The sequence below is a fragment of the Ursus maritimus genome, unplaced genomic scaffold (assembly GCF_017311325.1).
Source record: "Ursus maritimus isolate PB19 unplaced genomic scaffold, ASM1731132v1 scaffold_4, whole genome shotgun sequence".
In the NCBI taxonomy this organism is placed as follows: domain Eukaryota; kingdom Metazoa; phylum Chordata; class Mammalia; order Carnivora; family Ursidae; genus Ursus; species Ursus maritimus.
In genome coordinates, this window is record NW_024426552.1 from 79715600 (window position 1) to 79787688 (window position 72089).

The 72089-nt window shown below is 39.3% G+C and overlaps 1 protein-coding gene across 9 annotated transcripts; it reads right to left on the bottom strand.

The window, feature by feature from the left end:
- Positions 1–13899: 13899 nt before the first annotated feature.
- KLHL24 (kelch like family member 24) lies at positions 13900–52706 on the bottom strand. 9 transcript variants are annotated; one of them, XM_040621526.1, is made up of 10 exons: positions 52568–52706; positions 47610–47736; positions 46731–46924; positions 46432–46494; positions 38745–39721; positions 30216–30400; positions 29130–29248; positions 25640–25828; positions 23943–24131; positions 13900–18987 (listed from the first exon to the last, which is right to left on the bottom strand). In XM_040621526.1, exons 5-10 carry the CDS (start codon positions 39662–39664, stop codon positions 18787–18789), a joined length of 1803 nt encoding a protein of 600 aa, XP_040477460.1. In that variant the 5' UTR covers positions 39665–39721; positions 46432–46494; positions 46731–46924; positions 47610–47736; positions 52568–52706; the 3' UTR covers positions 13900–18786. The 9 variants fall into 9 exon arrangements, with proteins under 9 accessions (XP_040477460.1, XP_040477459.1, XP_040477461.1 ...); XM_040621525.1 differs by lacking the exon at positions 46731–46924 and adding an exon at positions 51998–52088 and having other exon boundaries at positions 52568–52614; XM_040621527.1 differs by lacking the exon at positions 46731–46924 and having other exon boundaries at positions 47614–47736.
- Between the last annotated feature and the right edge of the window lie 19383 nt (positions 52707–72089).

A 72089-nucleotide genomic window follows, 5' to 3' on the forward strand; every position in this document is an offset into this window, starting at 1 on the left:
AGAACTCCCAAAGAAGGAAGAGAGTTGTAGCTAGTCCTGCCTTTGCCCCTCTGTCCCCTTGAATTTGGAGGTGATTCCTGAAGGTCCAGCAGCCATCCTTCAACAATAAGATTACAAGCCAACACCTTAAAAATAGTGGTGCAGAAAGAAAGTGGGAGTCTGGGTGTGTAATGATGGTACTGAGCCTCCGTATCAGGTCTAGACCGCCAACTTGCTATGTAAGAAAAATATCCTTTGTTTAAACAACTTGTAGCCAGGTTTTCTATTATTTCTAGCCAAGGACATTCCTGTATGACACATGAGATTTCTTCAATGTGTTTCTTTCCTGATTTTCCTCAACTTCTCTGATGGTTCTTTCTCAATCTCTCTCCCAGCCTCCTCTTTCTCTGCCAATGCCTAGATACTGAGGTTTCTATGTCTTCTGTCATTGTTCTGTTCTCATTTCTTGAATAATTTTCTCCAGGTGTACAACTTGAACTGCCCCTTACATACCAATGAGTTTCCAATCTAGACCATGAATTTAGGCCTCTACCCTGAATGTGGACCATTATTTTTATTTTATTTTTTAAAAAAGATTTTATTTATTTATTTGACAGAGAGACAGCCAGTGAGAGAGGGAACACAAGCAGGGGGAGTAGGAGAGGAAGAAGCAGGCTCCCAGCAGAGGAGCCCGATGTGGGGCTCGATCCCAGAACGCCGGGATCACACCCTGAGCCGAAGGCAGACGCTTAACGACTGAGCCACCCAGGCACCCCATGGACCACTATTTTTAAGTACCTTTAAGACATTTCTCCTTGCGTGGCCCTGAAGCAAATTCAGCCTATCTGCAGTTAAACTCATTTTTCTCCCATCCACAGCTTACTCTTCTTTCTTTCTCACCTATTTTGGTTAGCAGTTCCACCATCCACTCAGTTATCTAAGATAGAAACTTTGGAATCTTCTACTCTGCATTTACCCTCACAAGTCTCATCCAATTAATTGGTCTCCAGGTGTTACTTAGTCTACCTTCTTAATTCTTAGGCAACTCTGTCTCCTCTCCTCGCTCAGCCATTGCCCTGGGCCAGATGCCCACTCTCTCACACCTGGATTCACTCACCTCCTAACTGGTTGTGTCGCCTTCCCGTTCTTGCCTTCTAATGCATCTCAGCTGCCAGGCCAACTTCCTCCAACACAAATCTGACCACCTCTGCCATTTAAGATGCCTTCCAGTGCCCCACCCCCATTGTCTAGGGCCAGCGGTTCTCAAATCTTAGCATCTGCATTACCTGAAGGACTTGTTCAAACAGATTCCTGGGTCCTCCTCCCATGTTTTTGATTCTGTAGTTCTGGAGTGGGTCCTAAAATGTGCATTTTTTTTTTTTGAAGTAGGCTCCACGCCCAACGTGGGGCTTAAACTCATGACCTTGAGGTCAAGAGTCATATGCTCTACCAACTGAGCCAGCCAGGAGTCCCCTAAAATGTGCATTTCTGTCAAATTTGGGGATGATGCTGATCAGGGACCATACTTTGAGAACCACTGGCCTAGGCTAAAATTAAAACTCATTAATATCAGGTTTAAGATCATTTACAATCTATCTTCCCAGTTTCTGGCTGCTGCTTCCCACATTCCTGAAGTTATTTCCAAAGTCACATTCCATTTCTATGGAAACTCAAGGTCTGGACTCATTCTCTTCCCTCTGCCTGGAATCATGTCATCCTTCTCATTCCTGGCAAGCTCCCTTACCAATTCTTCAAGGAAAGTCCAGCTCCGACCTTCCATTCTCTCGAAGAATTAATTTACTGTTTCCTCTTCTATACTCCTTAGCGCTTCATACATAGGGTACTTTATAGTCTTGTTACTTAAACTGTGGTCCTCAACTAACACCAGAGATATCACCTAGGAGTTTGTTAGAAATGCAGACTCAGGCTTTACCGCAGATCTAACTGGATCAGAATCTGCAATTTAACAGGATCCCCAGGTGATTCCTGCACAAAACAAGTGTGAGAAGCACTGTTGTGCACGGCCTCATGCTAGGCATTGTGATAGATGGTTTGATGACAATATCTCCTTTGATTCCTTCAGGAGTCCCTTGGCTCATTATTATTGCCCACAATTTATAAAGGAAGTAGAGGTTGGTAGTAGCAGAACTTAAGAAAACCCCTGTGCTTGCTGTACTATACCTATTGTTTCCCTACGACAGGTCTTCGCACATAGCATCGTTTAATGATCTAACCATAGATCTGGCTCCCTGTCCGTGTAGGGAAATGCTGTGCTGGGCAAAGCCTCTGGTCTTCAAGGATAAAAACAAGGAAGAATCTTTGTTCTTTCTCACTGTCAACTCCAGTTCTGATAGCAACTTTGGCTAGGATGGACTTCTTGAAGGAAAGAGTTTACATGAATTTTAAAAATCTAACAGATTTTTATTGAGATATAATTCAAACACCACAGCATTAACCCATTAAAGTACGGAATTCAGTGTTTTTTAATATATTCACAGAACTGTGCAACCATCACTGCCATCAATTTTTTTTCAAAGATTTTATTTATTTATTTGAAACAGAGAGAGACAGTGAGAAAGAGAACACAAGCAGGGGGAGCGGGAGAAGCAGGATTCCCGCTGAGCAGGGAGCCCAATGCGGGGCTCTAGGCGGGGCTCCATGTGGGACTCAATCCCTGATCATGACCTGAGCTGAAGGCAGACGCCTAACGACTGAACCACCCAGGCGCCCTGCGCACCACGATCAATTTTCAATTTTCAAACATATCATCACCTAAAACAAACTGCAGGCCCTTCAGCAGTCACTCTCCATTTCCCCCCAGCACCCCAACTCCAGGCAACCACCAACCTACCTCTGTCTCTGTAGATTTGTCGATTCTGGATGTTTCGCATGAATGGAATTACACAATAGGTAGCCTTTTGTGATTGGCTTCTTTCACTTGGTATAATGTTTTAAAAATTCAGCCATGCTGTAGCATGTATCAGCTTCCTTTCTCTTTATTGCTGACTAAAATTCCATTATATGGATACACCACTTTTTATTTCTCCATTCATCAGTTGATAAGACACTTGAGTTGTTTCCACCTTTGGCTGTTATAAATAACACTATTACAAACATTGATGTATACGTTCTTGTGTGGACATACGTTTTCAGTTCTCTGGTTATATACCTAGGAGTGGAATTGCTGGGTCACGTGGTAATTCTGAGTTTAAGTGTTTGAGGACTATTTTCTAAAGGAGCTACGTGATTTTAAATATTTGGCAGCACCCATTTTTTCCACATCCTTACCGACGTTTGTCATTATTTGCCTTTTTAAAAAATTCAGTTTATTTAAACTAAAAAGAACTTATCTTTTTTATTATGGTCATACTCTAGTGAGTATGAAGTGTTACGTCATGATAGTTTTGATGCGCATTTCCCTGACAATGAATGATATTGAGCATCTTTTCATGTGCTTGTTGGCCATTTGTATATCTCCTTGGAAAAATGTCTACTCAGATCTTTTGTCCATTTTTGAACTAGGTTATTTCATTTTATTTTTAATTTAATTTAATTTATTTATAAGTAGGTTCCATGCCCAATGTGGGGCTCAAACTCATGACTCTGAGATCAAGAGTTGCATGCTCTATTGATGTAGCCTGCCAGGTGATTCTTAGTTTTATTCTATTTTTTTAAGTAAACTCTACTCCCAAAGTGGGGTTGGAACTCATGACCCCAAGATCAAGAGACACACGCTGTACTGACTGAGCCAACCAGGTGCCCCTCCCCTACTTTATTTTTAGTTTTAGTTCTAAGTATTCTCTATAAGTTATGAGTTGACTTGTGTCCTCCCTTCCCTCCAAAGATATGAAGTCCTAAACCCCAAGGCTTCAGAATGTGACTTTATGGAGATAGGGTCTTTACAGATATAACCAAGTTAAAATGAGGTCTTCAGGTGGGCCCTAATCCAATATGACTGGTATCCTTATGAAAAGGGGGAAACCTAGACACAGACATGCACACAGGTAGATCATATTATGAAAATGAAGGCAGAGATCAGGATGATATAGCAGAAGCTAAGAAACACCAGAGATTGCCAGAAAATACCAGAAGCTAGAAGAGAAGTATGGAACATACTCTTCCTCACAGCACCCAGAAGAAACCAACCCTGCTGACACTTTGATCTCAGACTTCTAACCTCTCGAACTGGGGCACAATACATTTTTGTTGTTGAAACCACCCAGTCCATAGAACTTTGTTGTGGCAGCCCTAGGAAACTAGTACACTATATATTCTAGATACAAGTCCCTTATCAGATCATATGATTTGAAAATATATTCTCTAATTCTCTGGATTGTCTTTTCAATTCCTTGATGGTATCCTTTGGAGCACAGAAGTTTTTAATTTTCATGATGCTCAATTTAATTTTTACTCCTTTGCAGGGTTAATTTTCTTTTTTAAGCTTTTTTATTTAAGTAATCTCTACACCCCACATAGGGCTCAAACTCATGACCCTAAGATCAAGAGTCACATGTTCTTCCCATTGAGCCAGCCAGGTGCCCCCACAGGGTTAATTTTTGAGGCCAGTCTTTGAGCTTTATTCTGATCTTAGGAAGGGTCTTCTTAGCTGGTTTCTTTCCCTGGTTCCCGCCGATAAGCTTGCTTGCCTACGATGTTCGTTGGTCCCTTGGAGCTACAGGACCTTCTCCATGGCCCACCACCATTATTTTCAAGACCTCCCTTAGGCTTGAACTTCCCCGCACCTGTTTAAAATAAAGTCGGTCAGCTTTACAAGCAGAGTGCTGGGTTGGGGTGGTAGCCTCTAGTCTGCTTGGTCTGTCTTTTTTGGGGTGGAACTTCTAACATATAAGGCAGGAAAGGGGGCTGGAGGAAGGGTATCTTCATCTCTCAGAGATGCTCACCTGGAAATTAGCCTAGACAGCACAGAGATGTGGGGGATAAGGAATGCTAGTGGCCTGTCCTTTCCAAGGAGATATCCTTGACTAGCACCTGGGGTGAGCCTCACCTCTTTTTTTAAAAAAGATTTTATTTATTTATTTGACAGAGAGAGACAGCCAGTGAGAGAGGGAACACCAGCAGGGGGAGTGGGAGAGGAAGAAGCAGAACTCTGGGATCACGCCCTGAGCCAAAGGCAGATGCTTAAGGACTGAGCCACCCAGGCGCCCCTGGGGCATCACCTTCTTGATCACGCTGGTTTAGAGTGTAGCTTCTGTCACATTGAGTTACGTGGGAGGGTGAGGCTGAGAACGTGCAGTGGCTTAAGTGCTACTTAAGACTCTGTTCTTACTAAATTTTAGTAGATTTTCTTGAATAAATGTCTTTTCACTTACTATAGGCCCTTAGGGCAATTTCTAGAGACTTTAAAAGGTTTGTTTTCTTTTTTCTTTTTATTTATTTATTTTTGGGTTTTTTTGGGGATTTTTGTTTGTTTGCTTTTTTGTTTGTTTTCTTTTTTAAAATCATTTTTACCAGTTACAATCGTTTTGCTGGGGTGTGGGTCCACAAAACTCTTCACACCATTATTCTAGGAGTAATTTATAACATTTTGATAAAAACAGGATCATTGCAGCTGTTGGGGTAGGGTTAATAGGTGGGGGGGGAGAGCTGTAGCAGAGTAAGTCAGGAATAGAAAATCGGGTAGCAGTCAATTAAGACTTCCAGTTAGCGCAAGAGAGGGGCAGTAGCTGTGAACCAAACCAGGGACCACTAAAGAGTTTTGGAGGCTTTAGAACTTCCCTATTCCTTTGTTTTTCAACATACCTCTTATGCTTCCCATAGTGATTATCAGTCAAACAAATATTCATTACCTACTCTGTGCCAGGCACTTTGTCAGGTCCTAGGAATAGAGTTAGGTTAATAAGACAGACTTAGTCCTTGCCCTCAAGGAGTGAAGAATAAATCCATTCGGAAAATCAGGAAAGGTTTTACAGAACAGGCAGCATTTGAGTTGGACTCAGGAGCAAAGAAAGGGTTGCTCTAAACCTAAATTTAGACAGAAACCCAAAACCTAATGATAAGGTCAGGGGAAGTCACTGTTATGTAAGATGCTAGCAAATCATTAGGAATATAATTTAACACATATTGATGAGATTTTCCAATTCTAAGCAAATTCAAAATAGGTCATTTGTCGCTGGCACTCTACCTTCTCTTCTCTCTCTTTTCACTTTTCAGTGACCTGGGGCTTTCCGATACTATCCACTAAGGCATCTTACTCCAGCTGGTCGTTTCCCTTGGACTGGATTCTTGGCTAGATCCTTGGATCTCACTAAGTAAGAAATGGTTCCTATGAAAGAGTCCATAACCTGGGAGAAGGAGGTGAAGAGTCAAATAAACAGAAAAGTACCATGACAGAGGTATATAAAGGGGTAATGGGGATACGCAAGAGCTCATCTAACTCAGACTGGGGTGGGAAGAGAGTGGTCATGGGAGTTCCCCTGAGGAAATGAATTCTAAGCTCTTTCAGAGAATGGGAGAGACGGCTGGAGGCCAGGCATTCAAGAAGAAAGCCATGGCACAGAGATGCGTAAGCCCATGAAGCATTCCAGCCCCCTAGACCCCCCCCATCAGGATTTGGGGAATTCCATATTGTATTTATTTTGGCAAGAAGCAAAGCCTTCCTTTCCCTAAAGAATTCCAATCTCTCTCCCTGGCCCTTAGCAGCCAGCTAGGTGTATGAACTAGTGTCAATCAATTGATTGTTTCCACCAGGGATTTCAATCAAGGAATAAATGAGGTAAAGATAAATTCATTAGCAGTTATGGTAGATTGGCAGGGGTGTTCTATCCAGATTATTTCTGCTTAAAGATCACTGTTGTGTGTCCTTCTTCATGGCTCTTTGGAGCTGCCCCAGTTTCTGCCTGTTTTCCAGGTCTGATACTTGGCTCTGTCATCAATTCTGTGAGCCTTTGCTGCCTTCCAGTCAATTCCTTATTCAGATATATTTGGTTTCAGTTGCGTGCCAACTCTGATCTTAGGCAAACCATTTGGGAGGCTCTTCCACACAAGAGATGATGAAGGCCTGAACTAAGACATTGGGAGGGAGGATGGAAAGATAGATAGATGGACAGACAGATAGATAGGCAGATTTAGATATCAAAAAGGAAGAGTTCCTGGCACAAGGCAAGTACTCAATAAATATTTGAATGCATGATTGAATAACAGAAAAAAAATACTTCTAGATTTCTGTCTTTGATAAGCAATTTTGTTGCTGTTTGTTGCAGAAGAGAGTATACAAGGTAAGTGAGTATTTTTGGAGAAAGAGATTCTAGAGTTTCAGGTGCTAGTAGTCCCATAGTAAAGACTCAGGAAGAGATTTCTAAAAGACATTTGGATACAAGTATATTGACTGAATATTTATTTAGGAGTCATCAAATACAATTATAACTGGAGCCACAGAAGTAGATAAAATTACCCAGGATAAGTATCTGCAAGGTAAAAAGAAAACCTGTTGATTGGGGATTTAGGGCACAGGTGGAGGAAGAAAATATGAAAGAGAAAAGGGAAAGTATGACTACAGCCAATATAGAAAAAATGTAATCAAGAGCATCAAATTTATAGGGAGTTGAATAAAATAAGGGCTTTGGATTTAGCAACAAAGATGCAATCGGCACTCTTAGCAAGTGTGATTTCTGTAATGGCGTATGTGAGCCAGATTGCACTTTAGTTAGAAGTGAGGCAAAGGAGATATTTGATTTTTTTTTTTTTTTTTTTTTTTTAGTAATCTCTATGCCCAAGGTGGGGCTCAAACTCACATTCCGAGATCAAGAGTCCCATGCTCTACCAACTGAGCAGACACCCCAAAAGAAGAGATTTTTAAATTTATTTAAATTTATTTTTATTTTTATTAAGCATAGGTGTTTTGTTTTATTTTCAAAATTTTATTTAAATTCTAGTTAGTTAACATATAGTGTAATATTGTTTTCAGGAGTAGCATTTAGTGATTCATCGCTTACACATAACATCCAGTGCTCAACATGACAAGTGCCCTCCTTAATACCATCACCCAAGGAGAGATTTTTTTAAAAAGATTTATTTATTTATTTTAGAGAGAGAAAGAGAGAGTGCACGTGCACAAATGGGGGGAGGGGCAGAGGGAGAGAATCTTCAAGCTGACTCCACACTGAGCTTGGAGACCACCGTGGGGCTCGATTTCACAACCCATGAGATCATGACCTGAGCTGAAATGAAGAGACAGAAGCTTAACCAATGGAGCCACCCGGGCGTCCTGGGAGAGATTTTTTAAAAATAAGGTGGCGTTAGAAGGGAACTTAGAGCTGCAGAAAGGATTAAAGATGAGAGGGGCTGGAGTATGTTTAAATGCTATGGGAGAGTACTCATAGAGAAAGAGGTTGAAAATCCGAAAGGGAAGTAGAGGGATGTCCCTACAATGCTACACAATTGGGATTCAGAGTTTAGATGGAGGACGGATACCTAAATCATGAAGGAGAATGGATGGGAGGACAAGATGCTGAGAGAGATTCTACTTCAGAACTTTAGGTCTTCAAAGGAAAAGGCAAGATCAACGGCTGAGAACACAAGAGAATACAGTAGAGTACTCCAGGAGAGTGGGGAATGAGCTGTCATAAAGGGACAAGGAGAGGGGGTAGGTGTGGTTAGGGTTGCCAACAGGATCTTGCCCAGTTGTGGTTGGAGATCACAACATTTTAAAGGTATAAGCTTGCAGCTAATTTTTTTTCTATCAGTACTCAATAGCTTGGGAATAGGAGTAGAGAAGGCCAATAATTGGGTTGATTCCCATGTCGGCAGAGGAGAGAAAGTGGGATGGGAGATCAAAGGGGTGAGCAGATTTTGAGTGCTTGCGAGAGTGGTTGAACAACATTGTAACTATGGAATGCAGGCCAGGAAGGGAGAGTGGGCAACCCAGGGGCCTGCATGAAGAGATGTTGGAAGACTGGAGATTTGGACAAGGTCACAAGGAAAATCATGGAGTGAGAGAGGAAGGAAGGGAAGGCTGTGGCAAAAGACAGAAAGGCTTTAGAGGTTAAGGTTTCATAGGAAGAGTAATTCTGGGTGATGGAACGATCGAAGGCAAGGCCTTGTGAGTTACTGGAGTGAGTAGGGGTGAAGGTCTGTTGACTAGGGGTCAAAATACCATGAGGCTAGAGCAAAGAGATAGGTTCTATATGCTGAAATGACCCGGGGTAATGGCAGAATTCAAAATTAAGAGCAAGACTGTGAGTCAGATGTCAAATTTGCTATCAACGACATGGTGAATGGTAGGCATATGGAACTTATAAGTTGAGAAGTGGAAAATGCAACAAACTAGGGAATTGGGGCGTCTGGCTGGCTCATTCAGTAGCGCTTGCAACTCTTGATCTCAGGGTTATGAGTTCAAGCTCTGTGTTGGGTGTGGAGTCCACTTAAAAACCAAAAAAATCAATCAATCAATCAATCGATCAATAAATCCCAAAAAACCACAACCAAAAAAACATAGGGTGTTAGTGTAATGTTTCCCTGTCTCAGCAAGCAGCCCTTCCCTGATTGCTATGCAGTTCCTCACTTGACAGAAAGTTTCTGGAGGACAGGGCCTATCTCATTTGATGTATTAATCCCATGGCACCTTGCCCAGTGCTTGGCACAGTTGGAAAGAAGAGACCATAAAATCTCTTTACTCTGGAAATTGGTGATTCTTTATTCCTATTTACATAGTTCTCAGTAACTGGAATGCCTATAACTTCCTCTATCATACTATATAGAATTTATCTGTTCACATGTTGCTTCCCCTATCAGTCTATAAACCTTACGAATAGGGACTGTCACATTCATTAATGCAATGCCAGTAGGAAACATTCTGCCTGATCCACATCAAGGACTCCAATGTTTGCCAAATAAATGAATAAATATATGAATGAAATCTCTAAGCTATTAATTACTACCATTCCTGATTCAGCACCATGGCCATGTATTGTGCTGAGTGCTTTTACGTTCTAATTCAGTCCTCAAACCAAGCCTAAGTGGGAAGGGGGGAAACTGAAACTCAGGTTAAATATCTTACCCAAAGATGTATAGGTAGTAAATATTAAAGCTGGCATTTGTAAACAGTCGATTTTATTTATTGTTTTTTATTTACTTATTTGAGAGAGAGAGAGAGAGTGCGTGCACGCACAGGTGGGGGGAGGAGCAGAAGGAGAAGGAGAAGCAGACTCCCTTTGAGCAAGGAGCCCTACGTGGGGCTCAATCCCAGGACCTGGGATCATGACCCGAGCTGAAGGCAGATGCCTAACTGACTAAGCCATCCAGGTGCCTGTAAATGTTGATTTCATTTATTTATTTATTTGTTTGTTTGTTTGTTTGACAGTGAGAAAGACAGCCAGCGAGAGAGGGAACACAAGCAGGGCGAGGGGGAGAGGAAGAGGCAGGCTCCCAGCGGAGGAGCCTGAGGCCGGGCTAGATCCCAGGGATCCAGGATCACGCCCTGAGCCGAAGGCAGATGCTTAATGACTGAGCCACCCAGGCGCCCTGTAAACGTTGATTTTAAAACCTATTTGCACATTATCTTGCCACCGAGCGTATCTAAGTGTAACAACTAGGACTTTTCAGAAAACCAGAATTAGTCGATGGCTTCACAGTGCTAACTTTATCATTAGGGAAATGATTCCCGAGGGACTTTTTTCTACATATGCCAGTCCTGTGTCCTCTGAGAAGATGAGATCAAATAACGCAAAGATTTTAACGAACACATGGGAAGAAATGCTCTGTGAGGGAAAACATGGGGAGAGCCATTAGATGCTAAAAGCAAGTGAAGGGAAGAAGGAAAAAAGATTGGATAGAAACATCCTGCATTACCATGTAGTCTAACGAAGGTTGGACAGAGTAGAATGGGAGTCATGGAGGCAAAACTCACCGTCAGGAGAGACCTGTCTTGGGGTTCCTGGGAAGCTCAGCTGGTTAGGTGTCAGACTCTTGATTTCTGCTCAGGTCATGGTCACAGGGTTGTAAGATCCAGCCCCATCTTGGGCTCTGCGCTGGGTAGGGAACCTGCCCAAGATTCTCTCTCTCCCTCTCCCTCTGCCTATCACCCCTCATCTCTCTTAAAAAAAAAAAAAAAAGAAAGAAAGAAAGAAGAGAAAAGAGAGAGACTTATCTTTTGGGAACACATGTGCCTTAAGTAGCCCTGCCACAAGACATTGGCTGGTGGGAGCAGCTGGTGGGAGGTGTGGCCTCAGGGCAAGTGAAAGATGGATTTCAAAGCCAGCCACTGGGGCATTATTTGGTCAGTTATGCTGTAGTTGGAGGCTGGCCCTCCCATTTCCATGGCTGCCATACCACGCTAGAAAGCTTTTTGAAGGGTTGCTTTTGCTTTCTCTTTTGTTTTACCTCTTCTGTCGTACACTGTTGTACACTGAATTCCTATAAAGCCCTACCATCTTTGATACCGTCCACCAAATCCCAGTAGGATGGAGTGTGTGCGTGAACAAATAAATTTGATCTCCTTCCTTCCTCCCTCCCTTCTCCTTCCTTCCTTCTTTCCTCCCTTCCTTTCTTCCTTCTTTCCTTCCTTCCTCCCTTCCTTTGAGAGAGTGTGCGAGAGTGGGAAGAGGGGCAGAGGGAGAGAATCTTCAAACAGACTCCCCACTAACAGTGGAGCCCAACTCGGGGCTTGATCCTATGACCCATGAGATCATGACCTGAGCTGAAACCGAGTCGAGGCTTAACCAACTGCACCATCCAGGCAACCCTAAATGTGATCTTTTAAAATCTTCTTCCGTTTGGACAAGCTGCCTCCCTTTATCACACTTTCTCTAAATAAAAGGGTATCAGTGCTCAAAGCCTGGACTCTTTGGACCGATTCCTCTTTAGCACTTGGGTTGCAGTACATATATACTAATTATTATGTTTATCAAACAATGACTCAAAAATCCTGTTTTAAGGTCTATTCTGAGCAGGCTCTTGTATTGCCATAAGAACAGAATTGGTGCTTTTATTCGCCAAAACATTAAGTCCTTCTGTGCTTTGTGAGTCTTAATTTATAAAGGTGACTGAGTGACAATACAAAGAGGTCAATGCCATTGAGTTAAAAGTTTCATGTTACTCATAGTTCCTCTAGAAACAAGAGGCACAGCATGTCATGCGGAGCCACAGAGAAAGCACCAATGTCAGGAAGCAAAAAGCAGCGAGGGGAGTGCATAGGCTAGAGCTTTTATTAGCATTTCCCTGAGAAAGTCAAGGCAGGGCAGGGTATACAGTTTAAGACTGGCTAGTTCTAATAGTTCTAGCAGGCTTCGTGACAGAGGAGCTGTTCTTAGTTGTCTGGAACCTGGCCCTGGGGTGATTCAGGCTAGGGGAAACATTGGCTTGGTGTGTGAGAGTTAAAGGAGGTGGTTGGGGGTATGGATGAGTTTGTTTGGTTTATATATGAAAGGTAGGCTCACTGACAAGTTGGTTACTGTTTCCAGGAATTAGCGAGTTTCAGGAAGGGCAGTTTCTCCCAGCAAAGTTCCCCCAAGATGTTAAAAAGTCATAAAATATAACCAAAAAATAAAGGCCTCAACAAAATTAGGAGGAAAACCATGCTTTTTGATTTTCTAAATATCCATTAATAGTTAATATCAGAGAAGCAGAAGGCCGGTTTAGCCCATTTTCCCCCTCGTTCCATTAAGAGTGCAGGTGATTTTTTTCCTTAAAGTAAGTTCTACGTGGGGCGCCTGGGTGGCTCAGTCAGTAAGCATCTGCCTTCAGTTCAGGTCATGATCCCAGGGTTCTGGGATCAAACCCTGAGTCGGGCTCCCTGATCAGCAGGGGAGTCGGTTTCTTTCTCTCCCTCTGCCCCCACTCCCCACTCCTGCTGTCTCAAATAAATAAAATCTTAAAAAAATAAAGTAAGCACTCTATGTTCAACGTGGGGCTTGAACTCACAACACCGAGAGAATCACATGCTCTACTGATTGAGCCAGCCAGGCACCTAGAATGCAGGTGATTTTTTAAAGCTAAAATTGAAATTACAAGAGGCTTCTGTTCTTTACCCATTGTCCACGGTTTTCCAATTTTAAGCTAACAGATACTTTCTTCAACTCCTTCCCTGCTTTTACATATTGCATTTTTGTCCTGAACTAGCTGCATGGACAAGGAACCAACATTTATGTTCTCCTTTTCTGTGCCAGAACTATTCATTAACACACATTCCATTAGCTCATCTCCTTACAACAAGCCTGTGAGGTGAGTATCATGACCTTTACTAGAATAAGGAAAAGTGTGGTTCAGAGGTTAAATGGCTTTACGGTACAGCACTGGTTGGACTCAGGTCTAATGAAGCACATGCACTTTCCAGGTGTGACTGCAAAGGAATTGAGTCAAAGGAGAAATTGTTAACATTTATTAAACATTTATTATTTAAGAAGCACTCCAACTTGCCATTTTATTTTGATGGCACCATTTAAAAACTAAGCATAAAAGGCTAAGCATTGCACATGCTTCTGTAACATATTTATATCTTCTCAAAATTTTACTTTTGTTAATGTAAAATCAGACAGTGCTTATCCTGTGACTAATATGCCCTCTCTTTGACATCTGCAAGAAAATTCCTTCAGTTCTTTACTCTTAATATTACTACAGGGGTACTTTTGAGAGTCAAATCAAAGAACACTAGAGTACACAGGTTATGGGTAACTTTCTGATGATTATAATTGTTTTGTGGATAGGTAACACTTCCACGTGGTTCAGACTAAAACACTGACCATATGCATATTTATACATAATTATATATGAGTATGCAGTGGCATTTCCTTTTTACTTGTTCCTCAGCGACGATTTCTTCATATACACCAATGTTTTCTTTATTCTTCTAGTTACTTTATGGACATACCAGCAAATATTCATATATATTAATATGAATTTTCCTCCATCCCCCCCTTTTTTTTGCACAACCATTTGGATGTATTTAAAATAAAACAAAACAGCAAGTTTTTGGTAAACAAAATTTAATACAACTGTATAGTCAAATAATAATGGTTAAAGGACATTTTATTAGATACAACTTTAAAAAAATTAAACTATGCACAAAGTATAAACAAGACATTTAAGTATTAATGTGCTACAACCAAATTGAGAACAAAGTACAAAGCATTTTTTTTCACTATGAAGATTCTTGGAGCCTCTCACCGAAAGCAAATGACATTTGGCTGCCATAGGCCTGTACAAGTTGTAAAGCATGTTATGCTTCTTTTCCAACTCTATAATTGTTGTCTTAGTTAGCTCCAGAAACTCTCAAAAATTTCAGTAAAGAAACCGGGAGGGAGGGATGATGGGGAAAGAAGAGTAAGAACTTTTTCAGGAAATATAAATGAAAAAGCCTGTAGAAGGAAAAAAATAGTACATAAGGATGGAACCAAAATAAGTACATTTACTTTTTTGACATTAGATGTAGATACTGCAAACGATGTTTTCAAGGGTTAATCAATGTTAGATGTTTGTCTGAATATCTTAAAAAGCACCTTGGTAACAAAAATAAACAAAACCCTCAAATATAATAAACGCCAAACACTCAACATTTCTTAACATTCTCATTCTGCCAAGCAACCACGTGGTGCTTATTAAAAAAATTTAAGAAGGGGAGTTTACTTACTCCGTAGGAAACAAATATGAAACTCATCTAAGGTAAGCTTTATTTAGAATGAAAAAAAAAAAAAAGTTGAAAGAGCACTAGAGAACTTAAGGCACATAAACAAATTCAGATGCAGTTGTTTTGAAAACTTTAAAACAAATTCGTTTTCTTTGGAACAATATATAAAATAAGTTATGACTACTGCTGTTTTTAAAAAAATTATTTATGATGATCATCTTTAGCCCTAAGTAAATTTAATATCTAAGGCAATCACACAAATGTAACACATTCATAAAAAACATTAAAAAAATGTCTGAAGTATGTTGAAAATGTCTCTGGAATTATCAATTCACACTCTGGCTCAAGTGGTTTCTGATGTCTAGCATTAGATGTGACAGTAAGTAGACCTACCTAGCCAAACCTACTTAAAGGCCAACCAAATTGCCCCCGTTCTGTTTACTTGATATGGCGGATTTATTTATTTGACAAAAAGAATAATGGGGCGAGGTGATGTAAACCTGGCTTTCAATATAATGCACAAGAAATTCTAATAAGGCCAAAATTATGTTGAGGTTAACTGGTGTCTTGAGTTTAGTAAAATAAAGGCTTCCATAGGAAACCTTTAAGAGACATATCACTTGGCACCACAAACAGCTCTCTCTTCTCTTTGAAAATACAGGCTGGAGATGTCTTTTCCACATATAAATCTCAAGACACAAAAGGCACACACAACAATTCAAACCCCCTCTTTTCATGTATGGGTTCTCACAGCAATTTTTTTTAAAATCTATTGCCATATCCAGACAACAGGAAAAAAACACACACACACACACCTGGTTTGCATATAGACAAAAGTAGTAAAACTGAACCTTTGTCTTTCCTGAGTTTCAAAAGGGTATATGACAGTAGAGATACATAAACAATTCGTATTCACTAAGAGAAAATGTATCAGTCCACAAAACATTTTCATCTTTCTAAATATAAAAGAATGAATGTTCAACCACTGCCTGTGTGAAGCCCCTTTACCAAATTAAATTTACTCTAGGATCATGAACTGAAGGTTACATAGTTATGGCACTTTAAACACCCCAAATAGGCAAAAAGGACAAGTTAATACCCTCCCTGAGTATTTACATCATTTTTTTCTTAACACCTGGTTTAAATGGAGTAAATATCAATATTTCAGTCATCTAGGGAAACAAAAGTTTACTGAAGATTCAGTAAGCTACTATTTCACACCTGTGCAGTAGTCAGTGGGAAGATTAAATCTGAAAACGAAGAAGGTCTACTGTTGTAAAAATTAGACCACTTTATAGCTCACTCATAGATAGGAAAACACACATTAATGAACAAAAAACTATACTTTCCTGTTAATCTACAAAACATACGCTTGAATTCCTTTTCCCACTGAGGTATCGCAGCTGGGTTTAGCAAACTCGTCTCTACCTCCAATTTGTTTTCTGATCTTGTGAAGCCTTATGTGCTATATAGATTCTGACTGCATACAAGTCATTACACTAATACCCATCATGTACTTTCAAACTTTTCGTTAAGTAATCACTACACCCAAAGTGGGGCTCAAACTCACGATCCCGAGATCAAGAGCTGCATGCCCTACTGACTGAGCCAGCCAGAGGCCCCTCATCATGTACTTTCAAATGTAAAAAAGTACTATAGAAATGCCCAAATAAAAAAAATCTTCTGGATTTGAATTTAATTAAGTCAACCAATTCTTACTTTATGTGCTTTTCTCTGATCATCACAAACTGATCAAATTCTTGGTGTTTGTATATATGTTTGTACATGACCGTGCTATCTATCTATACATGTATATACATACATACTAACCCAGAAGGCTTATACGAGCATCTCCTATCAAAAGAAAATCTGTCAATTATGTGATGACAGTATGAATATAACCTGACACAATTTGGTTGATGAATCCCTTTTTATATACTAATTATACCCTAAAATTCTTTTATCAATGCTAACAACATTATTTATCAACAATCTGTAAAGGAAGATAAAGGATATTAAAATATCAGTTGAGTAATTTCAAAAATTGTTAATTTCATAGGATTCAAGCTAGATTCTTGGTGGCCTACTTAATTTATGTAGTTTTAAATTATGTAGAAAAAAATTAAACAATATTGGCATGAGGTCTATGTTTAAACAAATTGTTTTATAGGATTTCATTTCAAATTTAGTACAATAAACACATGGATATTAAAAAATGTATAAAGAATTACAAGTAAAGAATCAATACTTTTACAATAGACGAAAGTACTACAATACAAGTGATCTTGAGAAAGTTTTTTTTTGTGTGTGAAGTGTCTGTATGGATGGGCATTATCTTACAAATACACATGAAAATAACAAGTATCATTCGTATAATCCTCAGCATTTACAAAACACTTTCCTCATACATTATCTCATCTACCGCAAAGAATCTCTGAACTAAATAGGTTCCATTATCTACAAAAGGTATATTGCAGAAGTAGATGTTTACTTTAGCATTAAAACAAGTATCCCAATTGTATTCACAATTGTCTCTCAACTAAAATGATAGAAGATTGTTTCCTGAATTGCTCTGATAATTATCAGAAAAAGGTACATATCATTTCAAATTATGATCTGAAAATTTTAATTCCCTAAACATTTATAAGATCTTTAGAGTTTTCCTCAGAATTCAGATTCCAGCTAAACGGACGTTGAAACTGTACACTTTATTAGAAATCTCTGTATCATTCTAAGATGAGAAAACAAAATGGTTTATCTATGTTAGGTTTTTTATTACTAACTTGGTTTTAACAGAAATCTGGTGGCACTATCATCACACATTTGCATCATCTCTCCTGTGACAAGGAGTATGTAAGTATGATGTGAGACAACAATAGTGCCTGGGCAGTCGAAATCCAGCAGGCTACCCAGAACATCCCTGGAATACCCCTAAAATGTTGTAAATTATATCTGTTCACCCAGGAATAACAGTAATCACTTATGTTACAGTTCTTGCTGTTCCATTTGCCTTAGAAACAAATTTTACATTCCTCTCTGAAAACTAGTAAGCTTATAAACTGGAGTTGAAAAATCTAGACAAAGGCAATTTATTGTAGAGAAGCTTGAGAATGTTGACCAGTATTTTTCACAATGGGTACCAACTGAAAGATTTATCTTAAAAGACTGCAAATACCGCTGTTAGTTTTTTTGAATAGCTAATTTTAAAAGAAAAATGGACCCACTGATAGGTGGTCCCCGCTTTATCCTTTAAAGGCCACTCAAGAGCGGAGACTCCAGGATTTTTACCTGTTCACAGGAGAGGAGGATAACCAGGGAAGAGGTCCTCACCCAAAGCACCATACTAATGAAGTCAACCCTACTGGGCTAGGGAGAAAATCTGTCCCTGTTTTCCAAAAATAATATCGCAAAATGGATTTCGACTCTCTTGCCAGGTTCAAGAAAAGGTGCTTCCTTAGAGGATTCAGAGATGATACATAAGTACTTTGAGAGCCACAGTGGGTCATTTTTCCTTCAACGGTCTTACATAATTTTTCTTAGGAATTAACCTACAATTTTAATCCCCATTTTAGGGGCACTTGCTTTTCTATCTCCTACCCAATGTTCTTCTAAAAATATGTTTAATATAAGAGAGCAATTCTCAGAAGTCATGATAATTCAGTATTGTATGATACTCAAATTGTCATTACATTTTTATCAATTACTAAAAAAAACTTTCAATAAAATCAATCCGTTTGGATATATTTTTAGTGAAAAAGATTTTTTAAACTGATTCCCCCCCTTTGTAAGCATTCTAAGCATTATGTGATTTAACCTAAACGAAGCCTAAGTCATGCAATTTTCTATACATATATGACAAAATAAGGAATATAAAGGCTTACAGATAAACATATATAAATGGAGAAACCATTCACAAATTCCTAAAAGTTACACAGGCAGACATTATTTCCTACTTCACATGAGTTTCTTACAAACACTTACAAAGGTACACTCTCAAAACCCAAGCAATAACCACTATTACTTTCAACAACAACAAAATTTTTTTCCAATTACAGGAAAGGCTTTATTACAGTTTGAAAGATTGATATTTCAGGGGAAAAGGCACCACAATTATTATCTTTACTTTTTTGTGTACATGGCACAAAGGAGATATGTCAAGTTCCCACTCTGGAGTTCTTAAAACCTCTCGTCTTGGATCAGTGTGGCTTCTTGGGTGAGGTATCCTGGCTTCAGAGCTTAAAGCATTTTTCATTGTATCTATGTATAGTCACACAGCCGTGATAGGACACTGGCCTGGGCATTGCAGCTACCCCTGTGATGATACTTGTTGCAGGATCATAACAGAGAATAGTGTCTGTGGCTTCTCCATTTTCCCGTCTTCCACCCAGGATATATATTTTACCATTACACACAGACATACCACAGTTTTCCTGTTGAACCAAATACATTAAAAAAAAAAAAAATTAACTCTTGAAGGTAAGGAATTTGGTAACAAACTGAAAAGTAAAATAAGACATATTTTGACAGACAGAAAATGAAGTCATGAAATAAGCTCCCTTTTGCCCAACTCCTGCTCTATGAGTGAGTGCCAGATAATTTTGCATGAATGAAATGTTAAAATATATGTTATGATTGGGGCCAAGATGTGGGAGGTGAAGTGGGGGTATTAGACTGAGAGAAGGGTTTTAATTTAACAGTAGTCAACAAAAATATTTTCGAAGAGTGTGGCTTGCTTCTCCTATTACAGGGAGGTCCCTTATTACAGCCAGTGGCTATTACATGACCAAGGAGTAGGAACATTATTCATTATGTGGGATTAGCCACAAGCTGAATGAATGAATGAGAGAAAGACTTATAAACAGATTAACAAAGCACTGTGATTAGGAGCCTTGGCTGGGATATAGAAACTCCCCAAATAATATTTTAACTTTGCACACAATGGGATTCTTAGCTGAATCCTACTCTTCTCTGTCAATAACATAACTACTATAAAAAACAAATATTCTTGCAAGGATGAGAGTGATTCTTCCAAGAAAGAAATTACACTCAAATTGTCTCCCTATTCATGGATCTGGTTATGCTGCAGGTCAAATTTTCTATTTACATTACTTTTTCAATTACTTTAATTCAGAAAGTTATTGCATATTACTATCATCCTGTTTCTATATAACTAACAATGAGATGAGTTCTACCAATCGGTACAATAAACATTTTTACTTGAATAGATTTGCTGTGTATGTAAGTTTTGCTCTCTCTTTTTTAAAGATTTTATTTATTTATTTGAAAGAAAGAGAGCACGAACAGGTGGGGGGGGGGAGCAGGAGGGAGGGAGCAGAGGGAGAGAGATAAGCAGACTCCAGGCCGAGCAGGGAACCAAATGTGGGGCTTGATCCCAGGACCCTGGGATCATGACCTGAGCTGAAGGCAGCCGCTTAATCGACTGAGCCACCCAGGCATCCTCTATTATTCTAAACTTTAATGACATTTTAAACACTTGGGCTACTGAAGAGGGATTGAAAAAAGTTCATCATAGACCTAAAAAAATATTCCACAATTTTTCAAAGGATGTTCCTGACAAGAGTTAAAAAGCAAAATATGTTTAGCAAGTTGTGGCTTTTAGGATTTATGCAAAGTCAAGAGGCATGGAAATGGTAAGGGACAGAGAGAGAAAAGGCTGCATTAGGTTCATTAGGTCTGCAAAACAAAGAGCTCATTTTTTCAGCTTTTTTGCTACTTAATATTCTAAGCATTTAAAAAAGGTTTGACACAAATAACTGTCTAATACGAAATTACAGTTGATTTTTCCTTTTTTACTAATTAGCATTAAACGGTAGGCAAACACTTACAAATGGTTCAAAAATTACCTATCAATACTGTTTACAAAGATATGCTTAAAGATTTTTTTAAAAGATTTTATTTATTTATTTGACAGGGAGAGAGAGTACAAGCAGGGGGAGCAGCAGAGGGAGGGGAAGAAGCAGGTTCCCTGCTAAGCAGGAAGCCCGATGCGGGGCTCGATCCTGACCTGAGCTGAAGGCAGACACTTAACCAACTGAGCCACCCAAGTGCCCCAACAAAGATATACTTAGAGGTACTGGTAGTTAAGAATGGACTGAGGAGAAAAGATAATCCCAGAAATCTCAGTAGTGTTTGCTTCAAGAGATATGACATAGAATATTTGATTTGGACTTCAATGATTTGTCTTTGTCATAATAGATTTAATATACTTCTGAGCTAAATGTTTTTTCTTTGAAATTTCTGAAGTCAGTATTATTCATTAATTAGAAAAAATGTGCCATGTTTGTCCTGTTGTTTTTTTCTTAGTTTTATCCCAGTCATGTAGTTAGAAACATATTCATTGTATGCCCTGTATTATTCTGGATGCTGGAAATTATCTTCCTAAATTGTTATAATTTTCTATAATATAGCCAAGTTCCGAATGAACAGTACTTCTTGGTGAAAATGCATTATACTTTAAAATATTCACTATAAGCCGATAAAGATTAGCTTTGATTAAAAAATTTAGAAACTGGGGCATCTGGCTGGCTCAGTTGGTACAGCCTATGACTCTTGATTTCAGGATCAGGAGTTCAAGCCCCATTTTGGGGGTAGAATTTACTTAAAAAAATTAGAAAAAAGCGTAAACACTTGTCACACAGGTGAATGTGACTATAATATGGGTTCGTACATGGTAGGGCACACCCTCACCTCTATAGACCTGGAGACTGCCCTTTCCAGGAGAGGCCACTGAGCTAAAGAAATGTGATTCATTTTTACTTAAATGTGATACAAGAGGAACAGAAGATTATATTCCCTCTATACCATGAAGCTGAAGGTCTTATATGTCCCTTTCATCAGCTGAGGCAATGTTACTTTGAATACATTACTAATTAGACACTATACCTCAATGTCAAAAACTTTAGAAAAATGATGTTACATTCAAACCCTATGCATTATTTTTACAGTCCACATCTCTTACGCATCTTGCATATACGACTCTTAAAATTAGGACCCTTGTTACTGCACTGTCTCATTTGTTTACTTATTCAGCAAATATTTACTGAGCACCAATTAATGCAAGACATATAGAAAATGAGTTAGAAAAACCAGTATTGTCAAGAAGATGGAATTCTGGTGTGGAAATAAATATTTATACCCATAAAGGAATCTTATGACTGCCATGACAGAGGTGTACGTGCAATGACAGGTCAGAAAAGGAGATTACTCCTGAACAGGGAAACTTTAGTTTAACTATGAAGTGGTCCTTGAAAGAGGAGTAGAATTACAAGTAGAGAAGGTAGAAAAGACATTAGAGTCTAAGTGGACATCATGAACCAAGGCAAGAACACATATGATCTATTTAGCAAGTGCAATTTAACAGACACGTAATATAATTGGGATAAAGTTCCAGAAAGTGAAGCTAAAAAGGCAAGCAGAGGTCGGATGACAGAAGGCCTAGAATGAAGTGGGAAAACTTGGATTTTATTCAGTATGTTTCCAATCAAAGGAGAGACATAATAAGATTTATGGGAAAATAACTAGTGGTTAAATGGGTGAGAGAAGCAAGACATTAAAGAACACTAATTAGAATATTATTGTTTTTTGTTTAGGGAAGACCTGATAAGAACTTGAACAAAAGCAGGAAACACAGGAATGGAAAAGAATAGGAAAAACTCTGAGGAGATAGAATTGATACACTGGATTCAATTTAGGAGAAAGTGAGGAAAATCTAAGAAATTAAGTCTAGGTATGAAATAATAGAAAAATATGTATTGGTCTCTGCCCCCAGTTCCTGATACAGAGCTCCTAAATCCCTTGGAATTTCCTGAGTGATAGGAAAGTCTTTTGTTCTAATGAGGCGACTGTTGGTAGGCTCCCGGATGGGGCGTGATGGTGCCTGGTCACCAAAAAGATCAAGCCATAATTAGAATCGTAACACTTTCATCCCCACTTCCCATACTCCGGAGAGGGGAAAGGGGCTGGAAATTACTTTAATAACTACATGATAAAGCCTCCATAAAAATTCCCAAAATATAGGATGCGAACAGCTTCTGGTTTAGTGACCATCCCCATGTGCTGGGAGGGTGGTGCGCCTCAATGCCAGGACAGAAGATCCTGTGCTTGGGACCCTTCTGGACCTCACCCTATGTGCCACTTCATCTGCATCCTTTATAATATCCTTTATTATATAATAATCCAATAAACAGAAGTTTATCTTTATCTCCCTAAGTTCTGTGAGGTGTTCTAGCCAATTACTGAACCCAAGGAGGGGGCTGTGGGAATGTTAATTTGCAGCCAGTCAGTCAAAAGTACTGGGGACAAGCTGGAACCAGCATCTGGCATCTGAAGCAGTGGCGGTCTTGAACTGAGCCCTCAACGTGTGGAATCTGACACTAAGTCCAGGCACAGAGTGTCAGAACTGAACCGTGAGACATTCAGCTGGAGATGGAGAACTGGCTGGTGTGGGAATAAATCCATATATCTGATGCCAGAAGTGTGAGTGTGAGTAAGGAAGACACAGTTTTTCCATTCACTCAGTTGTTTGGAAACAGAAAAAAGCAGGCTTAGGGAAGAAGGTGAATTCTAAGTTTGGACTCTTGGGACACTATAAAAAATATCAAACAGGCAGTTGGAAATTTGAGTCTGGAGACAAGAGAGAGGCTTAATGAAGATAAAGATTTAAAGTAATCAGTACTGGACAATAAATGTGACCACTCAGGAACAGAGTATAGACTAGGAAGCAGGTAGGGGAAAGAGACTCAAGAATACCCATATTTAAGGGCTGGATAGGAAGAATACGAGAATATGGACGAGACTGAGATTGTTAGTAATGACCTATGACAGTATAACTCTGGAGTGGTAAACAGGCAGGTCCAGATTTCCAGCATCAGAACCAGCAAGCACTCTGGTGGTTGAAGGGAGGGTAGAGCCATGAATCAAAGGCTGAAAGAAGGCTTTTTGGGAGGCAGGGGGTGGAGGTGGAGTATGGGTACAGGCAGTGTGCGTGGATGAAGGAGACCCGAGCCCAGCCATTTCTTTTATAAGGAAAGAAACCAGTTTGGGAGCATTTCTTCTCTTTCAAAATACATAAGAGATAGGGATAAGGACTGGAGTAGATTCTGAAAGAGGTCAAGGGAAAAAAACCTACCAGCCCAAGTGCAACAGCTGCTTCACCATGGGATGGTAGAAAATAAGTTATTTCGATAAAACAATTCCCTGAAGCAAGTTCAAAACAGGCATATCATATGCTTTATGTGGTTTTAAAAATTATAAAATAATTCAAGCATACCTGAAATGTATTAACAGTGAAATTACAGTATATTTATAATGGCCATGTATTTGGCCCCTCCTAGATTGATTTTTTTGTACTGTTTTATGTCATTACCTGTCGGCTGAATGTATTCTGTACATGCATCCAGTAATCTTCAACTGGATCATAACAGTATATTGCCTTGGTCAGCCCACCAGCAACATATATCAGGTTGTTTAAGGATACAGCTGTTATACACCTCTTGGCAATTGGAATAGCTGCACGAAGTAGCCAAGAATTGGTTTCTGGATCATAAGATTGAACCTAGTAATATATAGAAATATTTTATTCACGTTTCTAAACAAAAATGCAAATTTACTTAAAAAAGTCTAACAATACATAGAAACATGATTAAAAATGAAATCCCATTTTTACCTTAATTAATTCACATTAATTCACAGAATTAAGAGAGGTTAGCTTGATAAGGAAATGTCTGAATTACAAAATTCTCAAAAGAAACACAAATGTATTACCATCAAGCAGAACAGAGTAACAAACACATGCTGCTTCCAAGATGAATGGATACTACACTACCATGGTAAGTTTTCTTTACTTATTTCCACTAAACTAACAGTCCAGATTTTTTTTTTAAAGATTTATTTATTTTAGAGAGAGAGAGAGGAGGCTAGAATGCACATGAGTGGGGGAAAGGCAGAAACAGAGGGAGAAGAGAGAGAATCTGAAGCAGGCTCCCTGCTGAGCTTGGAACCCAATGTGGAGCCTGATTTCACGACCCTGAGATCATGACCTGACCTGAAATCAAGAGTCGGACACTCAACCGACTGAGCTACCCAAGTGCCCCAACAGACTAGATTTTTAAAAAATTGTGCCGTATAGGATAACAATGCCTCAATCTTAATACAATTTCTTTATGATTTTAGGAAGTCCTTTCTTCAAAAGAACACAAGTAAACTTCAATTTAGTATACTTTGAATTATCACAAATTCTGAATTCTAAAAATGTGATATTTGACATTATATTAAAGTTTAATTAAAAAATAATTGATTGGCACCTGGGTGGCTCAGTCGGTTAGGTGTCTAACTCTTGGTTTCAGCTCAGATCATGATCTCAAGGTTGTGAGACGGAGCCCTGCATCGGGCTTGTCCCTCTCCCTATGTTCCTCCCCGTGCTCTCCCAGTATCTTTCTCTCAAATAAATAGAATCTTTAAAAAAATAAATAACTGATTGACAAAATTCAGTTAACAACTGCTGAACAGGTTAGGCATCAGACAATTGTTTCCAGAATAACCATATTTTCTGAGGTGTCAGGCAAATGTTCTCTTGTCCCAGGAATTCAATGAGCTGCAGCAAATTTGAGTTGTCCTCTGTTGACATTACAGAGGTTTCCTTTCCTCTTTTTTTTCCTAAAAAATACTTTTAAAGTATGCAGAAGATGACCCAGCGGAAGCAGTACAGTTACTGTAACCCACCCTCTGCTAATTCACTTCCCCACTGTGTTTTTTTATAATTTTTTGATTCTACAGACCATAGCAGTAAAAGGTTTAAAACTATTTATTTAGTAAAATATCTCAATGCTGAAATTAGTTTCATTTCAAAAAGATTAGATAATGCTTTTTACAGAAAACTGTTAGACATATCAGGATTTCACTTCAGTAACTTCAAACTTAGTGTTTTCCCCCCAAAGTATAAAGTACTAGACAATTTTTAAAAGGTTCCTCACACTAAGGGATCTCACTATCTATTTGATAAGCTTTCTGTATTTTTCTTCTCATATACATCATTGGTAATATCTGTAAGAGAACAGGGCTTACCTTATCAGAACAAGTATTATCATCAGGTCCTCCACCAATCACAAACAATTTGCCTACACAGCTAGTCACGGCAGGAGAACTTACTGCTTCCTTAAGGGGAGCAACTTCAGTCCATCGATTTGAAAAGGAATCATAACATTCTACGCTGCTAAGTCTGTTTTGTCCATCATAACCTCCAACAACATATACCTATATGCAAAATACACAGAAAAATTTTAATTGTCAAAAGTCTGAATTTTTAATTAGTTGGCTAAGGAATCAAGGGATCTGTCCCTTTAAAAAGCCCTTGATAACTATAATTGCAATAAATTTAGCTTAGTTTTTGAAACTTTTATTAGCACCCTTTCACAACCGAGGAGACTTTTTAGACTTTTTTTTCATAAAGCCCCCTCCAATGAAGTTTCATTACCACAGATATATTGTATATCTGCTTATGTATTATATGTATATCTGTGTTTTATATATGAAAGAGCACAAGATTTTTCACCCCCAAGAACCAATCTTCACCCCCTTAAGGGTGATACTGCTCACACTGAGAATTACAGGATTGCTTAAATGCTCACACTCATGGATGATGAAAATGTTGGATCATTATGAAGTAATAAATCTATAAAACTAAGATATGAGCTAAGGAATACTAGACCGTAGACCGTAAGATCACTGAAGGCAGTGCCTATCTTGTTTTTCATTTTAGTATCTACTATGCTTTGCACAGTTCACATAATGAACTCTATACTGTGTATGTCAAAGGACTTCCAGAAATATGATGAAGGCAGACAAATTAATATCTTTATGTGATACCTGAACTAATCAACAAGCCATTTATTAAATGACCTATATGCAGATAATCCATTAAGAATCATGAGATATACAAGAAACTCTGAACTTAAAAGACGTTCTACAGTTTAACATCCACAAGTCCTTTAATCGACAGTCATTATCAACTCTTCCCTCCATATCTAAATAACTATTAAGTCCCACTGAGTCTTCTTTCACAGCATCTCACATGTGTCCCTTCCTTTTGTTTCCCATTGCCACTATCCTACTTCAGGATCCATATTCTCACAAGAAATCTCTGGGTCTCCACTCTTGTGCTCCCTCAACCATAGATTAATCTTCCTAAAATACTTCATCAACTCCTTTTAATAGTTCAACAACAGATGCCCAAGTGGTCAAGGCCAAACTTTATACACAGACATTCAAGTCTGTATACAATTTATCTTTCTGTACTCCTCCAAATTTCTACAGCAGCCAATGCTATTTTGTATTTCAATGTTGCACTTCTCATATTATGTTAAAATGATCTCTTGGTGGGTTTATTCTTCCAACACTATGAAGTTCAGAGAGGTTAAGTAACTTACTCAAAGTCGCCCAGCTGGAAGAGTATATGGAAACTGTGGCACAATGTAGCAATTAAGGGCATGGCTTTGAAGTCAGAAGAGGCAGGGTTCAATATCTAGTATTGCTATGAAATGTAAACCTTGGGCAGTTTACTTATCCTCTGAGAGTCAGTCTTTATTTCCTCAATTAAAATGGAGACAGTAATAGTACCTATCACATAATATAATTTTGTGGATTAAACTTTACCATTTTCCTGCATGCATAAATTAAAAATATATGTTGTAAGCACCAAGATGAAAGGACTCTAGATTAAGAAAATCTTGAACTTTGCTTTGCCCCTGCTTTATCACTTTCTGTGTAACCTTGGGCAAGTGACTTGATCTCTTCGAATTAGATTTCTTCATAAATTGAAAAAGTTACATGAAATTTTCTCTAAGATTTCTTTCCTACTCTTAGATTCTCTATTCCAAATAATTTTACCTAGGTTTTCTTAATAGAAACCATTTATACATTTAAATACTTTTATACGTTTGAATTCATTTTACAATTTTTCGGGGTAACAGTTTCCATGACGTGAATACTTGCTATGTAAGGTAGGAAATATTCCTCTCGTGTCTTGATTTACTGCTTCTAAGTTTTAGGTAATTTCAAGTCAAGTATACTGACATTTGTCAAATAAATTTGTGTTCACCAATCATTTACATTTGCCTTTGTACTTCCAGTCTAAATAATTATTAGTCAGATCTCTTCTCTTTCCAACCCCTTGAATATTTTAGCTGCCCCTTTCAGTAATATTTTATCATTCTTGAGACATGGCTACCAAAACTATGTATAATATAGTAATTACTGACAAACTAATGATTTTGGAAAATATCCAAATATAATTAGTATTTTATTTCTATTATATCTATCTCAAGGTCCTCATTATTTCACTGACCTTGTCAACAGCAGCAGCACACTAGATCAATATTCTTAGGAATTAACAGTAGCTTTCAAACTGTGCTTTGAGAAACTCTAATATTCTGTAGTATAGAAATTTCAAGAAGCCTCTATGGAGAAATAGGGGGAAGGGACTAGGGCTGATGAGAGGCTGAGTGGGAAGGTTTTCAGTACCATCTCTTTCTATTAGAGCAGTTCTGTTTTCTCATTGGTGGCTCCAAAATGTCTCCACATGAGGGTCCAAGAGGCAGCAATCTTTTTAGAAGGGGGTATCAGGCAATCAGTCAGAAATACACGTGCAAGCAAGTATGCTTTTATTCAGATTGCTCATTAATTTAAGGTAGCTTTGAAGGAGCTAATAGAGATGGAGGCAAAGAAAAACTAAAGAGCCCTTGGTATACTGCTGTATTTTTATCTGTTCTATGTAATGCGTTTTTATGTTAGGTTTACCTTTTTAACTTTAAAAAAGTTAGCCGCTTTTAAAAGGTTTGGAAACCACTAGTCCACAAAAGCTTTTCAAGTTGGTAAGGACAGAGAATGGTTCAGAACCAACATATATTTATTTATTATTTTTTAAAGTAGGCTCCACACCCAGCATGGAACCCAACACGGGGCTTGAACCCTGAGATCAAGACCTGAGCTGAGATCAAGAGTCGGACGCTTAACTGACTGAGTCACTCAGGCGCCCCCCCAAATTATATATTTTTAAACATTTATTAGCTGCAGTCAATAATCGGTTTTCTTTAAAGTATATTGGTGAATTTGTCTTAACACTACTTTAAATTTCTTTTGCCCCTAACTTATATAAAGAAAAAAAGATAAAATAACATCAGTCTAGATAAATATATCTCTCTGCCTGACTGTCAAAGTCAGTAAAGGGAAAAAGATTGCTTGGATTAGGCACTGGTCTGTTTTTGTACTCGATGTCACTCCTTTATTTTCCAATGCTTCTTAGGCATTCAGACTCCAATGGAGCATGAAAAGAGAAATGGGCTGCACTGCTACAAATTCCAAATTGGGAGAACAAAATCTCCATTCAAAAGTACAGTGTCAAATTGTTTATATCTTCAGTTTATCTACTGAGGTTAGAAATGGAAGGAAATACAATTTGAATCCAAAATACCCAGAGAGTGAGTAAGATGAAGGATTTAACTGTGGTATTTATTTTGGAAACGTGCCAGCAATAGTAATAAAAAGTGGTTTCTCTTACTTTACCAAGGAGGACAGCCATTTTGTGACGCCATCTGCCTTTATTTAGAGAAGCAACTCTGATCCAAATATTTAGTTGTGAGTTATAAATCCACACATCACGTCCATTGATTCTTCCACCTTTAAATGCAAAACAATGTACACAAGATAATACGTATATCACCAAAGGATTTATGCTCAAGGCATGGATAATTATAACACAGGATTTATTCACCCAGGCTAAGAATTTGTGAATTCAGTTTAATAAACGAAACAAGGACCCTCTTAAAGCTTAATGGAAACAGTTCTACAGAACAGATTTAAACTTTGCCAATTGTTATCTTGAGAATTATAGGCCCCAAGTAATAAAATGCAGAATATGAATTTTACAAATGTCTAAGACTATTAATGTGAATCAGACATCAGAAGCACCCAAACAACAGAATTATTTTAAAAAGATTTTTTAAAATCACCCATTTTTTCGAAAGCAAACCACTGTACAAAATAAAGTATGTGTTGTAATATTGTTCAGCATGTAGTAATAGAGTAACTCCAAAGCTGGTAAAATTATTAACCAAATAACAGACTCAGGACCGTTGATAATGTAGTTATACTTTGTATAAGTCTGTCGTTTTACTGTCTCAGATTTTAGATGTAACGTCACATAAAAGAAGTTTAAGTTAAGAAGTTTAAGGAAAATCCTATTTCATAAACTTTGGGGAGAATTTCAGAAAACCTGGGTGGATCAGAGATGCTTAATTAATTCTCTGAGTAATTTTCACTTTGCATACTTTACTGTGTTCCTTAAAACGGAGTTAACGGGTAAAAGCTTTTTAAAATTATACCGTATCCTACATGCATTTGAGAGTACTTAAAATAGGACAATTAAAGGCATTTTTCTGGTGCATCTTTTATAAATCATTCTGGATCATCTTGAGCCTGTTTTTAAGAGCAAAAAGTCATTTTCGGTTTTATTTGTTGTATAAACTGATCTGCTGAAAGTGGGCATATTCCCCTTTCATGATTTTCTTCTGAGACACTACTATTGTTTGAAACAGCCAAGCTGTGTTCAAATTCAAAGTAGCTACTGTAATAATTCTCTATTTACCTGAAACAAGAATGTCATTCCTTAGAGCACAGACTGCATACTCTGATTTGGTAAATTCTGGAAGCTTAGCCAAAGACTTCCATTCTCCTGTCACAGGATCATAGCACTCAGTATATGGAAGATTAAATCCTCCAACCCGTTCACAGCCTCCAACGACAACTATCACTTCAGAATAGCCAGTTGACCTAAAATAATTATAAGAATGTATAAATAATAAAATACACTCAAGATTGTTGAAAACTCTAAAAACATACCATTATCATAAAGACAGAACACTATTATAAACAGTTAAATTTATTCTCTGAGCATGTGCCAAATAATACAGGCTGCTAATGACTTTGAGAACATTTGCTTGGGATTTAGAGACGACATTTTCCACAGAAAATTTTTTTTTTTCTTAAGATTTTATTTATTTATTCGACAGAGAGAGACAGCCAGCGAGAGATGGAACACAAGCAGGGAGAGTGGGAGAGGAAGAAGCAGGCTTCCAGTGGAGAAGCCTGATGTGGGGCTCGATCCCAGAACGCCAGGATCACGCCCTGAGCCGAAGGCAGACGCCCAACGACTGAGCCACCCAGGCGCCCCTATGGGTACTTTTTTCCTATGAGTTTTGCCTTACAAATTATAAAACAGACAGTCCAAAGATCCTACCTAACTCAAATGGAATCCTGGTAATAGTAAGGATGATTTTCAAATGCAGTTTTGCAGTAATTCATATATGTATAACCATACTAAGGTAACATAATGTGGGAAAATGGTGATTTTTCATCAGATTGCTAGTTCTTTTGTGTTTTTTTTTAAGATTTTATTTATTTATTTATTTGAGAGAAAGAGAGAGAGAGAGCAAGAGCAGGAGGAGGGGCAGAGGAAGAGGGACAAGCAGACTCCCTGCTGCGCGGGGTACCCAATGCGGGGGCTTGATCGCAAGACCTGGAGGTCATGATCTGAGCTGAAGTCAGACACTTAACATACTGAGCCATCCAAGCACCCCAGATTGCTAGTTCTAAAGAAACTCATTCATAGTCTAAACGAAGTACCCTTTAAAGGAGTGTATGTTTTTGTTCAGAAACGATTTTTAAGATAATTTTTTCAAGTTAAGTACATTAAAGTAATTCAAATCAAAACACTGAGCAGTCACTTAAAGTGTTAACAGAGTTTATAACAAAGAATGTTAAAGGAAAAAAAGCAATACAAAAAAATTGTACAGAAGGTCTGATCAATACTATGTAAAAAGTGTGTCTGGAAAGAATATACCAAAGTGCTAATAATGGTTATCTCTGGATAGCGTGGCTTCCTTCTTTCTATTAACACAATTTTCAAAATGATAATGAGCAGGGACCATTTTTAGAGTGGAAAAAACATTTAGAGCACTAAGAGAATCCTAAGGTTTATGTTAATCATGGACTTTTTTTATTTTGTAGTTTAAATTTTTTTAGATAGATACAGGAAAAACTAAAAGTGTATCCAAGTTTTTTGTTGTTATTCGTAAGGCTCAATAGAAAGTTCGGAATTTTAAAATTAGTTGGTTTTTATATTTTTTTCACAAATAAAATGAAAAAGGTCCTGTACTACATCTTACGGTTGTTACAGTTTTAATCTCATGAAGCAGAATGCTAAGAATCCCTCTTCTCTTAATTTGAATGTGGAAAGAAAAAGACCACATCAGAACACTGATTTGTAGTTTTAGTCAGTATGATGTTTCACAATTTTAGAAAAAAAATAAAATTAACCAATACTGGTATGTCACTTTAAAAGAGATACTATATTCTAGCTACATTACTCATAGCTTTTTCAACTAATAATCATTAGTTCCTGTTCCATGCCAGGCATACTTTTCCATTATAAAATCAGAAAAATATATTGTAGAAAAGAATCCTGCTCACAGATGTAATAAAAATTACTTTTAGGAACCCAGCAAATCATATAACCCTAATCTAGTATTTAGTAAGACATTATCAGAAGAACTGAAATATTATCAATACCATTTTCCAAATAATTCCAAAATGAAACTATTAAAGTAAATAGAGAGTAACACCAGATACCTGGTATAACTATTAACTTATCCTTCTTTCCATAAAAGTATCATTTCCTAAAATTACACTTTAAATACCTCTAAAACAAATCCATGTGATTTTCCTCAAAGCCTTACTTATTGATTGATCAAAACAAAAGTTGCTAAATACTGTCACTGGGGTTCAACCACTCCCAATTATTTTAATATAAAATCAAAGTAACTATTATATATTATAGAATTGTGTTTTATACACTTGCCTTATAACATTTTATTTATTTTTACTTTTTTTTTTAAAGAGAGAGCAGAAGTGGCATCGGGGGTGGGGGGGTCAGAGGTAGAGGGAGAAAGAGAATCTCAAGCAGGCTCCACACCCAGCATGGGGCTCAATGTGGGGCTCAATCTCAAAACCGTGAGATCACAACCTAAGCCAAAATCAAGAATCAGACCACTTAACCAACTGAGCCACTCAGGTGTCCCACATTTGATTTATAGTTTCTCTTTGCTTAAACTTGCTTTTTTCAAGACTTCTTAGCCTAATAAACATATATTGTCTGTTTTTGTACCTTGGAATAAGAAGAGAAAATTGCACCAAAAACTAATGGCTAAAACAATCAGTCCCACTAAATAAAGGATCATTTCAGTGTCTACTGGAAATGTGTTTTTATCTGAAAGGATCAACAAACTGGTAATTTTGCCTGTACTGAAGGTCCTACTTGCAACCAAATGGCTCTAAACTTTAAGAGACGAGTCTGGTGTTCTCATCAGAGACTGTTAATCCGGTAAAAGTTATTTTTAGGGATGTCTGGGCGGCTCAGGTAGTTAAGTGACTGACTCCTCGTCTTGGCTCAGGTCATCATCTCAGGGTTGTGGGAACAAGCCCTGCATCGTACTCCCAGCTCAGTGGGGAGTCTGCTTGAGTTTCTCTTCCTCTGCCCCTCTTCCTGCTTGCACGAGAGCTTGCTCTCTAAAATGAATAAATCTTTTTCAAAAAGTTTTTTTTTATTTCTTGAGCTTGGAAAAATTTTTATTGAAGGCAGGGAGATGACTGCCTTTAAGGAAATAAATTACTCCAGGTGATAATGGCAACTGGAACAAAAAGGCAGCCCAGATGACAGCATAGGATGAATAAAGTCTGAACCCCCTAAACCTTTTTTTAGAGTGAACATTATTTTATTAACGCTCTAAAGGGAAAATCCTGATTTTGCTGTGATAAAATAGCAAATATTTGTTGTTTTAGTATTAAATCTTATTATTTGTTCCTGGGAAAGTATGACAACTAAATTCTCCTTTTTTTTTTTTTTTTTACTATGGCAAATATTGTTTTTTAAAAAATCATTATCCTCTTTTATCATGAATTTAAGAAAAGATCACATTAAAAGATTACATTCTTTGATTTATGTGAAAGATAAAATAATTCTCTCTCTCTGCCCCTCCCCCTGGCTCATGCTCTCTCTCTCAAATAAAATTTTAAAATCTCTAAAGAAAAAAAGAATCTCAAAAGGCAAAATACAGGACTTGTTGGCTGAAATAAAAGACCTACTTACTACTAATGCCAAATATGCCAGAGGTAGGCCAACTAATTCTCATCAATAAAAATGGGAACGGTTAATGGCTAATAGGAAGAATAACTGAACATATTTAAAAAGCACAATAGGAAAGGCAGTGTTTTCAAATAGCAGGCAATTGGAAGAAAGAAGGTAATGATATTAGTAATATAATCTATTCACCATTCCAAGACTCAAAAATATCTGAAGACTGAGCCATCAAACAAAATAATGAACAAAATAAGAGATATGAGACTTGAAGCCCTAAAGAGACCACATGGTTCTCTAGTCTGTAAGGTATGACAGTTACTAAACTCAATATTAATACATCTAAAGAAAGAACTACGTATCAAAAGAGGGATTGGTTAATCAAAGAAGCAATAAGTAAATGAATGAAAAAGTAAATAAGCACAGAGGCAAACATCTCCTGTGCCCATTCAAGCTCTTGTCTAAGGGAAAGAGAATCTTAGCTTAGCTAATTTGAACATTACTGGTTTTTTGGTAAGAATATTTTTATGGTGGGTGAGACCTCCTCAAGCTCTACTAGCTGAGAGGACTCCAGTTCTAAAGATCTACTAACGCCCTTTGTTTGGATTCCATGCTTGCCAAACAACCTTTGAAAACTTTGGCTTCCCACTTAGGGATGTGTCCATAGTAAAGGAATATGCTAAACAGACTGGCTTAAAGATCTATACGTGCCAATGTGGAATAATCTCCAAGATACTTATAAATGATAACAAGATGCAGAACTGATGTATAAAAACAAGTAGGGAGGTATGTGTGTATACACGCACATCTAGAATATATACACACACAAAGAATATTTTTAAAGAGTTCAAAAAACTGGTAACAGTGGTATCCTTTGGGGAGAACTGATATATCAAGGATCAGGTAGAGGGAGACTTACATATATACTTTCATGAAAAATGTTTGAGTTCAAAATAAAACTGGGGGACATCTGGGTGGCTCAGTCAGTTAAGTGTCAGCCTTTGGCTCAGATCATGATCCCAGGGTCCTGGGATCTAGTCCCGTAACGGACTCCTTGCTCAGTAGGGATCCTGCTTCTCCCTCTGCCTGATGCTCCCCTGCTTGTGCTCTCTCTCTCTCTGACAAATAAATAAATAAAATCTTAAAAAAAAAAGAAACAATTAAAAAATTTTTTAAAAAAATAAATAAAAATGAACTAATGTGGAAAAATGGTAAACTATGCATCCTATACTATAGTAGATTATCATCCTTAAGAGGGACCGGAGAAAAATTCAGAACACTGAATTTTAAAATACTATTTCTTAAAAAAAAAATCTTAATCAGGGGCGCCTGGGTGGCTCAGTCGGTTAAGGGTCTGCTTTCCGCTCAGGTCATGATCCTAGAGTCCTGAGATCGAGCCCCACCTCAGGCTCTCTGCTAAGCAGGAGCTTGCTTCTCCCTCTCCCTGCCTGCTCCCCCTGCTTGCACTCTCTCTGTCAAATAAATAAAATCTTTTTAAAAAATCTTAATCATAATCTTTGTGCTCTTATTGGTTTCCAATAGGAACTTGAACCTTGTCTTCATTATGGACACAATTTTCATTATATAATAACTGATTGGAGACAAGAAGTAATAGAAAGTATTAGAATATTAATTAATTCCAACCTCAAAATGACAAGCTTATTAAATCTTAGGGATCTCTATTGCTCAATGGAATGTGGCAAAGAGCATCAATTTTTTCTATAGACAAGAACAAATTATTCTTAAAATAAACCATTTGATATCAAGCATATGTGTCTTTCAAACCACATTACCAATTCTGTAAAAGTAGAGCACAAATTTACAATGTATTTTGATTATTTTCTTCATGAAACCAGCAAAAATTTTTACTGTGCATTTTTGTAATTCTAGGTTATGTACTTTTCATTTCGTATTTCCAATCCTCACAACTGGATGTAAAATACATTTTACAAATCAAATAATTAAGTGAATTGGAAAATCATCTATGTATTATCTAAGCCTAATTACCTTTAGACTGCAGTCTGATTCCATTTATGTCATATTTTTATAAATAATGTTAATAATAAATAACTTATTTGATTTTACAACATATATCCCTTGGTCCCTAATTCTATCCTATGCATATATAGGAGATATATGCTGGAAAGTTACTATTAGCCTTATTTGACCCAAAGCCCTTCAAGCCCTTCTGTCTGCTAAAAGGGGAGTCTGTTTGAAAAAATATACAATTTTCCCTTTAGAGGGATACTGTGTGTCCAGAAAAGTTCTGGAACAGTCCCAAAGCTATTCATCATTCTTTTTTTTTTTTTTTTTAAGATTTTATTTATTTGAGAGAGTGCGAGAGCACACGAGCAGGGGGAGAGGGAGAAGCAGGCTCCCCCCCCCGCCCCCCTTCCCCGAGGACCCTGAGAACATGACCTGAGCTGAAGGCAGAGCTACTGAGCCACCCAGGCGCTCACTGTTCAGCAATCTTAATCAATACATTTAAGAACCTTGGTCTCTCACATTTTAAAGCTTAGCCCATGTTTCTAAATAGTCCTTTAAAAAAATAACAACTTAAAAAAATTAGTATATTTATATAATAAAATTCTATGTTTTTTGCCCTTTGTTAAAAAACTGAGAGTCAAATATATTTCTTTCTTACAAAGCAATTATTACTTTGCACTAAATTCAGTTGACTTTGAAGAAAAAATGTGCTCTAACCCTAATACGAAGAAGTATTAATTTTTTATAATAATAATTACCCAATATTGTATCCAATTATAAAAAGTTCAGACTGTCAAGTACTGGGAGTTTTCTTTAAAGATTTATTTATTTGAGAGAGAGTGTAAATGCGCATGTGAGCGTACAAGCGGAGTGCGGGGGGGGGGAAGAGGGAGAGGAAGAGAGAGTCTTAGACTCTGAGCTAAGAGAAGAGCCCCAAGTGGGGATCGATCTCAAGACCCTGAGATAGGACCTGAGCCGAAACCAAGAGTCGGATGCTTAACCAACCACGCCAACCAGGAACCCCTGGGAGTTTTCTTAAGTGGGGTCAGACCTACACTACACTATATAACTAATAATAGCTAGTAATTTTTAAGTACTTGTATGCACCACTTTCGATGATGAGTACCTTAAGGATTATTGCAGTTAGTAGTTTCAAAGGCAGAACCTGTGAAATAAATACTATTTATCATCATTCTCACTTTCCATATGAGGAAAGATTAAATCTTGCTATATTCAAACTATAGTAGACTTTAAAGACATGCTATCTCATCATATGCTGAATTTTAATCACATCCCAAAACAGTAATGATCAAAATCAAAGCTAAAATTTTGGTTTGAGAACTACACTCTAGTAAATTTATAGGAAAAGTGGAGATGATATGAGAAAATAAAAATAAATACCAGTTTTGCAACAATGTCAATATATTTAACACTACTGAGTGGTACAAGTATTAAAATTGGTTAAGATGATAAATTCAAGTTATGTTTTTTACCACAATTTTAAAAAAATTAGCTTTGTTAGAAAAATATTAGGTTCTTTTTTTTTTTTTTTTTTTAAGATTTTATTTATTTGTCAGGGGCGCCTGGGTAGCGCAGTCGTTAAGCGTCTGCCTTGGCTCAGGGCATGATCCCGGCGTTCTGGGATCGAGCCCCACATCAGGCTCCTCCGCTGGGAGCCTGCTTCTTCCTCTCCCACTCCCCCTGCTTGTGTTCCCTCTCTCGCTGGCTGTCTCTCTGTCAAATAAATAAATACAATCTTAAAAAAAGAAAAAGATTTTATTTGTCAGAGAGGGAGAGCGAGAGAAAGAGCACAAGCTGGGGAAGCTGCAGGCAGAGGGAGAAGCAGGCTCCCTGCTGAGCAAGGATGCAGCACTTGATCTCAGGACCCTGGGATCACAACCTGAGCAGATGCTTAACCGACTAAGCCACCCAGGCGTCCCAAAAGATCCTTTACTATATTTCTCACAATAGCCATTTCTTGCTTATTCACAGTATAGTACATTTAATATTATTCCTTCAATTATTAACACATGGATATTATTTTTCTATAGCTTATAAATTAAAATCTGTATGTTTTACTGAAATAATGCACTATAAGAAGATATAAGGGTAATACTGAATTGAATTCCTACCTCTAAATATATTTTCCAAATTCTAATGATGATATATAATCAGATTATAATCAGAAAAATATTTAAAAATTAAGATTGACATTAAATAACTGTGACAATGAGAAGAGATCTGAAACCTGGGTTTTACATCAAGAATCCACTCAAAATACACCAGCTTACTTACTTCACCTTTATATTTCAAGTTGCCTGTTAGGAAAAAAGGAAGTCTGTGAATTTGCCAATTGTGTGTTTTGTTTTTTTCCTTTAAAGATTTATTTATTTATTTATTTATTTGAGAGAGAGAGAGAGAGAGAGAGAGAGAATCTCAAGGAGACTCCCGTCTGAGTGCAGAACCCAATGCAGGGCTTTATCTCATGACTCTGAGATCATGATCTGAGTTGAAATCAAGAGTCAGACACTTAACCAACTAAGCCAACCAGGCACCCCTGCCAATTGTTTTTTATATGTAGAGGCAGTTACAAGAGAGTCTGCCAAAGTCTTCGGTCTACTTTATATCCAAAGACTCTTTGGAAAGAAAAGTGGAATCATTTGGGATCCTACAAAGATTAAGAGAAATAAGCAGAAACATATTGAGATGTTCACAGTTGCAAAGACCCTTTGCAATACCCGTTCATTGCTCAGAATAACAAAGAATGATACTGTTGAATCTAGTCTTCACTGGGAAAGACTTCTTAAATTTTTTTTTTGAAGGGGAGAGACATTTTAATGATTTACATAATGAAAAACAAATCTTAAATTATGAAAAGCCACATGTAGACCATACATATAAATGACTACGCTGAGATTTCACTCAGGAGGTTTTAAATATTCAAAAAATAAAAACTTTTGTTAATTATGTTGTAGTTCATTCATAAAGTTTTCTCACCTGCGTGGCCTAGTCCTTGGGGACATCATTTCATTCCCAAGTATGTGGTACCGTCTTGCTTCATGCAACAGCTGATAACACTCAGGAGAATTCTGGATCAATTGGTCCACCTCAACTGTTTGGACAAAGTAGTTGGGATGCAACAGAGGGAGTCTCACATGTGTCAGGAGCTCATGTAACAGTGGTCTTCTTAGATCAACAGCACGATAGACCCAACGCATGACAGCTTCAAAAACCATCTCCTCTTTACCAATAACAAGTTCATCACTACAAATATAATCAATAAGTTCATCTTTGTCAAGCTCAAGAAATTCTTCATGCTGCGACACATCCTCAAAAGTCTGTAATGCAAAATTCTTGCATTTTGTGAAGAGTGTTTTGAGAGAATGGGTATCAGCAAAGCGCTGGATTCCTAAGCAGTTACAAGGATCAAGTTGCTCCTCTAAGAATTTGGCACAAGCATCACGGAGAACACTAATCTGAAAGAGGCTTGATGTTTCAAAGAGATATTGTACATTCTCTGTAGTGATCTTTACCTTTCCAGTATAAACATACTGCAAAAAACATTCCATAGCTTCAGCTAAAATACCATTGATCTCAACCAACATTTCTCGGCTTTCTCTGTGGTCATTACAAAACATAGCTCTGAAGTAGCTACTACAAGCTGAGAGAACGGCTCTGTGGCAAGGAAATTCTTTGCCTTCCACACAAATGATGACGTCTGTGAATAAGCGGCTGTCTCGGAATTCATTGAATATCTGGAGTATGTTTTCAGCATGGGATGATCCTGAAGAGAAGTCAAAAAACTCATGGCCTGTCAGAGATTTAGGGTCCATTTCAAAAACTTTACGCTTAGTTGCTGGGGAATCACGCACCCCGAGATCCTCTCTGTTTAGTCTTCGTCCCAATATTAGTACCATTGTTACATCAGTTGACTATATAATTGTTGAGAAATGTTAAGGATCTCCTTTATGTGGCTAAACGTGGGGGGAAAAAAAAGGAAAACATTTCAATATATAAAAAATTCAGCACTCAAACTACATAGTCTCATTCTGATGTAAACATTATAACAAAATCACATACTTAATATATCTTATATGGAGTGTAGAATACTATCTCAATAAGAACCGATGAATAAAAATTTGTATTATGGGCACAATTTAAGCCCACCCTCCAAAAATATTATATACTTTTTGAATTATTAATAACATCTCCCCTTTACACAACTAGGTTTTATCTACTGACTGTAGAGTTAAGTCTGAATGCTGTAAGATAAAGAATTTGACTACATTCAGAATCCTAATATAGATGTTTATTATCTTAATATAATATTGTGAGAGAGGAATTCAGTTATATCTATCAGTAGCTTTTAAAAATATGTATATTGGGGCACCTGGCTGGTTCAGTCACTACAGGATGTGACTCTTGTAGTTATAAATTCGAGCCCCACATTGAGAATAGAGATTACTTTAAAAAAATGTATATTGTTTGACCAGCAAGTCCATTTCTAGCAATCTATCCTAAGGAAATAATCAGGAATATGTGGAGAGATTTATCTACAGAGATGTTCAGTGCTCTATTAATAGAAAATGCTTGTAACAATCTAAATGCCCTACAATAGGAGATGAGTTAAACCATACTGCATCTTAAGGATTGAAGACAGTCTACAGAGCCATTTAAAATTATGTAGACGATATAATGACACAGGGAAGTATTAATCAGATAGTATGTTAAATAAAGTGGATCATAAAACATATGCTAAAAATAGAAAAAATTATGTATCAGTGTATCTTAGGGATAGAAAAAAGGAGCCACATATGCCAAAATGTTAAGTGATTTATCTTCTGTTTTCCTCTATTTCACCCAATTCCCACTATAAATATGTAGTATTTTGTTTTCAGACCTTTAAAACACATGTATCTATGCCCTTCTCCCTTTAGATTATAAGAAACATCCCAAACTTCTCTCAGAAATGAATATGAAAAGGTAAACTAATGGATTGAGGCACTGGGCTACAGCTATCCTGAGTTCTGATTTTTAAGGTGGTTCTTCCACTACTACTCTGTTTTCACATCTCCGTAAGTTAATATGTGATCCAAAATGTATCTGTAACTGGCTTACGAGCACTCGGAATAGCTCTCAACTATTCCCACGCTCTCATAATCTCATATACAATTTCTTCTAAAGGTCCCAGCTACTTTCTGAAACATTTCAACAGTCAGACATCCAGGCCTAACTAAGCCTAAAGAAGGCTTAAGAATATCAAAGATAACCCCCAAATGAAATGCCATTCTACATTCACAAGCCACAAATAAAATAGAGACTTGAGAGTTAACAATGTTAATTTAGAACTGTGTTTTGTGGGGCTCCTGGGTGGCCCAGTCAGTTAAGCCACTGACTCTTGGTTTCAGTTCAGGTCATGATCTCATGGGTCTTGAGATTGAGCCAGGGCAGGCTCCACGCTCAGCAGGGAGTCTGCTTGAAAGATTCTCTTCTTCCTGCCCCTCCCCCTGCTCATGTGTGCACACACGCACACTCTCTAAAAATAAATCCTTAAAAAAAACCCTGTATTTTGTATACCCCATCACATATTAAATTGTACCCCATTTTTAAAATCCTTATGTGACATAGTAAATAAGAAAATATGAAATATCAAAACCAAGAAGCAACTCCTCCTATTATATTTGCTTTCATATTCTGATTTATTCTTTTTTTTTAAAGATTTTATTTATTTGAGAGAGACTGCATGCACACAAGTGGGGGGGAGGAGGAGAGGGACAAGCAGACTCCCCACTGAGCAGGAAGCCTGATGAGGGGCTCATTCCCAAGACCCTGGGATCACGACCTGAGTAGAAGGCAGATGCTTAACCGACTGAGCCACCCAGATGCCCCATGATTTATTCTTATATTTGCCTTCTTTTCTTATCACTCTAATGACCCAGATACCCTAGTTACAAAATTCACTAGATCCTTCCAACTTTCATCAATTCCTTCACTGAGTGTATTTAATTTTGTCCCTTCCATTTCTAACATCATCAACAAACATTTATTGTGTGCCTACCATTGCCAGGATACTGTGCTTGGCCTTTGGTCTTCAGAGATGGAAGCTATTACTGGATATCACTGTTGAGGGCTTTTTTTTTTTTTAATATAGCTGAGACAAAGCATATTCACAAAAAGATAAATATAATAAGGCAGCATAAGCGAGATGATGCCACACTGGTATAGATAGCACGTTTCCACTTAAGTTTCTATTAAATGTTTTTTACCACTTCATAAAAATTAGCACTTAATTTTTCTAAGTCCAGGTGATAGGATTTTCCCTGGGCAGATGTATACCAGGCTCTTCTAACTGTTATGGAAAAGTACCTGGTTGTAATAACATTTAAAGGACACCTAAATGTTTGCATGTACAAAATCCTTTCTCTTCCATTCTTCTTTTCAACTCCTAGTTTTGCAAGTAAAGTCAGAAAAAAATTCAAGCAATTTTATCAGTCAAATGAAATAAAGATGCAAGTAAAACAAATACAGAAGCTGTATGCTAATGGGGAAATTCCTGCTGTGTTCATGTGGACTGTGTGGATTTAAAAAGTCCTAAAATGATCGAAGAGTCATTTCGGTTTCCTCTAAGAATTCTGGCAAAAACTGAGGAAGTTCTTGGAAATCTACCAAGTAAGGCTTTAGGAACTACTAAGAGCCAAGTCTGTGTACTAATTGTGTATTAACTGGTTTGACGATACCATGGGGACTGTATTTCCTTACATTAAAAAACAAAACAGAACACTAATCTTTTTAAACTGCTTGCCATGTGCCGGCACTTTCTAAATTCTCTCTTTTTTAAAAAGATTTATTTATTGGGGCACCTGGATGGCTCAGTTGGTTAAGCAACTGATTCTTGATTGATTTCAGCTCAGGTCATGATCTTAGGATACTGAGATCCAGCTCCACAAGGGGCTCTGTGCTCAGCAGGCAGTCTGCTTGAGATTCTTTCCCTCTCCCTCTGCCCCTCCCCTGGTCCCTCTTTCTCAAATAAACAAATCTTTAAAAAAAATAAAAAGATTTATTTATTTATTTGAGGGGGGAGGGGAAGAGGGAGAGAATCTTCAAGCAGACTCCCCTCGCAGTGCAGAGCCCAACACGAAGCTTGATCTGGCCACCCATGAAATTACAACTCCAGCCAAAACCAAGAGTTGGATGCCCAACCAATGAGCTACCCAGGTGCTCCAAGTTTCTAAATTCTTCATACAGATTTAATTTAAACCTCCCAACAAACTTATGAGGTTGTTACTACAATTAACAAGAAAAATTATTTATAGCCTTAGGGCTTTATACACAGGATTAAGACAGATTTTTCTAAATAGGTAGGAACGGTTTACAAAGTAAGTGGAAGACTGACAGGGATAAACTTTATTCTCACTTTTAAGGTTAAGAAAACAAACAAAATTTTAAGTATTCAAATATATATGTCATTTATTTTCTAAATATATAACAAAATTTATAATATAATGAAACTGTTATATAGCAGTGGAAACTCACATAGAAGGCCTTTTTAAATAAACACACAGCTAAAAATACACCTAAGAGAATGCTTACGAATAACTGGTTTTTGGAGCAGTGTCAATTACTGGATATTTAGTCAGTAAAATTAGCTTTTCCTAAATTTGAGGGAGTATTTGTCTACACATATGTTATGGTCCAAGAAAGCCAGATCTTAAACTGTAATCTAATTATGTTTTGGAGGTTTTTACAGATTTGCCTAAGAATAAATCTTCTTTTGTTAACTTTAATACCTAAATGAATAAAATTACATGGGTTTAAAATATTTTACTATTAGTTTTAAAATGTATTATCATGAACTAAAAAAAAAGATGTTTCTTCCCATCTCTTTTGAGATTTTCCTGACTAGAGAGGTCATGTTTGCCTTACTTCAACTTCTTGGGTTATAGCTGCCCATGCATGAGTGTGCCGTCCACAAATACATGCACATATACATGGATAAATTCACTTACAGCACATATCATCACTTCTAAACTGCAAGCTCCCATACATGTGCAATAGCACATATCTCAAATATACTTTTAATCTGAAGTTACCTCAGTAATGGTTCAATACACAGAAACCTATCTCCCATAGATGAGAGGTCACTACTGTGCCCGAATGCCAATTTTTTGTTGTTGAAACTGAAAAAAGTTCAAAGCATGTAATATCACAAGTGATAACCATTTAATTATGATAAACATAAACAAATATGATATTGAATATAACTTATTTTAACCTTAATGCTTTACCAAGCTAAATTCAAATTATGGTTGAATTGGTCACAAGTCAGCTTCCCAAATCAAGAATTTATCTTCAAATCAGCTTACTTAATTTCTTATCGCATTTCAGGTTCAAAAAATTCACAAATTATTGTTTTTGACTGGTGGTGTTATTACTGGCATTACTGACAACAAAAATCTTGAACTTTATGCCTTTTCTGTTCTACATTTTGTTCTCTCAGTGTTTAAAGATTTTTTATTTATTCACTTATTTTGGGGGCAGGGAGCTCATGATCTACGGGAGGGGTAGGGAAAGGAAGAGAGAGAATCCCAAGTAGACTGTGCTGAGCACAGAGCCAGAAGCGGGGCACAAACCCACAAACCCGAGATCACAACCCAAGCCAAAATCAAGAGTCAGATGCCCAAATGACTGAGCCACCCAGGCACCCCTTCTCAGTATTTAAGTGAATGCAAAACAATGCAAGAGAATACAAACAAAACGCAAAACAAAATAACATACTGCAAGACCTAAGAATTTCCCTTTTGGCTAAAAGGGACAAGAAAGAAAACAAATGAAAAGATACTCTGCTTTCTGTATCCAATAATCTTACTGCATCTGGTATTTGTTATCTGGTATCTGTATCTGATAAATTTGGAGATGATAGATTGAGCAAGTTATGTATTAATACAAGGCTGATGAAACCTTGATAGGAGTTAAGGTTTTGTCTTTTTATGCTCTTTTCTGCCTCTTTTTCTCATAGCTGGTTCCTTGACTGTTGAGTGACAAGAGGTCTTCCACTGCTTTCTCCCAGTGTAAAACTGAAAATTCTGGATTAGAACAGCGATAAAATCACCTGCTATTACAAAGTATTCAACAGCAACAAGATACTTGTTTACTGCTTTGTATGTAGAGAGGCTATCTCAAAGATCTGGGCTGTTTCCCTCCAAGCACCTTTGGCCTGGCTTTCTGTACATCCTCACTTTCTCTAGACTTTCTGAGAACTCTCCCATTAACCAGTCTCCACAACACGAAATGTAATCACTTCCTATTGATGACAGGGTAAATAATTCACAGAGGAGGGTCTTAGAAATAGAAGATGCATTTTATTTTATTTTATTTTATTTATTTTTAAAGATTTTATTTATTTATTTGACAGAGAGAGAGACAGTCAGCGAGAGAGGGAACACAAGCAGGGGGAGTGGGAGAGGAAGAAGCAGGCTCCCAGCAGAGGAGCCTGACGTGGGGCTCGATCCCAGAACGCTGGGATCACGCCCTGAGCCCAAGGCAGACGCTTAACAACTGAGCCACTCAGGTGCCCCAGAAGACATTTTAAAGTGTGTCTTTTGGGCTTCCAGATGTAATTCACCAGCTTTTGTTTTTCCTTTTTACACAAAGTATTAATGGTTAAAAATGTAAAGACACGTTTACCACACCTCAGCGTACAGTATCTAATATAGGCTCAAGATTTATAATAAACGAATTTACACACAATCAAGCAAACATAAATTACAGAGAATTCTTCTAAAAATTTAGCAAATATCAAAGCATCATCATTCCCTTTAGGAAAAACTAAGCAACTAAGTAAGCATCTCTAGACAACATAAGAGGGGAAAATGTTTGTTCCAGAGAAATATAATAACAAAGTCTGATCTAGATAAAGATAGCAAATGCAAGGGTGATCAGACTGTCATGTCAGCAACTGACTGCCAGTTGCATGATTTGTCTAGAAAAGCTAGTATCTGTCTTTCCCTCTCTCATTTCTTCAGGAGCTTTATTCCTGAAGCGACTCTCTCACTTGAAAGGAAGATTCTTCTTAACAGAAAGATTCTTCTGGTTAAAGGTACTCTAGGGTTTATTTCCAACTGCAGAACCCATGCATGTTGTAGACCTAGTTCCTGGTTGCTAGGTAGATTTAAAATTGTTTTTGGCCTATGTCTCAGAAAAATGAGGAGAGATAACTTATTTTAGTATCTCTAAGGCTAGAGAAAAATGTAGAAGAGGGATTGAGGATATGAGGGAGGAACTAAAAAGAGTGGATACTTCATTTCGTAACAGAAATGACTATGACACGGTTTTCTTTTATGATCCTGAGGCTAGAACTGTTCCCCATTACTCTGACTGGCTTAAGTAATCCCTGGTTAAAGAAAGGAAAATGGTTTAGATTCTCTAATAACAATGTTTAGTTGTGCGTTTTTTTTTTTAAGATTTATTTATTTGAGAGAGAGAGAGCAAGAGAGCGCGCAAGTGGGAGGGATGGAGGGAGAGAGAATCCCAAGCAGACTCTGCACTGAATGCAAAGCCCGACACAGAGCTTGATCTCAATGACCCTGAGATCACAACCTGAGCCAAAACCAAAAGTCACACGCTTAACCAACTGCACCACCCAGGCGCCCCCTTGGATATTTTATAAATACTATAAATATAATACCTTTTTAGCATTTGCTTGTTCAAATCCCCAGTCAAAATATTTGTGTTGTTTTAATTTCCACACCTAAAATAAATGGAGAACAGCAATATATTATCAGATACTATTCACTTAATGCACAGTTGGCATTATTTACTAATATGTTGAAAAAAGTTTTTAGACTTCAGTTTCTGACTTTTGCATAGTTTAAAAGTTTACTTTTGTATAGGAAATCATTACTGAATAACAATTCCTTAAAGCAAATTAATAATTTTATGCTGTTTTACATACAAATTAGTTTCTTTATTTGTCAACTTCCTTACTTGATATTATTATCTTGGAGTAGTTTCTTGAAAGATGAGTAAACAAAGATTTATGTCAGCAGCAAGCTAATCGTTAGGTGGCACTGAGATGACAAAATATATATCCTGTGATAATTCTGCAATGGATATTTGAAGAGTGTCTGGTAACTGAGGTCTCATCTGAGTTTGGGGCCATTAAATAATTCCGAGTTGGTCTATCAATAGTATAAAAATTGACAGTTTAGTCATTACGTATTATCATATCGGAATCTATTTGAGAAAATCAGAAAATGTCTTGGTAATTCAAGAAAAAATTTAGTTTTTAATCCTTAGTTATCTAAATTATCCATATAGAATCTCAAATAATTATTTTAGAATACATAAATGCATTATTATATATACATTTTAAATGTTTCCTCACTCCCGGAAGTAAGTCTAACTTGTGTGTGCCCTTGGTAAAGAATACTTCAACTTGGTCAAATTAGGAGATTGTTAATCCCAGCTCAGTAAGTGTTTTTTCCCAGTGGACAATAAAATCCTGAGCAAATGTAGGCATCCAGGTCAACTGAAGAAACGTTTATTTTTCTTTCTGGCACTGGGGTCACAAATATTGGATTCAGATCCAATTCAAGACTCTACAGGGTTGGGGTACCTGGCTGGCTCAGTCAGTAGAACATGTGATTCAATCTCTGGGTTGTGAGTTTGAATCCCACACTGTATATAGAATTTACTTAAATAAATGAATAAACTTAAAAAAAAAAAAAAAGAACTCCAGGACTGATACTTTTCTACTAGCAAAAAACACAGACTGGAATAGATTTTCTCATGATTGATCTGGTCTAGAATTATTATTAAGGCAATTCACTAGGGCACTGAGCAGTGTTTTAAGGTAATACTTACCAACCTAATAGGTAAGGGCAAGGGACAGAGTCAGTATACAAAGTCCAAAGGAGTTATAATATCAGAATTGATAGAGAATGTAGCTGTACTGCAACCAAGCTTAATTTTCCTTTAGAATGCAGGAATCCTATACAAAATAAAGAAATTACCATCAGTCTTAAAGATAGTGTGGATTAAGGAGGAGCTTTAAAGACTAATAAATACCAAACAGCAAAGGAAACCAACATTTTCACTAATGTGGTCCCTACAACTAGTAGTAGTGAACTGCCACATACTATGCTCTACACTATTCCGTTTTCTCAAATTTAACTCTGAGTGCAGAAAACATAGCAGAGACAACCAGAAGACTAACCAAGAAGAGGTTTATCTTTAAAGATATATAAAGCTATATAAAGTAAAGCAAAAGAAGGAAAGTCAGAAAAGTGCAACATAATAAGTCCATTATTTAAGAATGACTAGAAAATTGTACTTAACATGGAGCTACATAAAACCACGCAGTTGTTATACATTTCAAATATTTTCACCCTATTTTCTCAAAAGCTAATTTATTTATTTGAACTATTCTATTTAATGACTTTTTAAAAACCATGGATTTACACTCTTAAAATTTCAATTTAAAGCTTTACTCTGGGAGCAGTGAGTGGTTCCTGAACCAAGTTTTACAAATGCAGTATTTAAAGTCCAGTCTTCAAGATGTTCTTTTCTTTTCTTTTGAGGAGAGGAAGAAGAGTTTATTTTACATAGCTAAATGAAAAATAATTTAAGAGATAGTAAATAAACAAGATTTTATTTTCAACATTTTAAATTTCTTAATGGAACCACCAAGAACATATTTACCCACCATCAGACATCAGAAACCAACTGACACTTAATTTCTTTGCCTAGGATTATAGCAATTAGTGATTATCCCTTATTGACTAGAATTCAACCGGTCAATACATTCTGACTATGATTAATGAGAGAAAAAAAAAAGAAGTGTCTAATGTTGAAAAATTTAGCAGTACTTAAGCAATGTGTCAGACTTAACAAAAAAGAATACGATCTTAAATCACAGAACAAAAAAATCAAGTATCTTCAGTGTTTCTCTCCCTTGCCTTAAAACTTTTGGTTAATAATATTCCCCAACACACAAAGGAAAAAAAAAATGTTAATTATCAAACATCACACCTGCTATCAAGCTGCCTATTGAGCCTACGCACGCTTCTCACTAGACTTAACGTGTAAACTTAATGTCATTTGGTTTTACCCTGCTAACATGCTTCTTTTAGGTACTTAATGCATTGTTCTATATTAAAATTAAACGAAATCTGCAAGGACACTACCCTCTGCTCTGCCACTCGAACAAGTTTGAGAGCTAGTATTTCAGATGACTTCTCTGTGTATAAAAATATCTTTGTCAGTGATTTTTATTTATCTTAGTGACACAAATTATTTACAGAAATAACTTTTAGAAACTATTGAGTAAAGAGTAAAGCCTAATCACTGTTTTTTTGAAAGGCAGGCTCCACACTGGGTATGGAGCCTAACATGGGGCTTGACTTCACAACCCCACGAACGAGACCTGAGCTGGAATCAAGAGTCAGACACTTAACCAACTGAGCCACCCAGGTGCCCCAGGCCTAATCACTTTTATTTATTTTTTATTTTTTATTTTTTTTAAAGATTTTATTTATTTATTTGACAGGATAGGGACAGCCAGCGAGAGAGGGAACACAAGCAGGGGGAGTGGGAGAGGAAGAAGCAGGCTCATAGCGGAGGAGCCTGATGTGGGGCTCCATCCCAGAACTCCGGGATCACGCCCTGAGCCGAAGGCAGACGCTTAACCGCTGTGCCACCCAGGCGCCCCCGGCCTAATCACTTTTAAACATCCATTCAGTAGACTTTAAGGTGTGCCAAATGCTGAAAAATTACAAGCCCCTGGGTAATGAATTTAGGCAGAGTGACAAACTCATCAATTAAAAGTTTAGCTATTGTGTTTTTAATGGTAGAAAGAATAAAGGTTCTAAAACATCAACAGCTGTCAGATGGCCACATTTTTAGTTACATAATCAGAATCATACAAAATGTATTTTTCATATAATTAGATGGATATACTTATAAGGCTATTTTACTTACATTTTTCAGCATACAGTCCATATCTAAATATTTATTGAAAAAGGATGTCCCAAATTTCTAGGTAAAAGTATATACAAAAATAACCGCTGTCATTTATTTAATAGTATTTATTTTTCACAGGCTTGACTTTGGGGTTTTAATGAAATGGCAGAAAAACAGGGAAGTTAAAGTTTTTTTAAAAAAACCATTAAGGGGGCACCTGGGTGGCTCAGTCATTAAGCGTCTGCCTTTGGCTCAGGGCGTGATCCCGGCATTCTGGGATCGAGCCCTGCTTCTTCCTCTCCCACTCCCTCTGCTTGTGTTCCCTCTCTCGCTGGCTGTTTCTATCTCTGTCAAATAAATAAATAAAATCTTTAAAATAAAATAAAATAAAATAAAATAAAATAAAATACCATTAAGGTTTTAGCAACTTGAACAAAAGCTAGGAAAGTTTAAATTAAAACTTACAGCCTTAATTCAAAATATTTCTTTTTCCTGTTCTGAGACTAAGCTTTGTCTAGATAAGCGGGCTTTTGACTCTCGATTTTTAAAAAAGGTTAGAGGTTTGCAGTTTGTACAGTTAGCGTATTTAGATATGCTAAATGCCCTCAATGCACAAGTGATGAGACACTTAGGGATCCCAGAAGCTACCCTTCTGGTGTAGTCATCTCCACTCCAACATTAAAAATATATTAAGAATGCATAACAAATGAGAACTGTTCATATGCAGTTCATGCTTCACCCAGAGAACTCCATCTACCTTCTACAAATATGCATTAGGTCTTGGGTGAATTCCTACAAATTTACAGGAAAAGAAAACCTGATAAAGCCCAATTACCCTATTAACTCATGAAATTAGGCAAACTGCATCTTCAACACATTATGGCTACAGTGATTTTCTTGGAGATTTTATTAATGCCCTCTTAATTTACAATTTTAAAACAACACATCTGAAATTTACTCAAATTTTGAATCCCCGAGTGTGCCATAGTTCTCTAAACAAGGAAAATAATTTATCTAAACTAGGGTATAGAAGACTCTTAAACTTTTAGGAAAATATGCGTAAGCTACCTCTTTTTTTTTTTTTTTTAAATGATTTTTTATTATATTATGTTAGTCACCATACAGTACATTCCCGGTTTCCGATGTAAGGCTCGATGATTCATTAGTTGTGTATAACACCCAGTGCACCATGCAATACGTGCCCTCCTTACTACCCATTACCGGTCTATCCCATTCCCCCACCCCCCTCCCCTCTGAAGTCCTCAGTTTGTTTCTCAAGCTACCTCTTTTTAAAAGTAGAATTCTAATTTTAATCTTGGTCGACACTAGGCAGATTTTTAAATTTATTTTACATTTCTAATAAAAATCAAACTCAGCTGGTGTACCTAAAAGGCTATAGCAGCAAATACTAAAGCGTAATTCTTAAAAAGCTGCTTGAAACCAAGTGATTAATCACTAAAATCATTTGTGAATAGTCACTGCCTCGGGGGTGAGTGAGGCATCCTAAAATATGACGTTAAGGTCCTTATTTCGCTACTTAAACCTTGTTTACAGAAGCAGCAAGGCCAATTTCGTAAGAGGACTTCTTTCCCACCATCTCCGTAATAAAGCGACACTAGTTAAAGGGAGCTAATTTTCCGGTCTTCGCAGGGCGGGCTGCGGCGGCCATCCGCTGCTGTCCCAGAACTGCCTAAGGCTCGGGCAGAAGCTGCGGCGGTCACCGAGGGACAGCAGGGTGGCTCGGCCTCTAGCTCCAGTCCTTCCGCGCGGGAACGCGCGCCGCTAGCTCCAATTGGGCCTCAGCAGCACCAGAAGCGAGAGCGCGCGCTCTCGCGCGTCCTCCAGATCACCTTCAAAGGGGCGGAGAACTGCTTGGGCATAGCGACTAGACACCCGCCAATAAACACTCGGAACTTGCCCCGTCGTCCCGCCCGCAGTCCGCCGCAGGCGCCCAATCCCAGCTGTGTTAACAGTCTGCGCCCCGAGTGTCCAGAACTTGGGGGCGGGGACATTAGGAACTAAATTAAGAAACCGCGTCCTGGACTGGTGGGAAGGTGGGGAGGTTAGGCGGAGACTCCGCCGGCTAAACGCCTGCGCCCCCGCCCGCCCCGACTCCCCGGGGACGGTCGCTCTAGGGCCGGGTTCCCGGCGCTGGCTCAGCCGCCATCCGTGGTAAACAAAGGCTCGCGGGAGGGGGGGGAGGGGGCGGGGGTAACGGTCAGGTGACGGTGCCTAGCACATTTCGCAACCGCTCTAATGGGGCTTCTCTGGCCCGATGCCCCGAGACCCACCTTGACCCCGTCAGTCCTTCCCAGCAGGACCAGCGGTTGTCCCCACCAAACGAAACGGCTTGACCTGAGACCTTCGCGTTCTCAGTGCTTCCTTCGATTAAAAAAGAGCAGCGCCCGGTTCAAAGCCCATCGGCAACATGCGGGGCCAGTCTGCCCAGCCCTGTCCACCAGCTGCCCCTGCGGCAGCGGGGTGACCCGCACCTGCTACCCCCAACCCCCGCGGCCATGCTCCTCCCAATCCGCCCCCGGCGGGCCGCGCCAGCAACGCCGCGGTTCCGGGGCGGCAGTGCCAAGAGGCGGGGGCGCCCTCCCTTCAGGACTGCCGTTATCCTGCCGGCACAGAAGCCCCTCCTCCAGGGTGCCCTGGAGGCCCCGCGCCCCAGACAGAGACCCTGCAAGTCCCAGCAGCAATCTCTCATCAGACCCCACGTCTGGCTCCGAGACGCCGGCCGACGCTGGCTTCCCTCCTGCAGACACTCCTATGGTCGCGACCTCAGCCGCCCCTCCGCCCCCCGGTTCTAGCCGGTTCCTCGCCTCTCGGCTAGTTCCGGAGCTGTCATCCCCGGGTACCTCTCGGCGAAGGCTGGAAACGGCCAGCAGCAGTGGCCAGCAGCGGCAGCCCCTGCGTTCCCTTAGCGGCCAGCGGCGCAGCGCTCTCTTCGGCGCCGGCGTCTCCCTCCAGCCACCAGTGTTTGCGGCAGCTCACAACAAAGGAAACATGTGACCGTCGGGGCCAAAACACTGAGCGTCACCGATCCCTGGCCAATCCGAGCGGGCGCCCCCTCGCCCTGGGGCATCCTGGGATATGTAGTTCCCATTTCGGGGGCGCCCTCCGGGGTCACTTGGGCTGCTAGCTACAGGGCGGGTGTCGGTGCGGAGTGTGAGGAGACCCGATCCAGGGGCTGCTGATTCGGAAGCACTTTGTTTTAGTTAGAGACAGGTTAAGGAAATCCATCCATATTAGGAGCCTTAGTGAGAAACCTGAGTCGTGCGTTTATTGCCACGTCCTAAGGCAAAGGCACATTACCAAGAGTTCTCAGAACCTTAGCGAGTGGGCCGAGGACACAGAGATCTTTTTATTTGACCCTTTGATATACAATCGGGAAATTTGAGGGCCTGAAGGGTGAAGGGAGTAGAACTCTGGTCGCTAGACGGCCCAGGGAAATCGCCCTTCCCAGCGAATCTGTTCGTGTCAGTCATATCAAATTCTAGGTTACCTTTTAATTTTAAACGTACATGCAAGTGGAGCAATGTTGTCGCAAATCCCTATTTTCCCAGACAGATTCTTCAAAGCACGTTATTTTGTTTGTTTTTGCAAATACTTTTTTCAAGGATGAGTATACCTCCTGATTTTGAAACATTTAACTAGTTTTTGGCTTCTGATATCTGAATTATAACTTCTCTCTTTTCTATACTTTATGAATACAGCCATGCCCTTCTTAAATAGTGGAATGTGTTCCAATGACCAGTGATGGAAATAATAAAGAAGGCATGTGTTCAGGCCTTTAAAATACGATTTCCCCCCATCTCTTATTAGAAACAAAAGTGCTCAGGGGTTCCTGGCAGGCTCAGTCACAAGAGTACGTGACTCTTGATGTCAAAGTGGGACTTTCAACTCCCATCTTGGGTGTAGAGATTACTTAAAAAAAATAAATTAAAAAAATTTAAAAGTGCCTGCCATTTATTAAGTTTATATATTAGGTATTTAATAAATACTGAATAATATTAATATTATTTATTAAGTTCCAGACTCAGTGCTAAGCACTTTACATATATATCATTTAGTCCTCATAATAACCCTGCAAAATAGGTGTTTTTTTTTTTTAAAGATTTTATTTATTTATTTGACAGAGATAGAGACAGCCAGCGAGAGAGGGAACACAAGCAGGGGGAGTGGGAGAGGAAGAAACAGGCTCATAGCGGAGGAGCCTGATGTGGGGCTCGATCCCCTAATGCCGGGATCACGCCCTGAGCCGAAGGCAGACGCTTTAACCACTGTGCCACCCAGGCGCCCCCCAAAATAGGTGTTGTTATACCATTTTACAGATGAAGAAACTCAGCTACAGAAAAGATAAAGAGTTGTCCCATGGTCAGTCAGTTATTGAGTGATGAAGCTGAGGTTCACACATAGACTAAAAGAAATTTTTTATTTATATTAATATAGGTACATAATTATCTTTCTAAAAAGCTTATTTACAAAGTTACATATTACAAGGCTAGTGGTGAAAAGCAGTCCCATCTCCCATCCTTCCCCACTTCTGATTCTCCAGAAGCAAGCCACAATTATTTGAGCGATTCTGGTTATTTATATCTATATTTTCACATAACATGGCTATTTTCTATTAAGAAAGCTGTTATCCCTGTCCCCCATCCTTCCAATATTATAATGTCTGGTTAAGTGATTATTTAATGTTTATGCTATTAAGACTGTGTATTTATTATTCAACGCTGAGTCAAATAGTATACAGTTTCCTTTCTTGTATTTTTTTTTTCCTGGAGTATGAAGCCGTAGCCCTCACTGCCTTCATAAAGTTCCAACTTCCTGGGAATGCATACAAAATATTTCTTTTTAAGAAAAAAAATTTTTAAGATTTTTTATTTATTTGAGAGACAGAGACACAGATGGTGACAGAGATAGTGAGAGAGAGCAGGAGCAGGGAGGAGAGGGAGAAGCAGGCTGCCTGGGGCTCGATCCCAGGACCCTGGGATCATGACCTGAGCTGAAGGCAGACACTTAACTGACTGAGCCACCCAGGCACCCCACAAGATCCTTCTTGATGCACCCTGAGGTCTACTTGTGCAGCCTGAACACCAGCTTCAATGAACTACCCACTATTGCCCAAAAGACTCGTCCTCCAGGCCATTCCTATCCATACCTGTTCCCTATGCCTCTTACGCCACTTGCATTCCTTCATCCTAATCACTGGCATAACTCCTGCTTTTCCTTCCAAGAATCCTCGGAAACTCTCCTTTCCTCCTCATTGTCCTCTGGACTAAGTATCTCCCCTTTGTCTTCCCACAGCAGTACTTCCTTACCTCCTTCTCAGCAGTTATCACACTAATTGTCCATGTTTATTTACATGTCTCACAACTGAGATCTCTGAGGTTAGGGATCATGTCCTTTGTTTTACTTTTTTAAGATTTTATTTTTAATAAATCTTGAACTCAGTGTGGGGCTTGAACTCACAAGCCTGAGATCAAGTGTCACACACCCCACCAACTGAGCCAGCCAGGCACCCCAAGGATCATGTCTTACTAATTTTGTATCATGGTATCCCTTGTAGATGTTCAATATTTATCTGTTAACTGATGGAATGATCTCTACTTCTTGATGTTATGGGGACTGGAGTGAAAAAAAATTGCCATCAAATGCCCTAGGATCCACTTGGACTTATCTACATGAAGAGGTCCTCAGACTCTCTTGGGGCAGATGGGTGCAGGGTAATCAACCACAGTTCTGAGAGTGGAAGAGATTGAGGGGACCATAAAACAGGCAGCCCTGAAGACAGACAGGCCTACTGGTGGGTGTGGAAGCTCCTCAGGCAGCCAGAATATAGGTAGTTTCAGCATTGGTGGAGGGACCTGGGAGTTAGACCTACCCCATAAACCAGTGAACATGGCCGGGTGGCAGCCTTTTCCTTAGCTAGGACTGGAATAGAAGCAGAGCTGTTAAGTCCAGGGGGAATTTACTGAAGTTGAGTGAGATTAAGCTGTAACGTGATTTATTTTCTGCAGTGTTTACAATCCAGGTTGGCTTAGTCATTTGAAGGAGGCAGCTACTTGGAGTGGGGAGATCAGAGGGTCTTCAGACCAATTTCCTCTCCTTTCAGGGATATAGCAAATTGTGCCATATTCTCTTCTTGCAAATACCCTATGCCAGTCCGTGTTTTGCACTCCAGCAGATCCATGACAGCCTTTAAGGTTTGAAGGTGGCCATAGTTCTTCTAGCCATTCTTTTTTCCCCCCTTCTCCAGCCTGTGCCCCTTCTTCATGCAGACAGCTATCAGGACAGAGTAAATCATCAATGGAACACTTTCAGACCTTTGTGCCTCCCCTCTTGGCCTCTCACACTTAGTCCCTCTGCAGAACTGTAGTAGAAATGTTGGTCATTGGTTAAGGCTTATCTCTTGTGCCACCTCTCCTATGGGGCCTCCTCTGATTCTTTCCTCTCTCCCTGACCTGCTGTGAGGCTGGGCATATCTCTCAGGTCCTTTATTTATTTAATAAATAAAGATTGAAGATTGAAGATAGTATTTATTTATTAGAGAGAGAGTGAGAGCACAAGTGGGGCAGAAGGAGAAGCAGACTTCCTGCTGAGCAGGGAGTCCCACAAGGGGTTTGATCCCAGGAAAGGCAGACGCTTAACCAACTGAGCCACCCAGGAGCCCCCTCTCAGGTCTTTTACAATGTGACACTCACACTGTGTTTATACCCAGTCCCAGAATGCAGCTGGGTCATTTGATTTCCCTTGCAACAAATCCCAGTTACAAAGCATTAATGAATGGAGTATTTACTGAAGGTTTCACAATGAGAATCATATGGCATTTCATACTGCAAAACTACATAACAATTCCCGCCAAACATTTCTGCTTCCTCATCTCGGCTTCCCTGTTGGTACCACTACTCCTCTTTTCCCACCAGACACCCTCTCTCTTGGCCTCTGTCCACGAACTTGGGCTTCTTCCCTTTCCATGATCTCTGCCACCTTCCTTGGGGACACCCCCATCTCTTTTTCTGCAATTTGCATTTTCACACTCATCATCTTTCTTTTTTTAAATTTTTAAAAAAGATTTTATTTATTTTAGAGACAGAGAGAGAGCAGGTAGGGGTGGGGAGGGAAGAGGGACAAGCAGACTCTTCCTGAGCACAGATCCCAACTTGGGGCTTGATCCCACAACCCTGAGATCATGACCTGAGCTGAAATCAAGAGTCAGACTATTAACCAACTGAGCCACCCAGGCACCCCACACACTCATCATGTTTCAAACAAGAGAGTTCCATTCTTCGGAAGACAGAGAATAGCAGCGTAACTGGCTGGCTCAGTTGAAGGAGCTTGCGACTCTTGATCTCAGGGCTGTGAGTTCAAGCCCCAAGTTGGGTGCAGAGATAAATAAATAAAACTTAAAATATAAAAAGACAGAGAATGACATAAATAACAAATGATTTCTGCCCACCCCACCCCCACCTCATTTTCCTCCACAGACAATTTAACATCTCAGCAAGTCTATTACACAATACCACCTCAAGAGTGTTGAGTGAAGGGGAGAGTAAACACAGTACACGAGTCTCTCCAGTCTTGAGGCCTACCCCTTTCCTCCCTTCTTCTCTGATGAGGTTAGATGTGACTCATCTCTGAAGCCCTTTGAATGGAGAGGTCTGACTCTCCCTGGCTCTATAGTTACCAGGAAAGGTTTGAGTTACCCCAGTGAGGTCCTACTCCCATCCCAACCCAGACAGTCTAGTCCCCCTAGGCCAGTTAAAGCTTAAGATCAAACATCGTAGCATTAGGATTCAACAAGGAAGCTATAGCTAGAAAAATTTCCATTTCGGGATCTGGGAAAAGAGCTAAGTCTGCCACCTGAAAGGTGAGCTCCTGATCCCCTTCCCTGCACTTTTTCCTCATGAGCAGTCTTCCTGCCACAAGGTGTCTTTCCTCACAATGGAAACAAACCCATTTCTTGCTGGTAGGGTGGGGTGGCAATCCTTGCTTTCTTCTTGGAACTATCACAGGTTGAGGTCAATGAGATGCCAGTAGTTGGTGCCTTGGTGGCTTCAGGATCCTGTTTGTTACCAAACTGGCTACACTATGTGCAGATAAGGGTGACTGGTCATCACCAGGAGTCCTGGGCTCTGACTTCAGGTGGCTGAGGCACACCTGCACCCTTGCTGCTCTGTGTTGCCAAACCCTGCTCTGCTCTTCATTCTTCTGCCCCGAGGACATCTGATTTCACCTGCCTTTCAGATTCCTTAATTAATTCCCCAGCAGTGAGAATTCAGTGTATTCTTTGGTCGCAGAAGAAACCTCACGGCACCTGGGTGGTTTAGTCAGTTAAGCGTCCAACTCTTGATTTTGGCTCAGGTGATGATCTCAGGGTCATGAGATTGAGCCCCACGTCATGCTCCACGCTGGGCAGCAGCCTGCTTAAGATTCTCTCTCTGCCTCTCTCTCTCTTTCCCCCTTCCTCCCCCCCCCAAATGAAGAAATCTGACATTCTGGAAATGTTTTTTCATAAGTTACTCCTACCCTGACTGCCCTGGGTAGACCTGATTCTCCATAGCACCCCATAGCACCTTTTCACATGACTTGCTGCAAACCCTTCTCAGATATGAATACATATGAAAAGTGTCTACTCTTGTTCATGGCATCCGGTCCCAGGCTTAGGCCAGTTAAAAAAAAAAAATGACTCTTTTCTCACTCTTAGCTCTGCTCAGCTATCTGTCTCACAGATGGCTGTGAGTCCACGTAGAATTCCTGCCGCTGGCCTCAGTGGATTTTTACTCTATCCCGTTTCTTGCTGTCCTGTGACATTTAAGGGCATATATAATTCCAACTTCATCTTTCTCTGCTGTCCCTGGCACTGCTCTCCTTCCAAATGACTGCAGTTTCTGAGAGTGTCTTGTCCATCTGTGGTTCCCTTCAGCGGTATGAAAGGTTGGGACCTATCCAAGAATATCTGCAGCAGGGGCGCCTGGGTGGCTCAGTCGTTAAGCGTCTGCCTTCTGCTCAGGGTGTGATCCCAGGGTCCTGGGATTGAGCCCCACATCAGGCTCCTCCACTGGGAGCCTGCTTCTTCCTCTCCCACTCCCCCTGCCTGTGTTCCCTCTCTCGCTGGCTGTCTCTCTTTGTCGAATAAATAAATAAAATCTTAAAAAAAAAAAAAAAGAAAGAAAGAATATCTGCAGCAGACCTCTCCTGTTCTTGAAAAACCCCATCCAGTTTCTTAAATTGTGTCACTGAGACTGGCACACTAATCTCCAGCCTGAGAATTCTCACTTTAGTAAGCTCACTTGATGCTGTGCTCATCAGACCCTCTGTCTGACACACTCATTTTGCACAGTGTAACCTCCCCCAAAGCTCTGATGCAGATCTCAGAGCAGTTCCCACACTCTGACAGGTCAGGGACCACCCTAATTTGTACCATGTCATTTTTCACTCCGTACATAAGCTCAACACTCTGCCAGTCATGTCCTCTTTCTCCCTACAAAGACTGAATATGTTTCCAGTGGGGTTTCAGAGTTGAAGGGTCCTAGGTTCAAAATTTAGCTTTGTTTCTTAGTAGCTATATATCCTCGAGTAAATTACTTAATCTTTCCCAGTTTTCTTGTCTGTAAAAATGAGGATAAAAACACCTACCTCATGGAATTGTTATGAAGATGAAATCGGAAAAGCAAAAAACATATTACAGTGCCTGGAATAGACTAGGTGCTCTGTAACAACCAAAGCTGTTACTATTGTGTTTATTGTCCCCTCCCCCACCATTTCTAGCTATGTCCTCTATGCTTTGTCCTTTGCTCCAGAATAGGAGGGGTAAAGAAGGAAACAAAGGAAGAGTAATAGAACTTATAACCTCTGTTATCTGTATTTGAGAAACAAGGCAAAGCAGGCTTTTTGAATACTCACCAGGGTCCTGTCCTCTAACTTCTTTTGTCTTTGCCAGCGGGCATTTGTAAGATTAAAAAAGAGAGACTGACTACCGGACGTAGAAAAGCAGTTTTCCTCTGCTTTTAAAATATCCACACTCAATGACCACATAAATGAGCTTAAACTGTGATTGCTTCCGAGTTGCAGATCAAGGGACTAGTCGTCAGGGGTTGAGGGAGACCTAGGTCTTCTTCAGTAAGCTTTTCACATTAAAACAAAACAAAAACAAAAACACTATGTGCATATATACACTTTTCAAATTAAACAAAAATGTTTTTTAAAAAACCCTTGCTTGACAAATGTGCTCATTATTGTGCAAGCTTCTTTGCTTCCAGCCTCAGATCTCTTTGTGACTGGCCTAGAAACAGCAGGCCTCCTGGGTCACCGGTGCACAGGGACAGACACTCTTGACCCTGCTTGTGACAGCATCGCAAGCACATGCCTGACATACTTTGGATAGCCAGCCTGGTTCTATTACTGGTACATGAAAGTTTTGCTCCGGCAGCAAATCTCTAAATTTAGATGCTTTTCAGGATGAACTCTGAATGATCTTTGTCCTGAAGACTAGCAAGGAATTGGAGGGCACCTTGCTTTTTATTTATTAATTCAAGTGCCAGAGTAGATGTTTCATAATATAAAAGTTATGGAGACTGCCATAATAATGGAAAATAAAATAAAACACAGGGAGTATCTAAGATTTCTCCTTTACAGTTCTCATAAAAATTTTACCCTGAGTTCCTTTTTTCTTTCAATTAATTGATTTATTTGAGAGGCAGAGCAAGAGCAGGCAAATGCGGGGACGTGAAGGGGCAGAGGGAGAGAGAGAATCACAAGGAGGCTCCGCACCCAGCACGCAGCCTGAACTCATGACCCTGAAATCATGACCTGAGCTGAAATCATGAGCTGGACGCTTAACCAACTGAGCCACCCAGGCGCCCCTCCTTTTTTTTCACTTGAGTATGTAAAGTATTACCATATTATAGTAATACATCATAGTAATATTTTGCATACTCAAATGAAATTAAAACAAGTCCAGGGTAAAAATTCTTATCCGGGTAACACTACTGAGGTGCTTAGAATTAATACAATTAGGAATTTAGTTCTCACATAATGTCAAGATGCTTAAATGTTGCCATTTTCATTAAAGAAAAGGCAATTTCACAAATGAGAGAACTTTAGGGAATGATGGATTTACTTTAGTAAAGAACCAGCTCCTTGAAAGGCCAGCCACACCAGGGTATTTTTTTTTTGTACAGTCAAGGTATTTTTATTTATTTATTTTTAAATTTCTACTGGGATATATTTGACAATTAAAAATTGTATATATTTGAAGTATACAACTTGATGATTTAATAAGGAGTAACTTATTGATGATTATCAAATCATCACACATTGTGAAATGATTACCACCATCAAGCGAATTAACATATCTATTATATCAGATAGTTACCATTTTTTAAAAAGATTTTATTTATTTATTTGTCGGAGAGAGAGAGCACAAGCAGGGGTAGAGGGAGAAGCAGGCTCCCCATCAAGCAAGGAGCCCGATGCGGGATATCCTAGGATGCTGGGATCGCGACCTGAGCAGAAGGCAGACACTTAACCAACTGAGCCACCCTAAAGATTTTATTTTTAAGTAATCTCTATACCCAATGTAGGGCTTGAACTTACAACTGTGAGATCAAAAGTCACTCTAGCAAGTACAGCAGAAGGACCTTATTGGAGGAGACAAGGGGAATTTATTCAGTTCTTTTGCCACAGGCTCTGAGCCAGAGCCCCACAACTTTATAGTGTGGGGGAGGGGAGATGGCACTGAGGAATCTTGTCCCTTTCAGGCTGTGTTTGGTGCCTTTCCTGTTATGGAATGCTAGACTTTCTATTATCTTAACATTTATCACAAACATTTTAATATTTTCATCATGTTCATCACTTAAAGAAAAGGACTGTTTTTCCTTCTTTGTACCCAGGACTTAACATAATATCTAATACACAGTAAGTACTTGATAGATGCTTGTCCAGTGAACAATGAAGGATAGAGAATGGATTAACTGTGAAATCTCAATTTCAATGGAATTAACTATGATAGTAGAGATCAATACCTCCTAGGGTATGTATTAAGTATTGAGGTGTGGGGGTTGGAAAAAGATGGCGGAGGAGTAGGGGACCTTTTTTCAGCTGGTGCCCTGAATTGAGCTGGATATCTACCAGATCATCCTGAACACCCACGAAATCAGCCTGAGACGTAGGAAGATACATCTGGATCTCTACAAACGAACATCTCCAGTGCTGAGTATTGAGGTAGGAAGTGGGGAGCCGTGAATCCATGCACAGATATCAGAAGATAAACGGAAGAGGGGGGGAGCCGCTGGGCTCGGGTGCTGGGAAGCCGTAGCCACCTGCATGGGGGAGTGGGCTGGACTCGCGGACCGGCACCCGAGGGAAAGCAGACTGAGACTGTAAGCCTGGGAACGCGTGGGCAACCAGACTGAAAACTGGCACTCCGGAGCGCACGTGAACCACACTGAAATAGGGAGCTCGGGAGCGGGCGCGGGGAACCAGGGCGGCTGGTGGTATTAGAAGCACAAAGGACAGAGACGTGCCAGCCCTGGAAGCGAGGGCTGGGAGAGTGGCTGTGGGGAGCACAACCCGGGACACTGCAGGGTTTTTAGCAGCACCAACAGAAACAGAGTTAAAGTGGCCAGGAGAGCTCAGTGGAGAGCAGACTGCGATCTCTCTGTTCTAAGACAGAGGCTAGGATATGGCCACTGCTGCTCTGACTCTCAGAAGAGTCACAGAAAACCGCCAGGGAAAGCTGCCAGAGAACAAAAGCCCGGAAATACCAGTTCACATTGTGCCCATCCCCCCTTGCAGGGGATGGAGTGACTCTACCCAAACAGGGTTGCCTGAGTAGCAGCTCGGCAGGCCCCTTCCCCCAGAAGGCAGGCTGAAAAGTCAAGAAGCGCACATTCCTAAGGTTCCTATAAAACAAATGCACATTACTTGGGTCCTGGTCAATAATTTGGGCTCCCGCAACCTCTCCTCATCAGAATGTCGAGGAGAAATCCCCCCCAACAGAGTCTGTGGCCTCTGCAACAGAACTAATGGATATGGATATAACCAAATTGTCAGAAATGGAGTTCAGAGTAACAATGGTCAAGATGATATGTAGGCTTGAAAAAAATATTAATGAAAATATTAATGAGAATATAGAATCTCTAAGGGCGGCAATGAGAGTGAATATGGCAGAAATTAAAAATGCTATGAATCAAATGCAGTCTAAACTGGATGCTCTGACGGCCAGGGTAAATGAGGCAGAAGAACAAATTAGTGAATTGGAAGATGGGGTGGTAGAAGAGAAGGAAAAAAATGGAAACTTGGCTCAAAAAAAATCCAATCTCAAGAATGTAGATTATGGGAGATTACTCAATGAAACGTTCCAATGTCAGAATCATCGGCATCCCCGAGGGGGTAGAGAAAGAAAGAGGTCTTGAAGAGATATTTGAACAAATTGTAGCTGAGAACTTCCCTAATTTGGCAAAGGAAATAAGCATTCGTGTCCAAGAGGCAGAGAGGACCCCTCCCAAAGTCAGTGAGAGCAGACCTACACCACATCACGTAATAATGTAATTCGCAAATATTAGATCCAAGGATACAGTCTTGAAAGCGGCCAGGGGGAAGAGAATCCTCACATACAGAGGGAGGAACATCAGAATAACGTCAGACCTGTCTACAGAAACCTGGCAAGCCAGGAAAGGTTGGCAAGGTATTTTCAGCGCTCTAACTGAGAAGAACATTCAGCCAAGGATCCTTTCTCCAGCAAGGTTGTCATTCAGAATGGATGGAGAGACAAGGACCTTCCAAGACCGGCAGAAACTGAAAGAATATGTGACCACCAAGCCAGCCCTACAAGAAATATTAAGGGCGGTTCTATAAAAGTAAAAAGACCCCAAGAGTGATACAGAATAGAAATTTACAATCTATAGAAACAAAGGCTTCACAGGCAACATGACATCATTAAAATCATATCTCTCAATAATCACTCTCAATGTGAATGGCCCAAATGCTCCCATAAATGCCTCAGGGCTGCAGATTGGATAAAAAGACATGACCCATCCATTTGCTGTCTACAAGAGACTCATTTTGAACCTAACGATACATCCAGACTGAAAGTGAAGGAATGGAAAACCATTTTTCATGCCAATGGACTTCAAAAGAAAGCTGGGGTAGCAATTCTCATATCAGACAGATTAAATTTTAAACTAAAGACTGTAGTTAGAGATACAGAAGGACACTATATTATTTTTAAAGGATGTATCCAACAAGTGGATATGACAATTATAAATATCTATGCCCCCAACAGGGGAGCAGCTAGATACACAAGCCAACTCTTAACCAGAATAAAAAGACATATAGATAATAATACGTTAATGGTAGGGGACCTCAACACTCTGCTCTCAGCAATAGACAGATCACATAAGCAGAAATTAACAAAGAAACAAGAGCTTTGAATGCCATACTAGACCAGATGGACCTCATAGATATATACAGAACACTACACCCTAGAACAACAGAATACTCATTCTTTTCAAATGCGCATGGAACTTTCTCCAGAATAGACCATATACGGGGTCACAAAACAGGTCTCAACTGATACCAGAAGACTGAGATTATTCCCTGCATATTCTCAGACCCCAATGCTTTGAAACTGGAACTCAATTACAAGGAAAAATTTGGAAGAAAACTCAAACATTTGGAAACTAAGAACTATCCTGCTCAAGAATGATTGGGTAGACCAGGGAATTAAAAAGGAGATTAAGCAATTTTTGGAGACCAATGAAAATGAAAATATATCAGTCCAAAACCTATGGGACACTGCAAAGGCAGTCCTAAGGGGAAAATACATAGCCATCCAAGCCTCACTCAAAGGAACAGAAAAATCTAAAATGCAGTTTTTATATTCTCACCTCAAGAGGCTGGAGCTGGAACAGAAGAACAGGCCTAACCCACGCATGAGAAGGCAGTTGATCAAGATTAGAGCAGAGATCAATGAATTAGAAACCAGGAGCACAGAAGAGCAGATCAACAAAACTAGGAGCTTTGAAAGAATAAATAAGATCGATATGCCACTGGCCAGACTTATTCAAAAGAATAGAGAAAGGACCCAAATTAATAAAATTTTGAATGAAAGGGGAGAGATCATGACCAACACCAATGAAATAGGAAGGATCATTAGAAACTTTTATCAACAGCTTTATGCCAATAAATTAAACAACCTGGAAGAAATGGATGCCTTCCTGGAAACCTATAAACTACCAAGACTGAAACAGGAAGAAATTGATTATTTAAACAGACTGATTAATTATGAAGAAATTGAAGCAGTGATCAAAAACCTCCCCAAAAACAAGAGTCCAAGGCCTGACGGATTCCCCGGGGAATTCTACCAAACATTCAAAGAAGAAATAATACCTATTGTCCTGAAGCTATTTCAAAAAATAGAAACTGAAGGAAAACTACCAAACTCATTCTATGAAGCCAGTATTACCTTGATCCCAAAACCAGGCAAAGACTCCATCAAAAAGGAGAATTATAGACCGATATCCCTGATGAATATGGATGTCAAAAGTCTCAACACGATCCTAGCTAATAGGATTCAAAAGTACATTAAAAGGATTATCCATCGTGACCAAGTGGGATTCATCCCTGGGACGCAAAGGTTGTTCAACATTCGCAAATCAATCAGTGTGACAGATCATATCAACAAGAAAAGAGTCAAGAACCATATGATCCTCTCAACTGATGCAGAAAAAGCACTTGACAAAATACAGTATCCTTTCCTGATTAAAACCCTTCCGAGTGTAGGGATAGAAGGTACATTCCTCAATTTCATAAAGATCATCTAGGAAAAGCCTACAGCGAATATCATTCTCAATGGGGAAAAGCTGAAAGACTTTCCCTTAAGAACAGGAACATGACAAGGATGCCCACTCTCGCCATTATTATTCAACATAGTACTAGAAGTCCTTGCAACAGCAATCAGACAACAAAAAGGGATAAAAGGTATTCAAATTGGCAAAGAAGAAGTCAAACTGTCTCTCTTCACAGATGACATGATACTCTATATAGAAAACCCAAAAGACTCCACCCCCAAATTACTAGAACTTATAGAGCAATTCAGTAATGTGGCCGGATACAAAAATCAATGCTCAGAAATCAGTTCCATTTCTCTACACGAACAATGAGACTGAAGAAAGAGAAATTAGGGAATCCATCCCATTTACAATAGCACCAAAAATCATATGTTATCTCGGAATTAACTTAACCAGAGAGGTAAAGGATCTATATTCTAGAAACTACAAATCGCTCTTGAAAGACATGGAAGAAGACACAAAAAGATGGAAAAATATTCCATGCTCATGGATTGGAAGAATAAACATAGTTAAAATGTCTATGCTACCCAGAGCAATCTACACTTTTAAAGCCATCCTGATCAAAATACCAAAGACATTTTTCAAAGAGCTGGAACAAACAGCCCTTAAATTTGTGTGGAACCAGAAAAGGCCCTGAATCACCAAGGAATTGTTGAAAAGGAAAAACAAAGCTGGGGGCATCACGTTGCCTGATTTCAAGCTATACTACAAACATAGTTTGTGATCACAAAGACAGCATGGTACTGGCACAAAAACAGACACACAGACCAATGGAACAGAATAGAGAACCCAGAAAAGGACCCTCGGCTCTATGGGCAACTAATCTTTGACAAAGTAGGAAAAAACATCCAGTGGAAAAAAGACAGTCTCTTCAATAAATGGTGCTGGGGAAATTGGACAGCTACATGCAAAAGAATGAAACTTGACCACTCTCTCACACCATACACTAAGATAAACTCCAAATGGATGAAAGACCTTGATGTGAGACAGGAATCCATCAAAATCATAGAGGAGAACATAGGCTGCAACCTCTTTGATGTTGGCCACAGCAACTTTTTTCATGACACATCTCCAAAGGCAAGAGAAACAAAAGAAAAAATGAACTTGTGGGACTTCATCAAGATAAAAGGCTTCTGCACAGACAAGGAAACGGTCAAAAAAACTAAGAGGCAGTCCACGGAATGGGAAAAGATATTTGCAAATGACACTACAGATAAAAGACTGGTATCCAAGATCTACAATGAACTTCTCAAACTCAATACACAAGAAACAAATAAACAAATCATAAAATGGGCAGAAGATATGAACAGACACTTTTCCAATGAAGACATACAAATGGCTAACAGACACATGAAAAAATGTTCAAAATCATTAGCCATCAGGGAAATTCAAATCAAAACCACACTAAGATACCACCTTACGCCAGTTAGAACGGCAAAAATTGACAAGACAAGAAACAACAAATGTTGGAGAGGATGTGGAGAAAGGGGATCCCTCTTACACGGTTGGTGGGAATGCAAGTTGGTACAGCCACTCTGGAAAACAGTGTGGAGGTCCCTTAAAAAGTTAAAAATAGAGGTACCCTATGATCCAGCCATTGCACTACTGGGTATTTACCCCAAAGATACAGATGTAGTGAAGAGAAGGGCCATATGCATCCCAATGTTCATAGCAGCATTGTCCACAATAGCTAAACTGTGGAAGGAGCCGAGATGCCCTTCAACAGATGAATGGATTAAGAAGATGTTGTCCATATATACAATGGAATATTACTCAGCCATCAGAAAGAACGATTACCCAACATTTGCAGCAACATGGACGGGAGTGGAGGAGATAATGCTAAGTGAAATAAGTCAAGCAGAGAAAGACAATTATCATATGGTTTCACTCATTTATGGAACATAAGAAGTAGCAGGAAGATCGGTAGGAGAAGGAAGGGAAGAATAAAGGGGGGCTAAACAGAAGGGGGAATGAACCATGAGAGACTATGGACTCTGGGAAACAAACTGAGGGCTTCAGAGGGGAGGAGAGTGGGGGATTGGGATAGGCCAGTGATGGGTATTAAGGAGGGCACATATTGCATGGTGCACTGGTTGTTATCCGCAAATAATGAATCATGGAACATTACATCAAAAACTAAGGATGTACTGTATGGTGACTAACATAACATAATAAAAATTATAATAAAAAAAAGTATTGAGTTGTATATTAAGTCTTTCTATTTTGATGCTTTGTGGGGCCTTGCCTACTAGAAGGTGCTGTCCCTCCCAAGGTTAGCAAATTCCTACAGATACCTACAGATAGCAAACAACTCCCCTAGGAGAGTATCTTTCATATGTAAACCAGCCAATCTAAGACCATATCCCCATCGCCTGCCTTAGCAGGTTTTCACAGGGCTCTTACCTTTGGGCCGTTGTTCCCCTGCATTTTCAGACAGGGTACTCAAGTTGACAATGACTAAGATAATGGTGGCTGAAATATTATGACAACGAGGGGAACAGTAGGGCTGCAAGGTATAACCGACAGTAATAGTGGCATTGACTATAGGGTATAATGGGTAACAGCCAGGGAGAGGGCATGATAATTATGATAATTAGTAGCAATAATAAGTTTACAAACTTACAGAGCATTTCAATAATCTCAATAAATAATAATAATCTCACTGCTTTACACTTTCATGCATATTACCTAATTTGCTTTTTACAATGCATACCTTTAGGTAATATTATTATCCTGTCTGATTACAGAATGAGCCATGTCTTCTGGTAAGTTCATAGAACCAGAAATAAAATTGAGGATCACCATAACCAATCTTCTCATTGTAAAATTGAGGAAACGAAGGCCCAGTGAGGGTCTGATCATTAATTTTAAGTGTCAGTTACATTGAGCCATTGGGGTGCCCAGATATTTGGTCAAACATTATTTCTGGGTGTGTTTGTGAGGGTGTTACTGGATGAGATTAACATTTGAATCTGTATATTGAGTAAAGCAGAATGCCCCCTCCAATGGGGGTGGGCCTCATCCAAGAGATTGAAGGCCTAAATAGAACAAAAGATGAAGTAAGAGAAAATTCCCTTTCTGCCTGACTGTTTTTGAGCTGGGATATTGGTCTTCTCCTGCCATTGGGTCAGACTCAGACTGGAACTATACCATTGGCTCTCCTGGGTCTCCAGTTTGCCAAGTGCAAGTACTGGGGCTTCCAGAATTGTGGGAGTTCTTTCCTTATGATCTCTCTCTCTCTCATCTCCCATTGGTTCAGTTTCTCTGGGAAACCCAGACTATAACAGAGGAGAACAAAGTCTGGCTTTGGTTGATCTCATCCCTCCCAACTGTCATCTTAGATATCCTCTGCTGACTAACCCCAACCTAATCTAGGAGCCATCTCAGAGTGTGACAGGAAACAGGGTAGAGTGCCAGCAGCTGGGGGCTTGGGATCAGCTTCTAACGCTCCTTTCCTGCTAAGGTCTGGCTGACACCCCTTGCTTAGCACCCAAAGTTCATCCTTTTTACCTTGGGCCAGAGCTGAGCCAAGAGCCCAGGTTGGGACCTTTCACCTCTGCTCACAACATTTCACAACAGCACCCATCACTGCACCTGAGATAGTAGCTGAGGAGGACAAGGCTCTCCTACAAGAGAACTGCCTTCATGTTCCTGGGATGCCAGGCTGGCTTTGCCTTGGGGACCCAGACAGGAGATCAGGGTCATCTGAGGTTTCAAGACAAGGGTTATTTACAAGCCATTCCCAATCTTTTAGCAGGTTCGGAATGGAACTGGCCACCAGACTAGGATACAGAAGGCTGAATTATTGGTCCAAGTGCCTCAAATTGCCCAGCAATGAAATTTGCCTAGTAATGTAAGGTTAGGCTGAAGTTGTAGCCAAGAGAGGTAAAATTTTAAAGCACTGCAGAGCAGGGAGCTGGGCAGTGCTCCTGGAGACATTTCCCTCCGTTTATTTCATGAGCACCAAAATTTTATTAAAAGAACCACGGGAAAGCTGAGGCATTTAAGGTCTGGTTGATGGATCTGACTCCGTTCAGAATCAGAGAACTTTTTTTTTTTTTCAGAGAACTTCTACATGAGACAAATTTAATGGTAACAGCAAACCTTGGTGGGAAAAGAGAGGCAGCAGCAAGTACAGACAAAGAGAAATGGCAAAAATAGAGAGCACTTGAAATGTCCGAGCTAGTTTCTGTGTTGTTAACCATAGCCAGGTGCTACTCTAATGCCTGCTGATGTCACCACCAGAAATAAAATCTGACTTCTCCTCTGGATCGCTACCTTAGCTAACAAATGTTGTGTCTATAAAAGTGTGCTGAAGACATGACCAAGAGCTGCTGCGAGGGTGCTGGCTGGGTCGGTGGCCAGCAGGGGTAGGGAGTAGGGAGTCGGGGGCATAGTGGAAGCCAAGGGCTGGGGCACCAACAGGCTCAGACAGGATCTGGGCAAGCTATGGGCCTAAAGAGGTATCAGATCAGTAAACAATCAGAAGGAAGCCAGGTTCTCTGGTTTACAAAGAGATTCTGAAACAGGGGAGTGGGTAAGGCAGAAGTGGAGGCCAGGGGGCAGAGATGGCATCAGGAAATTTTCAAATTCCCCTGAGAGGAGGTCACAGCCCTATAGCCTTGGATCAGGTTTTTAAATAATGAAATCAAATTAATTTTAATTAATCAGGGATGGTTCAGGTTTTTAAATTTTAAATTAAATTAAATTAAATTAAATTAAATTTTACAGACAACTGTACCCAGAAGATGGTTTTTCTAGACTTTCTAGGGACTAGATGTCTCAGGGAAGCCAAATGCCCACCTTCATTCACCTCCCTAGAGGTTCATGACAGACGACAGGCTGCATCATTGAGTAGAGGGGATTCAATTGAACCTCAGAGATCATCTTTAGATTTTTACTTCAGACCCAACCTCCTACCTCTTGAGATAGGTACAAGGGGTGGAATTAGGGAAAAGACAGAATGAAGTGTAAAGAAGTGGAATAAGCCAACCACTAGTCCATTCTTCAGAGGGAATCACTCTGCTTCTCCATCTGTGGAGTGGACGTGATTATTATAACAGGACTGTCATAATAGATGAGGGAGAAGTTATTCTAACATTTTGGTACATTTCTTTCTAGTCTTTTTTTTTTTTTAAAGATTTATTTATTTATTTGAGAGAGAGGGAGAGAGCATGCATGCGTGCATGAGTGCAGAAGAGGGAGAGGGAGAGAGAATCCCAAGCAGATGCCCTCCTGAGTGTGGAGCCCGATGTTGGGGCTCAATCTCAGGACACTCAGATCATTACCTGAGCTGAAATCAAGAGTTGCATGCTTAACCAATTGAGCCACCCAGGTGCTCCTGTTTCTAATCTTTTGATTAAGCATGTTAACATGATTGGAATCACACTGTATATATAATTTTTATACCACTTTTTCCTTAATGATAAATCATGATTACTTTTTTTAAAGATTTTATTTATTTATTTGACAGAGAGAGACACAGCCAGCGAGAGAGGGAATGCAAGCATGGGGAGTGGGAGAGGAAGAAGCAGGCTCCCAGGAGAGGAGCCTGATGCGGGGCTTGATCCCAGAACGCTGGGACCACGCCCTGAGCCAAAGGCAGATGCTTAACGACTGAGCCACCCAGGCACCCGTATCATGATTATTCTTGTGGTCACAAAAATACTGTATGTGAGAGACACCTGGCTGGCTCAGTCGGTGGAGCATGCGACTCTTGATCTTGACCTCATGACTCTAAGATCAAGAGTTGCACGCTCCTCCGACAGAACCAGCCAGCTCCCCCTTGGCCTTCTTGCTCTTATTGGTCATCTGCTTTCTGTGAGTGGAGAGTCTGAGAGAAGGGAACAAAGGAAGAGACTGGAATTTCCTTCCTCCACCCTAACTGGTACTGTTTGGTCAAGAGCCCAGCCCATGTTCTGATCTTGTCCTAATCTCCAACACTTAAATTCTTTTCCCTGGGAATAGTGGGCTGTAGAAAAATCTTTGGGTTCTAGAGTCAGAGAGAACTGGATTCAAGTCCCAGTTCTGGTACTTAACTAGCTGAGTGATATTGGACAAAATCTCTCTGATGTGTTTGAACCTCAGGTACCGTATCTGTGAAATGGGCACAATTATAGGGATATAGTGAGGACTAGATAAAAGGAACAATGTGAAGTATAGGGCCTGGTGTACATGATGTATTTAACAAATAGCAGTCCTTCCCCATTCTTTTTTCTGTTATGAAGGGACTATGTTGGGCCCGGAGTTACCATCTCAGATGAGGCACTGAAATCACATTCTCACAATTGGAGTTTGACTTGTACGACAAGAAGGAGACATTTTTCCAGGCCTTTGTACATTTTGTTCCTCAGCCTAGAAGAATGACTCTCAAACTTTACCAGGTACCAGAATCACCTGGAGGATTTGTTAAAACAAATATTGGTGGGCCCCGTGCCTAGAATTTCTTTTTCTGAAGGTCTGGGGAAGGGTCTGGGAACTTTTGTTTCTAACAAGTTCTCAGTCGATGCTGCTGCTGCTGGTC

Coding starts and splice junctions, on each gene's coding strand:
- KLHL24 (XM_040621527.1), bottom strand. CDS start 39,664: ATGGTACTAATATTGGGACGAAGACTAAACAGAGAGGATCTCGGGGTG. Junction 29,249..30,215: donor GAATGACATTCTTGTTTCAG/GTAAATAGAGAA, acceptor TTGCATTTAAAG/GTGGAAGAATCAATGGACGT. Junction 25,829..29,129: donor TGGCTGTCCTCCTTGGTAAA/GTAAGAGAAACC, acceptor TTTTGCATATAG/GTATATGTTGTTGGAGGTTA.